The 72,089-nt window shown below is 37.0% G+C and overlaps 1 protein-coding gene across 1 annotated transcript; it reads right to left on the bottom strand.

Moving 5' to 3' along the window:
• Positions 1–16,640: 16,640 nt before the first annotated feature.
• On the bottom strand, positions 16,641–42,776 carry LOC145979609 (uncharacterized). The gene is made up of 6 exons (XM_083112574.1): positions 42,728–42,776; positions 41,702–41,868; positions 27,960–28,078; positions 23,720–23,871; positions 21,983–22,133; positions 16,641–17,082 (listed from the first exon to the last, which is right to left on the bottom strand). Exons 1-6 carry the CDS (start codon positions 42,774–42,776, stop codon positions 16,869–16,871), a joined length of 852 nt encoding a protein of 283 aa, XP_082968700.1. The 3' UTR covers positions 16,641–16,868.
• Between the last annotated feature and the right edge of the window lie 29,313 nt (positions 42,777–72,089).

The following is a 72,089-nucleotide window of genomic DNA, read 5'->3' as shown; positions in this document are numbered from 1 at the left end:
GAGCAGCGGTTACGACTGGAGTTCCTGAACGAACAATCAGGGCTATCATGAACGAAAGACAATCTCTTGAGATGTCAGAAGGCCCCTCGACATCATTCCACACTCCCGGAAAGAACGACAAAGACCAGCGACCAAATCGTCAGTGGACGCTTTCGATGAAAACGTTATCCGTAGGCGCATTTACGACTACGCTCTGCGTGAAAATGAAGTGCCGACATTGAAAATATTGCATGTTAAATTACAGGCGGACATACATTTTGCGGGAAGTCAAGAGAGTTTGCGACGTTTGCTGCGAAAGATGGGATTTAGGTGGAGGAAGAGGAGGCTGTCATTTTTGCTGCTTAATTCGATGCATATTGTTTTCTGTGTTAAAATTGCCATGCTTTGATGGGTGACTAAGTTCATAGCAGGTCCGGCGGAAGGGGAGGACATAGCAAAAGAAAAAGCCGCGCAGCTTATCGTCTAGTGGCAGTATATGTACTTGTTATTGTTTTGGAAGCCGGCATCGTTTGTAAATGTAGAACAAAGGCAACCGACTTTCGCCGATCACAGAGAGGAAATAATAATACTGCTTGAGGAGGAGTGTTGTGGTCCAATTGTCGCGGTTTAACACGTTGGCATGTTGTTATCTGCCGTTGCATTTCCGTACCAGTGTATACGGGTTTTGGGAGTGAACAGTTAGAACGCCACCAGTGCATTAATGCAATGAAAAATAATATTTTTTTTATTTTGTTTGAAATCACTCAAATAAGGAATCGTATGAAGAAGTCTTCTTTGCAGCATTTTTGGTAATTTTACGTATGTGTTAGTTCATATTTTGCGAATTTTTAGTCCATATGTATGTAGCTACATACAAAGCCACTTGTTAGTACATATTAATCCTAGTCCTGGTATAATGCATGACGTTTAAAACTCAACGTTAGATAGACCTGAATTCTCTAATTTCCTTGTTGTACGTAACAGCTGTGCATCGGCGCACTGCAGCGATTTTTCTATCTGCTCCATTAGCAACACTGCTTCTTTAGTTCTGTCGCGCATCGCACGGCAGAAATATCTGTGCTGGACTCTACCTTTTTTTCTCAGGTGCGAAATGTTACGTGTTCTCATTGTCTCTCAATAACTTAACTTCACGGACGAAAGGTTGGTTAAATAACTCACGTTTCATTTTGTTGTTGTTAGCAGTACCTAATACTATAAGTAGTTTTACCAAGTAATGTCCAATTCTTGCAGCAATATTTTATTGTGATTTCAAGAGGAAAAAGCCAGGAGAGAAACAAAGACAACACTAAACCTGACATAACTAATGTTATCCAAAATTCAAGTGTCGATATCTCAGGTTTCAAAATTCGAATCGCAAAATTTTTTTCACTATGATATTGTTCGGGAAAAGTGAACAAAAATTATTCGCTAGAAGTAGGCCGTTTTTCAATGATTTCAATAACTCACTCGATTTCAAACATTTCAGAAAATTATTCATGAAAGTAGACTGACGCAAGATAGCCTTTTCCCGTTCTCTCTGCCTTTTCCTATTTCTTGCTGCTGACAGTTTTTTCTTTGCTGTACTCATTTTCATTGGATGCGATAACGGAAAACCTGTTAAGACCGTACTCTTCCAATGCATGCGATTCACTCACTACCAGACCACAACTGAGTATCCGAAGGGAAGCAATACCACGAACTTTTTTATTTAAAAAAAATGTTTGTCTTGCCGCTTATTGTTGCGGATTATTAAAATGTTCAAAAATGTCCAGTAGCCCTTCCGAACAGCCGCCTGCACGTTCTGAAGCCGAAAAAGAAACACCGACAATTTAATTCGTAAAAATTAGAATGGATCTTATAAGGAATTTGACGTTAGAGGACAGGTTCCGCGCGATTGTTGACAGTTCATTGAAGCAGCAAACAAAATTAACGATGTTTTGGCATTTTTTTTCCTCCTTTTACATATCTCCAAAGTGTTTCAGTCGGATCTTCGCAACGTGGAAGTTGCATAGCAACAAATATGCGCAAGAACAAGAACAAGTTTACCCCAAAGGATGCATTCAGTAAATAAAATCCGGCTACGTTCTGCCTTCATGTCGCCCGGTGTTCGTGAAACAATAGGGTGTATATACGCACTTAGACGCCGGAACGGGTCAAGCTCTTAAGGTTATTGTAAACTGCACGACTTTATTGAACAGTTTGACACATGAAGGTTTTACTCTTGATGTCGCATTGGGCTATTACAGAAATAACTACCGGTAATAGTTCACAATAACTTCTAATACTTGTTCGTCGAGGTACAAAACTCTCAAAAATTGTATTTATCACAGAGAATGCAACCGAACTATATTCACTGCAGTGAAATGAAATTATAACTTTCCTCTTAAAAAAAATTAATACAAGTAGCTTTGAATATGGTTAATAATTTTAATATTATTATTATATTATATATATACATTAATTATATAATTATAACTATAATATTGTACAAAATACTTACCCTGAACATTTATCTAATAGTGGGCCCCTTGGATATCCAGTACATGTACTTTAAGATTTGTGCAGCATAGCCTATAGGGGAAGTGGGGGGGATTATGACCACCTTAAGACAAAATTTAAAATATTTTAGAGATGTATTGAAATACAGAAAAAATACATATTGCAAAATTTAGAACAATCTTTCCGCAATACATAGTAGTACACATGAGCGGAATTCTCTTCATGCAAATGAGAAACAATAAAAAAAAACTACTACAAAACCCATTTTACTCCGAACAGTGGGGGTAATATGAGCACACTGTTGGGGAATATGAGCATGATGAGTTTGAAAGTAAATATTACAGAATATACACTAAAGACAAGTCACGATATAACACTGAATGATTCTTCAATACGGTACATATCATAAAATTAACTTGCATGTCTCAAATAGCCCTTTACCCACGACAAGCAGGGCAGATAAAATGTACATCTTCCTCCTCTATGCCAACGCAATTATTATGATACCACACGGAACAGTGTTCACAACGTATCCACTCTTCTTCACCTTGATTGTCTTCATGATACCAACCCTTGCATATATTGTACTCGCTATCTTCGCCGCTAGATGCAACTGTAGATGGAATAGAACTCGAACTTTCCATGGATCATGCAGACACATGAGTGAGACGCTTCTTTTTTACTGCAGAAATAGTTTTTGATGAGGTAAGCTCCCTTGCTTCTCTTCGTTGTCTTCTCCTGGTCACAGGTAGCTTGTAAAGAACAGGAAATGGTGACAATGTGCGCACAAGTTTCCGAGGTGAATATCTTATGCGTGCATGCGTGTTTGCACAATTTGATCTTACTGCATGTGCAGATGTAGGAGAAGCAGCGTCATTGAGCGATCCAGGAACTGTAGATTCGCACCTCTGAGATCCTGAGCAGGATGGACTGTTGACAGACTGTTCCACGACCACTTGAGAGCTTCTGCTTGGAATTGGTTGGGCCGGTGTAGTTCTATCCTCTTGGTTGAACGAGGCTGTGTCGTCTTGCAATAAGGATATTTCATCATGTGTTCTCCATGTGCTATGCTTGCCAGGTTTGCCTGTACGTTCGTGGCATCTGGAATGCAAGAATGAAACAATTACTAACATACAAAACCAAGAGACACAATACGTGGATGTATGTAACACAACTCTTTGCAAGAGCAAGAAAATATCTATCCCAGGAGGTCACAAGGATGAAGAATCAGAAAAGAAGGACCACAATTATCTATGGCACGTAGGCTTGATGCGAACGTGCCCACCGCGAGCGAGATGGCATTTCGATATACTTCCGTTAGCAGTCCACAGTTTTTTAAAGTTTTCAATTCAAACGATTTACGCAGAATCTATACTATAAGCAGCAACATATCATAGGATGCAGTTTTCCTTTACAGCGTAATGAGATTTCTGAGGTTTGGAAATAGATTCCATGTCTCTGAATTATTTGTTTATGAAATACCCATTTCGCCCTTATCAGAATTCCTATGCCCATTTTAACCCAACTTGCTGTGCTCATATTTCCCCAACTTGCAACATTTTACGTAAGTTTGTACTACTGCGTGATGCCATTTGCATTGCATGCTCCTTTGTTGTAGTTTCGTTGTTGCTATGTCAGTTTCCCGTTATTTTACGTTATTTTCTGCTCAGATCTTAACTCCAACTACTCTAAAATAACATCACGTGCATTTTTTACTATAATTTAGAACAGCACTTACCTTTCATTTCAATGGGCACACAATCTTCCTTGTCTTCAGCTGCGACGTGCCAACCAACACAGACGACAGTTTGATGTCTGTCAACCTGTAGTAGCACCAATTTGAATTCGAAAAATTCGTATGCCATGATGATCTATGGGTTTTGTATAGTTTTGAACAACCTTTAAAAAGTTTTGAATCCGATTCAGTTTTTCGTAATAACGAATTCAAAAATTCTACTACAGGTTGACGCCTCAGTAGCACTTCCACCAAATTCAACGGAAACGATGCCATTTCGTAGTCTAGGTTATGTATCGTTTTGAACAACCTTCAGAAAGTTTTGAATCCGAAGGACAACTTCAAACATTCAAATTCAAAAATACTACTATAGCAGCACTTGTTTTGAATTCGAAAAATTCCTATGCCAGGATGATCCATGGGTTTTGTATAGTTTTGAACAACCTTTGAAAAGTTTTGAATCCGATTCAGTTTTTCGTAATAACGAATTCAAAAATGCTACTACAGGTTGACGCCTCAGTAGCACTTTCACCAAATTCAACGGAAACGATGCCATTTCGTATTGTAGGTTATGTATCGTTTTGAACAACCTTCATAAAGTTTTGAATCCGAAGGACAACTTCAAAAATTCAAATTCAAAAATGCTACTATAGCAGCACTTGTTTTGTATTCGAAAAATTCCTATGCCAGGATGATCTATGGGTTTTGTATAGTTTTGAAGAACCTTTAAAAAGTTTTGAATCCGATTCAGTTTTTCGTAATAACGAATTCAAAAATGCTACTACAGGTTGACGCCTCAGTACACTTTCACCAAATTCAACGGAAACGATGCCATTTCGTAGTCTAGGTTATGTATCGTTTTGAACAACCTTCAGAAAGTTATGAATCCGAAGGACAACTTCAAAATTCAAATTCAAAAATGCTACTATACCAGCACTTGTTTTGAATTCGAAAAATTCCTATGCCAGGATGATCTATGGGTTTTGTATAGTTTTGAACAACCTTTGAAAAGTTTTGAATCCGATTCAGTTTTTCGTAATAACGAATTCAAAAATGCTACTACAGGTTGACGCCTCAGTACACTTTCACCAAATTCAACGGAAACGATGCCATTTCGTAGTCTAGGTTATGTATCGTTTTGAACAACCTTCAGAAAGTTTTGAATCCGAAGGACAACTTCAAAAATTCAAATTCAAAAATGCTAAAATAGCAGCACTTGTTTTGAATTCGAAAAATTCCTATGCCAGGATGATCTATGTGTTTTGTATAGTTTTGAACAACCTTTAAAAGTTTTGAATCCGATTCAGTTTTTCGTAATAACGAATTCAAAAACGCTACTACAGGTTGACGCCTCAGTAGCACTTTCACCAAATTCAACGGAAACGATGCCATTTCGTAGTCTAGGTTATGTATCGTTTTGAACAACCTTCAGAAAGTTTTGAATCCGAAGGACAACTTCAAAAATTCAAATTCAAAAATGCTACTATAGCAGAACTTGTTTTGAATTCGAAAAGTTCCTATGCCAGGATGATCTATGGGTTTTGTATAGTTTTAAACAACCTTTAAAAAGTTTTGAATCCGATTCAGTTTTTCGTAATAACGAATTCAAAAATGCTACTACAGGTTGACGCCTCGGTAGCACTTTCACCAAATTCAACGGAAACGATGCCATTTCGTAGTCTAGGTTATGTATCGTTTTGAACAACCTTCATAAAGTTTTGAATCCGAAGGACAACTTCAAAAATTCAAATTCAAAAATGCTACTATAGCAGCACTTGTTTTGAATTCGAAAAATTCCTATGCCAGGATGATCTATGTGTTTTGTATAGTTTTGAACAACCTTTAAAAGTTTTCAATCCGATTCAGTTTTTCGTAATAACGAATTCAAAAATGCTACTACAGGTTGACGCCTCAGTAGCACTTTCACCAAATTCAACGGAAACGATGCCATTTCGTAGTCTAGGTTATGTATCGTTTTGAACAACCTTCAGAAAGTTTTGAATACGAAGGACAACTTCAAAAATTCAAATTCAAAAATGCTACTATAGCAGCACTTGTTTTGAATTCGAAAAATTCCTATGCCAGGATGATCTATGGGTTTTGTATAGTTTTGAACAACCTTTAAAAAGTTTTGAATCCGATTCAGTTTTTCGTAATAACGAATTCAAAAAAGCTACTACTGGTTGACGCCTCAGTAGCACTTTCACCAGATTCAACGGAAACGATGCCATTTCGTAGTCTAGGTTATGTATCGTTTTGAACAACCTTCAGAAAGTTTTGAATCCGAAGGACAACTTCAAAAATTCAAATTCAAAAATGCTACTATAGCAGCACTTGTTTTGAATTCGAAAAATTCCTATGCCAGGATGATCTTTGGGTTTTGTATAGTTTTGAACAACCTCATTTGGCAGTCTTACTTGAGTTAAATACAAAAGAGTAATGCTATTTGCGATGTTGTAAAAATTACATATTTACAGTACTTATTAGAATGAACACTCTTGAATTTCAGTCCTCATTTATTTGAAATCCTTTGCATTGGTAAGTTTGTAAGTACTGTAAATACTACTTACAACATCACAAATAACATTATTCTTTTGAATTTAACTCAGATAAAACCGCCAAGTGACACTAGTGGCAACCCTGCCGCGTTCCCCTGAAAGTTATGTCAGAACGGTTGTTTCCTGTGTTGGGTTGCATACATACAGAATAGATTTTAAGCGCTTGTAGCGCAGAAACTAAGCGCTTACGAGGAAAAGTATATTAGGAAAAGTTACTTGTTACCCAAGCGTTGTTGAAGTTGTTTTGCGACACCCTGTAAATTAAATATAAAATTGATTTAACTTCTGATTTTCCTGTGTTCTGTACTGTCCTTCACTTCCCAAAGTTCTCTCGATCCATCCAAATAGGAGTAGCTACGTCTGTCCATCTTGAAGTGCTTCCGAGTTCTAATTTGAAAAAATCCTGCTTTCAAGAAGAATTACAAAACAACCCTTTTTCTAGCTCCACCTTTTAGTCTACAAGGAACGGGCATGTTTCCATTTTCATACTGGTGCTAATGCAGGCCCAGACTGGCACACCGGGACACCCGCCAAAATCCTGGTAAGCCCTCTCAATGCCTTTCCGAAAACACATTTTTGTCCCCACGTTTTTGTCAACTCCTGGCAATCGGCGCCCTGTTGAGAAAAATTGCCACCGACCTCTTGGCAGCTCCAGTCCGGCGCAGTGCTAATGCACGTGTTTCTGGAGAACAATTAACAACACCTTGCAGTCACGGTAGCATGTAACACATTAAGAGAATAACGACTTACCTTCTTCCGTTTGGAAACTGTTTTTGGGGAAATGTTTACTGGAATGTTGTCGATTCTGTATGATTGTATTGTCTGTCTCAAAACTATAAGTAACTATCGATCTAACAATACATCGCTGTTAACAATTGGGTCGTAATTTGAGACGGAGTGGTGGACTATTGCGGTAGTGGTTTAGATTTGTCATCGTTGGATATACTATATGCGTCAATAAGTTGAATTGTTCTACAACTCACACCTAGTATCAAAAAATAAAAGAGAAGTTTAACGCGGCAGAGTTGAAACCTTTCAACGCCTTTACATAAATGGCAATCACACTGTATTTTTGTCTCCAGGTCTGAAACTTCTATTTTAGGGATTTCTTTGTATTGGTATGTGCGCCCGCTCGTGTTCGTATTTTACCGTATATCTTCCTGCACTCTATGGAAATACAAAAATATCGTTCTGTTAATATTTACTACAATTGGTCCACTATGCATGTCAAATGTACGCCTAAAAAGTATATCTGACTGTACTACAGGAACGTGGAAAAATTCTATAGGCTGAATTGAATTAAGTAAATGTATCGAACAGAATGCAGTGGTCATTATTCAGCTGATTAGAAAGTACTTTCGTTTCTTGTTTTTCAAATTGCCTCGATACACTTATCGCCTTTAAAGAATGGTATCGAAGGTGTCGTTATTGAGATTGAACCCAAGATAAATATGTTCTTAGTCTTAGGAATGTTAGGAATGTTTCTGTTAAGTTTTCTTTAAAACGTATTGTTGAATTCAAAGAACATCCTCTGTGGGATTTTAAAAACATTATTTTAGAAATTTCAGATTCTCGCCCGCAATAGCAGAATAAAAAGTTCGGTAGGGGAGACTGTTGTCCTATGGAACACATCTAATTTACATTTAAAGTGTATATTGTTTACAAACATTACCTTCTTCTTTAAAATAATTCAAACCACTGTGAACATATTCTACAATATTGTGGTAGTTAGTTCACTTTATCTGTGCTCTTGTAAACATTTTTTAAAGAGATGAAAATTGTTTAAAATGGGTGTGTAATGGTGTAATATGAAGAAGTGTAGTTACAGGATATTACGTCGATTCAGTGCCGGATCTACAAGCCGCAAAACCCCGCAGTGCAAAGGGGGGGGGGGAGACAAGCAAGCCTTTAGGGGGCCCTCAGCCATTGTCATAGTGGAGGGTTAATATATGCATAGGCTATGGAAAAAATACAAACTTAGTTATTCAGGGGTACAGAAACTAATACAATATATACAGGTAAAAGAAAAGTTATATTCCCTGTGCATATAGCACCGTGCTATGAAGGCACATTTAGGGAATGTGGCCTCACAGATTTTCGATGTCGGCCATCTTGGAGATGATGTGATCAGCACCACGCTGCGGTTGCCTTTACCCCCCGGCCAGATTCCATTTGGTTTGAGGTTGGGTGGGCCCTAGAGTCGCTTTATACGGGGACAAAGCCGGAAAAATTACGACCTTAGATCACCCACCCTGGGTCTCCCGCGTGGCAGTCAGACTAGAATCAAATCAGGCTAGAATTTTACGAGAAATGCAGAGGTGAAGGTTTCTTCAACCTATCTTTAATCAGGAAAAAAATATGACTGCATGATTGTAACAAATGCATCATTTTCTAGGTGTGAGAAAACAGTGTAGTATATATATATATCACATAACCCCCTTCCCATTTAAAAAAAATGAGTTGGGTGGGTGTGTGTAGGTGGGTGGAGGTAGGGGTGTAACCTTTGGTAATATTTTGCGGGAGGGGGGGCAAGACTTGTAGATACCGCACTGCGTCGATTGCTTGATAAGATGTAAATTTGTTTCAGAAGACTATGCTGCACGCCTTCTTTCCCTCAGATTTTTTAAAAAATAATTTTTCGAAAGTAAATACCGTACTTACACAATTCACACAAAAGATATTGTAGGAATTTTTACTACCTATGAAATTATATATATTGTAACTTTTTGTATTCCATCACTAAGAAGAATTGATATTTTCCTCATTGTATGCATATATAAATGAATTAAAAAGGTCACATACTTTTATCAGATAAATTATTTGCAGATAGGTATTTCTATTTCAATTTAATCGCCTGGTTCAGTCCCGATTAGATTGTTTTAACAAACTTCTGAGTATAGACTCAGACGAGAACAAACACAAACAAGGAGAAGGGCCTCACCATACACAAGACGAAACGAGATTGTAACAAGTCTCGACTCGTCTCATCTCGATAATATTTCTAATAGGTTGTGAGTTTACTATCTGAGTAAGCTTGTAGGTACCAGTAGTTTCCAAGACACACAGGTTTCTATTAATTGAAACCTCGCATGCACTATCTCTTTTATCTATAAATTTAGTGTGCTATTAATCCCATGTTAATTGCTTAAAATCTAGTTTTGTTATCACATGGAACACAAATTAACATAATTTAAAGTTAAAATCTAAAATCAAACTATAAACATTCAAAGTTAAATTCTAAAATCAAACTATAGGAAAAATCATATAAATCTGCTGATTAGACAAATGAATGGGACTGTTCCTGCAGGTCTGATGGTTAACCAGTTGCTCTGTGAAGGGCACTGAGATCCTTGGACTTGATAAAAAGAAACGGTTCTATTGATTTCTCTCATCTGATAAAGCTAGATTCATAGCATTGACCCCGATTTCACATTCAGCTGTAGATATTGATACAATTTCGATTGGATTCACAAAGTCTTTGAGTGTGTTGGCAGTGTGATTTAGATTTTCTTTGTAAATGCGATAATATATAACATGCTTTCGCTTACATTAAACTTCACATTTTCACATAAACGAGGTACTAACATGTCGCTATAAAACACACGTTGACGCTCATCTGAATGTTATGTATCTGCATTCAACACAAATATATCCAGAATATTATATATATATTTATTTTGTTCAGTGTCTTCAGGACATATATTACATAGTTTGTTACATATTTGCTGTTATTTATGTCACAAACCAACTTTTACTGTAGTCGGCCCCTTTGGGGGAGTAGTTAGCAAATTGCACTACGACGTCAGAGGTCCAGGGGTCCCGGGTTCGAATCCTGGACTGGGCATGGATGTTTATGAATGTCCATTCATCAATTTCATCATATCATCTTTCATCTTCGCAATTAGCCAAAACTGGCACAAAATGAAGTAAAATAAATCAAATAAAGAAATCAACTTTTACTCTAATTCCCAAATTAAAGTAAATAATTGGATCTTTCTAATTCAATTAAGATATAAGATAACTTTATCAAACAAAAACCATAAGTTATCAAATGGTCTGCTCTTTAATTTTGGTTATCTTCAGTTTTAGTGCACAATTCACCGTTTTCGAGATATTCTTTTTTTTTTAAATTTTCAACGTTAAATCTTGGCGCCCTTGTTCAAGATGTCGTCGAAGTTACAGATTAGAGAGTTGTAAACTCTTCAAAATCGGATTCGGCACATTTTTTTTTTACTATGGAGGCAGTTAGCTTCATTTCTGTTGCAATTAGTTGCCCAGACGACATTACTAGACTAAGTTCTAAGGTGTTTCACTCAATGTAGCATATACTACTGTCAGATTTGTTTTATGCCTGTTCTCAAATCAACCCCTAAATGAAACGTACACCAAACAGACATTACACTTAACTGCATAACATACTTTATTCCCACCAAAATTGAAGATCCGCTTTGCTAGGTATTCGAAGTCAAAGATCACATCATGTGAGCTTGTAAAGAAACTTAAATTTTTTTTATGTAAGACTATTTTTTACGAAACCTATGCTCCCTTAGTTCCAAAACAAGCCCAAGATGAAAGTTACACCATAATTAGAAGAAAAGTCATGATATCTTTTGTTGGCCTTGTAAGAATAAATTTGACATTTTTCTATGAAGTTGGCATCCCTGCTGCAGGAACACCGTGTATCATTGAGGGTTAAAATTTTACAGATGTAAGATATTTCATGTCCTCTACCATTCTACCAAATTTTATGAAAATCTTAGATGCTAGGGCTGGGAGTTGTGATGATTTGACACGCAAGAACCCTATTGTCAATATCTGTCTCTTTGTCATCATCCTTGAAAATATACGGCACCCACAACATTGTTTTGTATAGCAAGAAAAATACAAGGCATTTCCTTTTGAAAAGTGCGTTAGTAGTAGTAACTAAGGGTGCAACTGTAAACTTCGAATTTTGGCATAAGTTGCTTTCAGAATATAAAACGCTAAAATTACATTTCAAAATGTTTTGCTGCTCGTTTGCTTCCATCCATGAAGTGTGAAACCTTGCTCCTCTCCTACGGACGGCTATAGTATAACTTGGGTGTCACTTGCACTTGTAAAGAAAATTTTCCATATTTTTCATAATTGTCGCATGAATTAAACAATATACTCTAATCAGTTCCCTAAATGCTAACTTAGTACACCCTAGACTGCATTTTGCGGACTAACAAACCTTTGACATCTGGACTCAAAGCCAGTATAATAATCTAAATTATACAAATCATTCATATCAATTAATGTAATTTGCTTGGTTCACCTAATATACTAGTATAACTTAAAGAGAAAAGTCCACAGCGAGAAACTGAAATACATGGACAGAGATACAATGAAGGCTAGGAAACTTTCATTTGATTTATTTTATTTTGTTTCGGTTTTCTGCCACTTATGGCTAATCGCGAAGATGAAGATGAGTGATGCTAAGATGAAATTGATTGAAGGGACACCTATTCCCAGGACGGGATTCAAAACCAAGAACGCGCTATGCATTCCGCCACGGAGACCGGAGCAAGGGAAACTCAAGAGGGAGAGAAATAGGGAGATTATGTGAAGATTGAAACAGGAGAAATAGGAATGGTAGACAAGGTGCTTTACAACAGGTGACAACATCGAGTCCCTTCCCTACTTCTTTCTAGATTGGAATGGATAGAGATAATAAAACTGAGACAGTTAACAAGGACATTAGAAAAACGGTGAAAGCGGGCTGTAATACAATTGATTGATTGATTGATTTGCTTTATTTTGCTTCGCTATTTGTGCCACATTTGGCTAACTTGCTAAGATGGGGATGAGTGATGATGTGATGAAATTGATGAATGGACACTCCAAACATCCATGCCCAGGCCAGGATTCGAACCTGGGGCACCTGGCGTCTTAGCGCGATGTGGTTGGATTACAAGCAGAGGACAATGGCGGAAAAGGATAAATAAGAGAAAAGGCGAAAGAAAAACAAAAGAAATAGAAGAGAGAATGAGAGTAAGAGGGCCAGAGAATACGTGCTTGTAAAACTCATAAACATTATATCTGTCCACAATATTTAATCAGTATTTCGCTCCTGCAATCCGGACAAAATTATAAGGCGTGGCCCCTTTTCTAAGAAACTATCAACATCAATATTACGTGTTAAGATGAAACAATTTCTAGTGTAATGTGCATAGTCCTGAGTGTATTAAGAAATGGAAAATTCAACGGTAGAATTTGTTGAAACTTATCCTGAGTTGTAAATTTGAAGAAGCGTTTTTGAACTCGTCATTTTGAAACACCGATTAAAGGTTGTTCAAAACTATACAAAACCCATAGATCATCCTGGCATAGGAATTTTTCGAATTCAAAACAAGTGCTGATATAGTAGCATTTTTTAATTTCAATTTTTGAAGTTGTCCTTCGGATTCAAAACTTTCTGAAGGTTGTTCAAAACGATACATAACCTAGACTACGAAATGGCATCGTTTCCGTTGAATTTGGTGAAAGTGCTACTGAGGCGTCAACCTGTAGTAGCATTTCTGAATTCGTTATTACGAAAAACTGAATCGGATTCAAAACTTTTTAAAGGTTGTTCAAAACTATACAAAACCCATAGATCATCCTGGCATAGGAATTTTTCGAATTCAAAACAAGTGCTGCTATAGTAGCATTTTTGAATTTGAATTTTTGAAGTTGTCCTTCGGATTCAAAACTTTCTAAAGGTTGTTCAAAACGATACATAACCTAGACTACGAAATGGCATCGTTTCCGTTGAATTTGGTGAAAGTGCTACTGAGGCGTCAACCTGTAGTAGAATTTTTGAATTCGTTATTACGAAAAACTGAATCGGATTCAAAACTTTTTAAAGGTTGTTCAAAACTATACAAAACCCATAGATCATCCTGGCATAGGAATTTTTCGAATTCAAAATGGTGCTACTACAGGTTGACAGACATACGGACTTCTTCTTTATGTTTTGTTTAACCACTTCTGACCATGTACCATGTTCCATCTTCTCTTCTCTTTTCTGGTTTAACAGTTCTAATTTGTATGCTTCGAGAATTTTGATGATCTCATTTTTTGTTCATAGTTCACCTGCAAGTTTTTCTATTTCAGCTTCGCTTTCTTACAATTACAACAGCCTGGCATTTTTATGATTTTTCCTTAATTTATACCAAATTTTTACCTGTTTATCACTACACTATGTCCTGAGATACTTATGATGTTCGTGTCGTCTGTGTGGCAGGTTTTCACAAGTTTTTTCCTATTATCTACAAGTATTTTCTGACGAGCACAGCAGCATTTATAAATCTACTTGATACCATTTGTTACAATCTTTACACCCCTTGTTTAGAGTATATGTAGTGTATATCCTGAAAGTGTGTTGTAAATCACGAGTGGTAGAAGTAGCACAAAAAACTTAGAGTTTACTTAGTTTTCCTCCTTTCTTGGAATTTAGTCTGCACATAACATTCTTTGTTTTGCTCATATGGTTCTTCAATCACCTTCACAAGAATGTTCTTTCTCTGCTACAGCTAAACAGACAAACAATAGCACAAACACAGATATATAATTTATTCATGGCGGCTGACAAAGGGCTAGTGAGTGACTACAAGTTAAAAATAGCTTCTACTTTCATTAACAAAATATTATATTTCGAGTATGTGAGGTGACTGAAATATTCTAAGAGAAACACTGTTACATGTTACTTATTTTACACTCTAGAATTTACAGCATACTCTTGAAAGTTGTCTTAACAGGAGAAAGTAGTTATTAAAGCTGATTTTGACTCACTTGGGTTGGGTGAGCATTGGCAACAACCTTTGGCCCAACATAAGATCGACTTGAATTTGCCAACCAATGTAAACACAGCCTTTCCCATGTAAAAACTGCAGTTGGCCCAACGGTTCTGGTTACTTGGGTAGTGCCCACTTATAAAGTAAATTGTTTAGAAAATGTATTATACCTTTGTACAAGTTTTTTACACATAAAGAATAAATAGTCATTGTTCATTTTCCTAAAATATATACCTGCATGGTGTGCATTGTACATTTTTCTGAGAGCACACTTTTTTACCTGTACTGCAATAAGGACACCCTCCCCAAACAACAATCACACACCCATCATTCCGTTTTCCTATACCACAGTGAAGCTTTTATCCAAGCTCATATCATGTTTGGTTCATACAGAAATATTTGTAGGGGGTGATGATGAAGAATTCCCTCCTCCCCTTTCCTCCTCTAGTGACGAGCATCCCTTTCTTCTGGTTTGGCGGGGTTACAAAGAATTCTTTAGATATATATTTTTGGTATATCAAATTTATTCATTTTGTTAATCTTGTGAACCAGTTTTCTATCATAATATCATTTTCAAACTCCTGCTCCCTAAATGTACTTTATCCTGTAGCTATCTTTGTGAACATTAAATCCCAGATTGATCGAACAGAATAATTACAGAGCACATGGTGTTTGAAAATTTCTAGTTGGGTTGGCTTTCTAATATGTGATGCACTGTAGTAAGACATGTTAAGATCACTGAGGGACAAAAATAAGTCACAATAAAGGTCTGTCAAAAGTAGAAATATGGCTGCCACTGCATTTTTTTAAAAAATATTTATTATTCTCAAGATAAATACAATGTTCTAACAAATAGAAATCTTACAATAGCAAAATTGTACCGATAACTGATAACATATCTGCCTGTCCAATCAAATGCGTCAAACATTCTGAAAATAGTTATTGTCTAATATTGTCGAAAAAGTTTGTTTTCACTTACTGATTACTCACATATCTAAATTTTTATGTGTCAAAATGGAAATACATTTTTTAAAAAATATCATTTTAATAACAAGCTTTTATGTGTTAATTCATACCGTCGAAAATTATATTCTAATTTCAACCAATTAGTACCTATACATTAATTTGAACTTCTTCATCAATAATGTCTTAATTAACACTTTACAAAATACCACTTTATATTTTACAAAATACCACTTTAAATATTTTACAAAATACCACTTTAAATACTTTACAAAATACAACAACAATAATATCACTTATGGATTGTACTTTTTTATGAGATCATTGGTTTTTGTAATTTATCACATATTCTAGGAACATTGTATCATGTATTTCAGTACATGATGAAACACACATGTTAATTTTAAGAGGTGTAGTGTGTGATTATCATTCTTTCCATTCATACATCAGAGCCAGACCCAGATTTAGAAGAGAATGGTTGGAGACTGACCACAACTACTTGAAAGGAGAAATTGATTCGAAAATGGGAGCAAAGTGAAAAAATGACACATTGGAATGTGGCCTCTAGTCATAAATAGAGCATGATACGTTCTACAGGATATTTTTTTATTGAAAGTAAGCATGTACTTACCATTGATATATTTAATGCTAACAGACATTATATATCTAGAATTCAACAAGCTGTGCAAGGGATGAGAACTTCAGATATCTATTTTACAGAAATAGTATTACAGAAATTTTTAAGTATTGTGGTCTATCTAGTAGAAGCCAATTCAAACTGTGTTGTTACAGTAACAAGTGAGAAAGTAAAAGATATATTTATTAAAAGTTATAGACCAATTTTCTTTCAAAGGAATACACTTTTATATAGGTATAATTTACAGTTCTAGGACTCCAATTCTTTTTTTTCAAAGGTATAACATGTCAATAGTACAACTGACGCTTCCTCATTTCAATATTGAGTTCTTAGCACTGCAAATAACTGATGGATATGTATTCTCAAATGGGAGGAAATTTTCTTTCCCTAGTTGGTTGCCCCAGGTTTTCAGACATTTAAATCTGCCCCTGGTATGAAGGAACAAATTTGATGATATCCTCCTCTCTTTCTCCAAACATTCTTTCCATAAAGCATAAATTTGTACTTAAAACTGTTAATCTTATCATAACTATCACAGTACAAAGATACCTGTACATATGCCTTGCACATAATGTTTCAGTTATCACAGGATACGAGGTACAATATAAATATAAGATTCACAACTCAAACAATGCAGTTTATAATTTTGAACATATGTTTGCATTATTGTGTTGTGAGTAAGCTTATTTTTAGAAGTGCATTTAAAGTAGGTATATATCCCTGATTATATGATTGATAATAATAGCAAGGAGCATAAGGAACAGAATAAAGGGTAATACTGAGTGGCAAGAACCCGATGAACAAGGACTAGCTTCATATGATCGCTGTGCAATTTCCTTAACAAAAGTGTAGATCATGGGCAGATCACACTTTTTCAATTCTGCTGTAACACAGCTTACTCTCTTCACCGCATCCCTAAAAATAAACATTTATGTGAACTGTAGGAAAATAATTTACAGCAATGGTAATAATGCATGTTATATTTTGAAGTAGGGTTGGACCATCAAAATGGAGGAGGGTTAAACCAGTCATTTAAATCTCTGTAAATTGATATCATTGATTTCTTGAGAAAAAAGGATGATTATCTTGCCAATCAAAAACACAAATAAATTTAATTTAAACACCATTCCAGCAGAATAATCAAAAGACAAGAAAGCACTAAATATTGTATGTAAAATCCAGAAATCGAGTCAGAAGTTGGTTTTTATTATATATATTCTAACATTTAATTAAAGCAACAATTCGTTCCCCGAGTTTTTTAAGTGAGCAGTCATGCAACATACACTTCACGATAAAAATTTTGCCTTACCTTTTACCTTTCAAAAGCTTCGCTTACAATGGTGCATAAGGGTTATTATAATTTTTGCACATTAATTTAAGTACAGGGTCTCTTGATATTTTCCTTATATCACTAATGCATGGTTTTCAGGATGCAATAAAAGACACTGTTGTTTTCCAGCAAGATGGTGCACCAGTCCATTTTGCCAGAATCATTTACCTCGCTGACACCTTCTCTGAAAGGTGGATCGGCCATGACTCACCAAGACTTTGGGCACCTCGCTCTCAGACCAGACTCCCCTAGACTTTTTTGCCTGGGCTTTCATTAAGCCCTGATGGTGCAGTGGTAGCGTCTTTGCCTTGTAATCAAGGGGTCCTGGGTTCGATACCCTGTGGAGGCTCATAGAGGTTCGGATCACACTTTAAACTGTTGGTCCAGTCCCGATTAGCCTTACTGTGCATAAAGTGAATTTAAAACACCAACTCAATCAAACTTTCATTAAGTCTAGGGTGTGCCAAGTAAAGATCAACACCATAGAACAACTGACACAGCAAATATCTGTAGCAACAGGGGAGTTCATGCCAGCTATGTTGGAGCATATGTTCTGGTCTACACAAGAGAGGAGGGTGTTATGCCTAAACTTACAGGGCACCACATTGAAATGTACTGAGTTTGTCTTCTGTTCTAGAGTAGTTTTCAGCAGTACTGTCAATTTTGTCATTAAAATGCTTTTTGATCAAAACGACAAGAGACTTTTGAATCACCCTATATAATAATGGTGTGAAAAAATTGTAATCAATAGGTCCCAGGCTAGATACACAATGGAGGCACATAGAGATTTGGATCCAACTTTAAACTGTGAGTCCAATCCCAATTAGTCTTTGCAGGCATAAAGCAGACTTATAAACGAACTCAAACAAACAATATGATATGGAAATGTGAAAGTAATAAAGGATAACATTGTCATTAATTATAATCATGATAATCATTCTTTGATGTGGGCCTCCCCGATGGCGCAGTGGTAGTGTCGTCGCCTTGTAATCAAGGGGTCCCGGGTTCGATACCCGGTGGAGGCACAAGTGGTTCGGATCCCACTTTAAACTGTAGGTCCAGTCCCGATTAGCCTTACTGTGCATAAAGTGGACTTAAAACAACAAATCAATCCAAATCATTCTTTGATGTTGATCCATATTTTCCACATCATTTCCTAAAAGAAAAATATCCCATTTGTCATTGGTATATCCTGTAGACTTTGTTACTTAGTGGCATACTTTATTTTTTATCCACAACTAATGTCTGATTCTCATAATTCTTGAGTTTTCATAAGACAAGATAACTTTGTTTTATTTCTTAAATTCCTCATGCACTGCAAATGTAGAACTAGCACAACAGAAAAGTCAGTGTTCGCTTATGAAGCAAAAGTAAATTCATCATTGAATCTTTGTCTAGTTGGTGTACAAAATCCAGACAGTCAATGCAAATTTGAAGAACAAACAAATCAAGAAAAGCACAATTTTGTGTGTCATGGCACACAAATTTGGGATGGCAAAGTTGTTCTATCTGAATGCCATCCAGGTATTTTCATTCACATATCTTATTTTTATTTCAAGCTATCTTCCTGAATATCATTGAAATAATGGTGTGTTATGCTTTTCCATATGGTTAAGGTCAATAATATCAGTGAATGTGGCTCCCAAGACTTCAATGCCAAATATGTGTACCATTGTTGTTGTTGATTTTGTTTAGTTTACTTCACTTTTCTGCCATTTTTGTTTATCATAACGAGGAGAATGAGTGATGATATGGTGAAATTGATGAAGGAATACTCACAAATTACACACTGCTCAGGATGAAAACCATTCCACTACAGATGTCGGCAACTATGTATATCAAAATTTGGTTTTTCAAAAAGTGGCACTTCATAGAACCCAATTTCTATTAATCATTATTGATTTTAACATACAGATCCTGCCTATTATTACAATTAGAATTAGAACCACAACCATATATTATCTTCCCCTTATTTGTATTTTCGGAGATTAAAAATGTGTTCCAGAAAAGATTTTGTAAGTGAATAAAAATGCCGTTGTGTGATTCAAAACATGTGAAAATTCAGGGTTGCATAAACTTATGTCCAAGTGTGACTTTTCATACTAATCTATCCGTCTGTAGCTTCCTTCAGTTTCTCCAAGTAATTACTACCAGGAGACCATTATTGATTTCATTAGACTTTTTGTCCCTTATAACCACTCCGAATCACCATGGTGAAGTAGCTTTCACAGTGTACTATAATGCTAGTGATCCCGTAATCAAACCCCAGCCTGGCCATGGGTGTTCTTTGTGAGTATATCTTCATCAATTTCATCATATCATCGCTTATCCTCATCACCGCAATTCGCCAAATAACAAAAATTAAATCTAAATCAAATACATAACTACATAAATAATTAGTAGGTCTTTCTGTGCATAGAGTGTATTTAAAACAAACTTTCTGATAGAAAATAATGGGAAGGGGCAGTGTCACTTCAAATATAGCCTTGTTTGTGAGGAGATCCCATACAATCAGCGATGATACTAGATGTGAGGCTGGCCTTTACATAAAGTAAATATGAATTCCATTACCTCATCAGAGGTATGACATGTATATAATTACAACTAAAATTACACTAAATGTATGCAGGGATGGGATTTTTGGGTGGTCTGAGCCCATCCTGTTTGTACACATCAATACAGAGTTTGTAAAATCAGTGAGATGGAATGTAGTTTTACTTTCCCCAACTGAACTCTTATCAAGGTTTTGCTACCTTAATCAGGTTGATTCAAATGCAATATTAACTTTGCACATTAAAATATTATCTCTGTGCCATTCTAATCACAATAATAATCTGAGGTGATTTTTTTTTTTTAAATTCTCCAAATTGTTCATTACAGTTTCTGAATCACATTAATCTACTTTAAATCCTAAGGCATACATACAAAGATAAGAAGAAGAAGAAGAAAGCTAATATTCATTTACAATGAAAACTCCTTTTAAATTTGTGTTCAGTCATAGGAGATGTGTCCAGTGGTCACAATTTAAAGTTCCCCTTCTCAGACCCCTCTGGAGTCTGTTTCAAGCAACGGATTGCAGTGAAACTTGCTACAGAGGCCATGGAGACCTTGAGGAAGTGAATATTAATTTAAAAAAAAAAAAAAAATCAAATTTTCACCACAGGTGAAAGTGTGCCATGGAATTAACAACTACCATAAATCCCCAACAGTGGCATGGTGTGACTTTTTCAAAGGTGTTACGGGCCATCAGACGTTATCATCTCCACCCTACCATCCCCCCCAAAAAAATCATGCCTTTGATCTGGATTTTTTTTTTTTTTTTTTTTTTTTTTTTTTTTTTTTTTTTTTTTTTTTGCAATCCGCTCAATGATTTATTTAGCCACAATCACTCCTAGAAAGAACTACCACTCATGAGAGAGTTACCGTCAGTAAATAGTATCGAGCCTTGTGAACCATATCCGTTTCTTTGCAAAGAGGTGGAAAGGGGAAGAAGAACCACACATTTGGGTCAGTTTGACATTTCTGCATTGAGCAGACGACAGAATTCCCCTCCTCCAGTGGTGGGAGGAAGTCCAGATGTACGTACTACTGTTGCCAACTTAGTTTTTTGGAGCAAGGTTTGTCCAAATCACGAATCGCATCAAGTACTTATCTTTTTGTCTATTACTAAACGGTCTCAGTTGTAGTTAAAGTCAGCTTTGGCTTTTCAGTCTAGCTCTTGTTGTTTCAGAGAAATAGTATCCCCATTTTAGGTGGGATTTAGCTCTTTTCTGGAAATCCAATGTGATAACACTTGCTGATCCGGTATGCCGCAGCGGCAACAGGGCCCCTAAACAGGCATATGAATAACCCCCTAGCACACATGCCTCCAAGACTTTCCCTGCTGTTCCCTTGCATTGGTGGGTGCCCTTTCCTCTTGTTGCCTCTTGAGGGTAGTGGAACGGCCTGTCTCTTCGCTTTTGTCGGCTGCAGAAAAAATGTACACTCAACTGCAACACTGTCGGTTACCTTATTTAACAATGTTGTTATTTTATTGAGAAAAAAAAAACTTTTTAATTTCTTTACATTTTGCTGTTACCTGCGGTAACACCGGTTACATGCATGCCACGCCTCTGGTCCACATGCAAAACTTAATTTTTGGTTTATGTCAGTTCAGTAGTGTTCAATGTCCATGCAGTCTGTGTGAATGATCCTTTGGAAGTATAATAAAGTTTGATCCCGTGAAGCTTTTCCTGGAATGTTGTTCACTGTGCACCAAATTTCAGAACATTTCCACCTGGTGGAAAAAAATTGTACTATTGTTGTTTTTTTTTATCAGCATTTGCTTCCTCATAGCCTCTATACCAAGCACTCTAGATGGCTTTGAGTACGGGAACTTTAATACCTGGTAATGCTACTGCATTTTTCACTTATTTTTCTATGGAAAACTACTTTTGTATCTCATAAGAAATAAAATTATAATATTTAACACAGTTGAATACTAACCAGCATGCTTCTGCATCATTCAAAGCGAAGAATCTGTATTTCCCAGATTCAATGTCTAATATATCATAACAAAGGTGCATGGCATCCTGGAGTCTTAACTGGAGGCAGTATATATTTATTGGAGACTCCATAAGCTCTTCAATAGCATCATCTGAAATGGTAACAAGGATCATAAAATTGAAATAGTACAACAATTTTATTATGTAATTTCAAAAGGGCAGTGGGGTGTATTTTTAAGATTGATTGATACAGTCCTTAGGACAATATTTTAAACACAATGGAAACAGGGCTCGAAATGGACTAGAATGGCATTTCGGCTTGTGAAAATCTGGAACCTTGCCATTCCATCTCATATGGACCATTATGGTTCATTTAATTTTTTAGATACTTCACTATATTTTCTTCTTCAGTGTGAACAAAATTATCAATACTCTTTAATAGTACATATTATAGCCTTCATATAAGCTTACACTTTATGTGGAGATGTGTTGTGCCCCGAGGGAGCTTAGCAGTGTATGATGGCATCTATATTGCCATCATCTTTTTTGTGGCTTGTTGTTTTCGTTTTCATTTTTTATTTGTTAATTATTATTACCTATTGTCTTGTGGATTCAAGTGTCCTGAGAGATTAACCCAACAGTCAAATTTCAAGTCAGTCAAACAATAAATAAAATTCCTGATCATACACACAATAACAATGTGGAAATATATTCAACTTGAACTTTCACGAATACTGAGGACATGTATACTTAATTCAAAATGCTTTCCCAATTAGGCGAGCTGACTACCCCTTAACTGATTGAATGATCGCCCACCTTTGCTGGGGAATGTGAGAGTGAACTAACAGGAGGTAGGTAGGTCCTGACCCTCGAGGTCTGTTGTGTTATAGGTCATTGTTATAACAATGAAAAAGCTGAAAGTTTCTACAGTTTAGTGATATATATATAGTACTGAAATGTCCCACTCCCCCACCAGAAATTAAGTCACAATTTGAAGTAATTGTGTATCAAAATGCTTCAATGGTATAGTTATTGCCAGAAATGTGGTTCATTTATCTTAATGGGAAAAGAACACAATTTAATACAAGTCTACATACCATTTTGTGATTACATATGAAGTTAAATCAGAAACAATATTAATTTGATACAGCATAATAATAATAATAAATCAAATAATAAATAGCTATGATCATAGCTTTCCTATTTATCTGTGTGACATGGATTACTATTGATATATACAATGCACATTACCAATTTTGAAATTTAACATAAATTAAACATTTGTGTTATTTTTTCATTATATTCTACAAGTTTTAATAAATAATTGTAAAATTAAGATGTTATAAATGCACGCTTATTTTTTAATATTCTCAATCCCTCTCAAGTCTCAAGAATGCTGTAAATTGAGGGTATATATTTGGAAAAGTTCTGGAGAACTCCTACAAACGTATAGCATTTCAAGATTATCTCAGGCTAAATTCAATGGTAAAGCATATCAAATATCCACCACCAAACATAAGATACCTTACAACTTCTCCTCACAGTTAGTGCCCATAAGTAAGAATATTTCTAGTATTGTGTGCTTTTTATAATATATTGTCTTTCTTCTCTCAGGGTTAACACAAAGACTTGATTCGAAATAAATTATGACAAATTCACACATAGCTACTCAGCATGACAGTGTTTAAAAAAGAGTGTTAATTAAAAAAAAAAGTAAAGAAATGTTTGTCATCCTTACTCAGACGGATCTTTCCTTTCCAGGAACACACATATTTCACAGTCATCTCCATTGATTTGTCTGCTGTTTCCTTGGTTGCATCATCAAATGTCATGCAGTCTCTCAGCACTTTTGTAGCTCCTTTCATGCACTTTAGAAATTCTGGAGACAAACTAAAAAGAACAGAGAAATATATTTAAGTGTGCGTGGGTGTGTAAAGGTATTTTCTACTGTTACGGCAGCTGCTCCTAATGCTGGCAAGGGAAGTGGGAAGCAAGCAAGCGACCAATCCAGCACGATAAGAAATGCAGCAGCTAGTAGAATGAAGTTCACGTAGTACTTGTTCCGTCCACGTCGTAACTCTCAGCGCCACAGTTGTTGTTTGGTTGGTCTGCGGCGTAATCCCCACTTCCCCCTTCCCTTGCCAGAACTAGGACCAGCTGTCGTAAGAGTAGAAAATACCTATAACAATGAAGACAGGGTACAGCCAATTGCAGAATATATATATATATATATTATATATATTTTCTCTGGAAAAAAAAGCAATCACTGTCACTGCAACACAATGCTAAAGTGATGACAATTGACCAATGCATTTCCATTTCTATCCATGGATGTTGGAGTAAAAATCCTGTGAAAGTAATCTAATGTATAGTAATCCTTAGCATTGATAGATGCTTGATTTATATCATTCAAAATTTATTTAGTAAGGTAAAGGTAAAGATCCCCATGCACATAGGCATATTTATGGCATGTGAGGGTAGAGCCACACACATTCTCGATATTGGCCATTTTGGAGGTGATGTGATAAACAAAATGCTCCAGCCACCTTCACCCCCCCCCCCCTCCCCCTCACCACCACCACCCAGGAACCCAATGATTTGAGTCTGGGTGAGCCCGGGAGCCACTTTTATGTGGAGACAAGGCCGCAAAAATTCCAAACTTAGATCACCCACTCTGGAAATCGAACCCGGCTTTCCCTCATGGCAGTCAGATACCTTATCGACTAGACCTCCATGGCTCCTACTGGTTTAATCAGTACTAGACTATCAATAGATACAAGGTAGATGTTCCTTACCCCACAAATTTAACAATTTCTTCACAGTTGGGATATAGATAAACAATATTGAATATTGGAGATAGGTGAGTGGAGAAGGTTACATAATGTAAAACTACATAATATGTACTCATGTCCAGATATTATTAGAACATTTTAATCAAGAGGACTTAGGTGAGCAGGCCATGTGAAACAAATGAGAGAGGAAAGAAGAGTGTACAGGATTCTTGTTTGGAAACCTGATGGTAAGAGATCTATAGGAAGACCAAGACAAAGATGGAGGGATAATGTTGAAATGGACCTAAAAGAAATCAGTAAGGATGGAAAAGATTGGATTGATCTTGCCCTGGATAGGGACAGGTGGAAGGCTTGTGTTGCTGCAGCCTTAAACGTTCAGGATTAAGAATACTACGGAATAAGAAAGTAATATTAAATTTTGTCTCCACACAGTTTGTTTCTGCCATATTTGGTAAAAGGATGACTGTAAATTCTCAAGCATTAGGTTCTAACAGTTAAAATAGACAAATTCTTCACCATCTCAGATGCATGTAAACAGTTTCCCTTTTGCCTTGGCAGAACTAAAAGTTCATTGCCTAATATTTTACTTGTTCCCCTAACAAAATAGAAAAATGGAATTTCTGAATTGTATAGACAAATGGAGTGAGTGTTCAGTTCATCACAGCTGTGTATTGTATTCTACAGTTTCAGGTTCCTCTATTCTTTGCCAATCTAGTAGACTATGAATCTGTTTCATATGATATTTATTTACGCTATCCATATCACTGGAGAATTCTATCAGAGAGAAAGCTGCTGTGAGTTTAAGGCCAAAATGAGTTTCAAAACTTGAAGCACACAAATCAAGTGGCATCCTACTTCTCTTCATGAAATATACTAAGTGTATTTAAGCAAAAACATTACCAACAATCACAGAAAAGAAAAATGCAAGATTTTGTATCGTTTAAATTAAACAGTGCTAAAACAAATTTGATGTTTCCTCTCCATGCATTTCTTTTTATATTTTATGGATCTGCAGAGAAAATCAGATAACTTAAAATTTAGAATTACTCTATTTTTTTAGTGCTTTCACTTGTTGCAAGTATTAGTGAAAAAAACAGCCACCATGTACTTCCACAGACTATGTATTCGAGAATTAAACATACATTTTGTCAGTGGCTTTACAATACCCCTCCCCCATCTTTGAACATAATTTTTATTGAGAAAATAAGTCATTATAATTATTTTGCTCCATTTTCCTAATCATGATGGCATCCAAAATGCATTTTCAGTAGACTTTCCCCTTCCACTTATAAAAATGTCATTGCACCCATTTAACCACAGCCTCACAAAAGTTACTTTTTCAAAGTAACTAGGTTACACTTACAGTTATTTTCCTCAAAAAGTAACTCAGTTATAGTTATTGTTGCTTTAAAAAAAGCAACTGAAATTTATTTTTTACATTGATTTCATGGACGTCTAGAGGATTTTTTCCAGGGAGAGGAAAGCAAGGTATTTTTTACAGGGGGGGGGCAAAGGAGGCATAGTTTCCCCCTTATTGTGATGCCCCATCAAATAACACTATTTCTTCAGTATGAAATTATAATGTTTCTTCAATGCATTTATAATAATTAACATAAAATACTGTGACTGAAATTAAATTATGTGTGAAATATATAATTTTTAATTGGACATTCATTTTCAAGGGTGAGGCTGTGTCCATTCCCTTTGCCCCCCCCCCCCCCTACTTTCCAGACGTCTATGATTACTTTATTCTAGATTTTCCATAACTCGAATGTGTTGCATGTATGAACTTCAAGTGGGCTATTCTTTCTTTCCTGATCTATAAATTAACATGAATTTTCATTGCATTACAATAAACCTCACTGTTTGAATATGATAATGCAAAGAAAATTGAAAATGAACCTTCACTGCTGGAAATTTCACTGATACCACTGCGATATTTAAAAGAAAAAAAGTGAAAACAAAACTGCAGGGGTATGGATTTTAACCAGCGATATATTATTCCTTGGAAAAAAGAAACTAACACATTAGCACTTTACCAACCGCTCTATAACATCATCTGAAGCAAGTTTCTTGAAATGTATAGTTGATTGTGCAGGCTACCACTTTCTAACATTTTTGTTGCACCTTCTGAGAAATATTATTTCTTGCATATTGCACAGTTGTTTGCAAAACATTGTTCAATATATTTTGCCTAAATTATTCATAGTAATGCCTCTCTGTGTTCATATCTGACAACGATTTCCTACCGAGCGCAGTTTCCAAACTCATAAAAGTTTCCCTGTTTCCAATTTCAATAAGGAGAATCAGATATCTTCTCTACCATTATTCCCCATACTTAAGTTTCCAGTTTTGTTCTCTATTAAAATGGTCTAATGTAGTTTCTGACCATTTTATAAGCATGACTGTAAATCTTTTGCTACTAGTAAAGGGACCTGTAGTCCAGTTGGCTACTCTCTGCTTGTGCTCAACACCTTTGTTGCCACGTTCACAACTTCTGGGCTTTGTGAAATATTTCAGAGCAGCAGGTAACCCTTGGAGAAATGTACATTATGTAAAGATCTTTCATTTTCTTACACTGTATACTATAGTTTATATTTAGGTTTTCATGTATCTGATGATATCCACACCCATGAAATAATAGGTCAATGGATAAATAAAGATTATTATGACTTCAGCTGGTTAAATTTGAATTTGTCATGCATCGCCATGACTATGAGCTCACTCAACCACCTTATACCTTTTTTGTCTGGAGGTTTATCAAATCTAAAGTGTACGAGGTGAAGATCCACAACATCTCACATATAGCTGCAGTTGCTAGGATTATATCGAGAGGGCGTTTTTGGACCATGATGGACTGCTGGTGGCTGTGCCTAAACCTGCAGGGTGATCACATTCAGTTATATTCATTATGTGTCCTATTGTGATTGGACGATTTCAGTACATATTTATATTGTGTAATAACTCATGCTTATGAGGAAATGTATAGTGACTTTATAATCATCCTGTATTAGGAGTGAGCTCATGAAGAACATGTGCAATATACATCTAAGATCTAATCACCACACCATAAGAAGTAAAATTATTTGAGTATGCACAAAGCTCAAATATATCAACTGGCACACTACTGATGTAAGAATCACGTAATTGTTTACATAAATATACTACATTTAAATTAATACTAACCCACAAACTGTCCTATGAATGTCATCAAAAGTAGCATCTAGACCTAACACTGAAGACAATTCTTCCTGGTGAGATGTGATTAAGTGTAGAAAGCACTCTCCAGTGCCGTTTATGGCTTTCTGGAATTATAGAGAAAACTCATTACTTGTGGCCATAAATATAGCTCAGAAAGATGTTGTTTAACAATAGTTTGTATTTCAACGATTAAAGGCATAAATAGAAAAGATTTTACTCTCTACTGCAATAAATGTTTCCACCTTATCCCCACATAAAGCTGCTCTGGGGCTCAACCAACCTCAGCTAAAATGGGTATCTGGGGGTAAAGGTGGCTGGAGAGTGGTGCTGATCACATCAGCTCCATGGCACAGATTGATATGTGTGGAATTTTACCCCAACATCCCTACATATGCCTCATGCCATGCGAACATAGCCTTACCTCGGTGGAGGCACATAGTGGTTTGGATTCCACTCTAAACTGTAGGCTCAGTCCCGATTAGCCTTACCTTACCTACCTCCATAAAACTTTTTATTTATTTCATACTAACTTTCACATTTCAGGAAACACAGCACCTAGAAAGAATAAAAATAAAATAAAACTGGTGTTTTATTCAATATTCTCTGAGGTAACCTTCCTGTCCTTTAGGAAAACTAACAAGAGAGTCCACCAGAGACTAGAAAAATTAGCTTATTTGAATATAATCCATGTACCAGCAGTGCAGAAGAGGCCATTTTAAAACTATCATAACTCTGAACATGTGATGCAATAATTCTTCAAGATTTCTCAGATATGAAGACATTTTCTTGAGATAGCAGCAAAGTTAGTTCTGGATATGTTTCTGAGCTTCAATTCCTGAAGATGAGAGGACAGTAGCTCTCAAAAGACAAGAACCATATCCAGAACTGAGCTTGCTGATATTCATGAATTTCTTGAAATGTAATGTATAAGAAAGTTGAATATACTAAATTTTAGCTTGCATTTTTGCAAGGTATCTGAACACGCTGCTTAGAGACAAGTGTCATTCCTAATCAAATATCATAAACCAAATTCAATAATTAGGGATGTAAAATGAATTTGTGAAAATGGTACTGTCCTATGTTTTCACAAAAAAACCTTTACAGTAGTAACATCAATGGTCTCATTGATGGTGTAGTGGTAATACTGTTTCCTTGTGATTAAGGCAGGGGGCCCAGGTTCAATTCCTACTGAAGGCATACTGACAGTGGTTCATTCAGATCCTATTTTATAACTCTACAATTCAATAACTCTAGATTCAATTCTGATTAGCCTATCTGAGTATAAGATGAACTTAAAACAAAGTTTGTCATCACTTTTGTCACAGAACTGGTGACACAGATATGGTTGCCAGATGTATCAACCGTAGAACGCTTGAAGTAAACACTTTCATCACCATAAATCAACTAGCACAATACATAACTTCACATGGATTAATAATAAACCACAATAAAACAAAATTTATGGTTTTTAGTACAATCTGAAACATGAATTTTGAGTCACAAACACTATGCATATTATCCATACCAGCTAACTGTAGACCAGATGAACAGGAACAAGTCTCTGTGCAAGTAGTGATGCGAGATGGCCCCACCAATGAACAGTGAGAGAAACAGGATTGTGTAATGGGCGACGGGAGTTTTCCCGAATTCCTCCCCATTTCCTTCAGCGTTGCAAACTTTTGAAAAGGAAAATACCGAACGCATATGGCAAATGGACCGTATTTTTGTCTCCAGGTCTGTACGATTGGTTTAAGATTTTTTTAGGGAAATATTAGGGATAAAACTGCAAGAGCAAATTTTCACAAGCTGTGCATTTAGGGTACGGACTAAGGTCTGGACCGTACATCTGTACATGTATGGTCAGGACCATATGGTTGGCAACGCTGCACTTTCACCACTCGATTTTCCTCTTCCTCCTCTGCCGATATTAGCGGCCATGTTCTACAGTTAGCTGTGACAGGGTATAGACAATACGTACATTGAAACTTCTTCAGTGAAGTTTTTGTGCATAACACTAGATCAAAAATTAACATGGGAAGAACAAATAAATAACATTTGCAGTAAACTATCATCTAACTTATACCTGCTAAAACAAGTGGCAGAAATTAACAAATGCATATATTATGGGCTAATTTATCCATGTATTGAATATAGCATAATAACATTTTGTGGAGCATCTCATAATAATACTGTCAGAATACTGAGACTTCAAAAGAGAGCACTTAGAATTATGTACAAACTAAACTACAAGGCATCTTGCAAAGATTTTTTCAGGGAGAAACAAATAATGACAATATACTCCCTATACACCTATAAGACATTAGGAAACACAAGGAAACAGTATTACCACTACACCATCAATGAGACCATTGATGTTATACTGTAAAGTTTTTTTGTGAAAACAAAGGACAGTACCATTTTGACAAATTCATTTTACTTCTCTAATTCTTGAATATGGTTTATGATATATGCAATAGAATGTAGAAATATTAATGAAGAACATATCAGATATCTATCTTATCTTCTAAAAAAAGAAGAATGGACAGAAGTGTACCAATCAGATACTACAAAAAAAATTGGGAAAATTTAATAAACATACTTGTATATTACCTACATGTTGCATGTCCTATTAAAAACAAATATATATATTTAAATTAAATAAACAAAGTTTGTGTCTCAAACAAAATTCTGCATCAAATTTTGAACTAAAAAGCATCCATGACAAATTCATAGCTACCAAAGAAAAAATGTATAATGACCTGTATAATAGTAAGAAAAAAGAATATGGAAAATTAGTTAAATCTGAGAAAGCTCACCATTTATCGCAAAAAAATAAAAAGTAATAGCAATACATCTAAAATCATAAGACTGTATCTGAAACTCTGAGTAAATAAATAAATAAATAAATATATGGGATATACTAAACAAAGAGGGAAAATAAAAATAAAGATAAAGAAAATATCTCACTAGCCATAAACGGAACTGAGGTAAGAGACCCAGAAACCATTGCAACAATATTCAATAACACTCTTGTGAATGATAACCCAAACACTAGATTGCAAACAAAACACAGTGAAAAACAAAAGAACAATTAGAAAGCCAAACTTACATCTCAATTAATCAAATAACCCAGTACTTAAACACTAATTTACACTTACATTTAGTAAACCATCAAAAAACAAATTTCATGATTTTTAAACCTGGCAACAAGAAGAACTTTGGTAACTTGATGGTTTACTTAGATGAAAATGAACTAGACTATGCTAACCATGTAAAATTTCTAGGATTGATCATCGATGATAAATTAAATTGGGCATGTCATACTGACTACATTTCTCATAAACTCACCAAAAATCTTTATCTATTGAAAATCCTTTCACAATATAATATCAAGGAAATTAATCTATATACCCCCGCCGCAAAATGACTTCAGACCTCATATCAAAAGCACAAAAAAATACAAAAATTTCATGTAAAAAGCTATTATTAAGCTATTAGATACAGGAAAAATGCATACATTAGTACGGAGTCATGTTGCCTTTACTTTTGAGAACTATTTGGATGCGCTTGGGCATGGAATCACTAAGACTTTGGAAGTAATTAAAGTCCGTGTCAATGCACCACTTTCCTTCAGTTCTGTTTAGAGGGTCTGTAGGTTCTGAATCTCACGATGCCAACAATTTTCAATTGGGTTGAGATCGAGGCTATCGAGGCCACTCTAACATCTTTATCTGTTGTTCCTCAGGCCATTTCCTTACCTTCTTAGCCGTGTGACAAGGAGATTTATCATGCATGAAAAGATCACACTCGTGGATCTGAAGCATATCCACTAAATGGTCTTTAAGAACGATGATATATCGGTCTGCGTTCATCGTCACATTTTGCAGTAGGAAATATAAACCTGCCCTACCCTTTTCACCTGAAAAACACCCCCACACCATTATAGACTGGGAGTGCCTAACAGTCGGAACCATATACTTTGGGTCGTATCGATCTGAAGATGATGGACGTCGAACCTTAGCAGCTCCCATTCGGAACAGTTGGAATGAGCTTTCATCGGAAAACATGACTTTCCTCCACTGTGCTGGTGTCTAGTGTGCATATTTCTTTGCAAAAGCAAGACGGTCTTCTTCATGCGGGCAGTGAGTAGTGGCCTCTTAGCAGCAGTATGACACGGCAAATCCAAGTCTTTCTGTAAACGGTGCTGGATTGTGCAAACACTAACGTTTTCCAGCAGACTCGGGTGCATTTCTTTAAGTTCTGACCCTGTCAGTCAAGGGTTTTTCTTTATTTCTCCCATTAGGAGAGCGTCTGTAGATTTGGTTGTTTCTCTTTGATTTCCACCACCGAATTTGTGCTTTGAAATGACAGTCAGAGGCAGTCCTCTGGCAGCTGCCAGTACCTTCATTATGGTTGATTTTGCATGACCTATTTGTTTACATATCGTCTTTATCGGGACGTTTTCACTTTGCCATTCACACACTACTACAGTACTTTCCCTGTACAGTAGTCAAATATCCAACACAAATACAGTAGGAAAATATCCAACACAAAGTGCACCACACGAAAACACAGCAATTTATCACACACACTACAGCAGAAAGTCAACCTTCCTGTGTCAACTAACAATACGAAATGAAATGAACTCGCTTATCAGCATTAATACACTGTTCCCAGATACGTTCATGCAGAAACAATTCCGTGTTCGAAAGAAAACAACACTATATACAAGGCTACAAAGTGATAGACTGCTTACTACAGCAGATTTCACATGAGGTCTGAAGTCATTTTGCGGCGGGTGTATATAAAAATGGATGTATGTATGTACGTTTGTTCCGGCATAACTCTCGAAAGCCTGGAGCATTTTCAACCAAACTTGGTACACATATGACTTACAATCTGGAAAGAAATACTATGGTGGTAAGACACCCCTGGCACCCCTAGGGGTGGGGGTGGGAATGGGGTGACATGTAAAAATAATCGAAAATGGCCAATATTATTGTGGAATCCATAGTTTTCGGGGTCACTAACAAGAATAGTGACACTCCCAATACCATTCAATTCCAAGTTCTCCACCTATCGGCATGGGGGTGAGAGGGAGTGAAAAGTAAAATGTCAAAAATGACCAAGCTCTCGAACGCCTGGAGTAATTTCAACCAGACTTAGTACACATATGACTTACAATTGAAAAGAAATACTGTGGGGGTAAGACACCCCTGACACCCCTAGGGGTGGGGGTGGGAAGGGGGTGACATGTAAATGATATCGAAAACGACCGATATTAGTGTGGAATCTATAGCTTTCAGGATTGCTAACATGAATAGTGACACTCACAATGCCATTCAATTTATTTATTCTTCCTCCAGGAGGTGAAACTTAAAATGTTGTTTATAATCAAGTTTTGAGTTAAATTAATGTTTTAGTGAATTTGTAAAAGATTTTACTTTATAATTTGTATACTGTACTAATACTTTTCAATACCAGTAAATAAAATTAGTTACATTTTACATTATAGTTACAATTCATTATTTTCCTGTCTAGTAGAAGATTGGGAGAAATAAATACCTGGGCAATGCCGGATAATCAGCTAGTATGATATATATTATGGTCTTATTTATCCTCACTTAGAATACTGTATTACAGCTTGGGGAGGAGCAGCTCACGTACATACAAAAAGAGTGTTTACACTACAGAAAAAGGCTGTTAGATTTATATGTAAAATACCATCCATATCCACATTCAGAACTGCCTTTTGCAAAAACAAAATTATGACTTTATACTCGCTGTATGCTTATAAATCTATAATCTATGTACTTAATGACAAAACACAAGTTAGAAACAAAGAAATTCATGGACATAATACAAGACAAAGACAAAACTTCCATATCCAGACTAAAAGATTAACTCTGACAGACAGATAACCACATTCTTCAGTTTTAAAGTTCCACATATTTTTTATCCCTCTTGGATAAAAAATATCACTCCTTAAAGAAAAAAATGCAGCTAATCAAAATATGCCTCACAGACAGAGCTCTGTATGACATTTTTGAACTATAAATTAGAATGGGTACAAGTATCAAGTATACAATGAAATTCAATAATGTCATAGATGGAATAATGTATCTCTAATTTAAAAAAATCATGCATGTACTATATATACATATATATTACAAGTATATATGAAATGGGTCAATGGATGAATAAAGATTATTGTCATTATTATTATTATTATTATTATTATAACGTTTATTATAAATACTACAAGTATGACTAAAAATACCTCAAAACAATCACCAATGAACGCAGGGAAAATATCCTACAACCAGCTACCTCATGAGATATAACAGGCAACTCCCAAAAATAAACAAATACAAACAATAAAAAACTATTTGACAAGGACAGAGCTCTCTACAGTCTTGCAGAATTCATAAAACAAGACAATATAACTTAGAAACATGCTCAATCATTATACATTTCACAAGTAAATCTCATGATAGTGTAGCTAGACAGCCTCCCTGCTTGAAATTCCAGGATTCCAATAAGCATTTTTTTTCCTTTTTTAATTATACTCTTATTTTAATGATGCAATGTCGATGTACTGGAATATTATGTTTCCTATTTTTATTCTTTTTTTTAATGGTGCAATGCCAATGTGTTCTTATTTTTATTGTAATATAGTGGAATGATGTATTTTTCTGTTTTTACTTTGGTGTAATGATGTAATACCAATGTACTACACAATGCTTTTTCTTTTTGTTTGTTACAATGATGTAATAACTAAACACCATTTTGAATCTTGACGTTTTCCATGCCCTGTTAGTCAAAGGGTCTACGGAAGAAAATAAAAATTCAAATTCAAATACAGTATTACAAATATTTTCTTCCATTTTAATATCATGATAATAGAAGCAGAATTTATATGAATGTTAATAAGAATGAGATATCAATAGAAATGCATTGTTTTCCTTAGGGCTGAGGTGATAGAGATGCCGATGTATCGGTATTGGCTGATACGAGTGGCACCAGTATCAGAAAGAATAGGTTGGAATTTATTTGCCAATACTTTTCCGGAATTTTGGTTGTTCACGGAGTCCACAAAAATGCCGTGCAACACTTCGTGGAGTGTAATTATCCTGTAAATTATGCAAATTCAAGTTTCTTTTATTAATTTTGAACCGGTTTTGTGTCAAAAACTGAATTTTGAGATAACATAACATGTAATTTAATATTTTGATGTAATTCTCAAATATGTTTAAGCAAAAATCTTGGTAAATTGATGCATATAATGATATTAGAGTGGAATACTTGTACACTAATATTAAAATATATTTTTAACAACATAATTACTACAGTTTTAAAGCATCAGTATGAGCATCGGTGGGAATCGGTAAGAGTGATATCGGCTCAGCCCAAAGACGTATTAAGGGGGGTCAAAAGGGTCGACTCTCCACCCCCTTCGCCCGAAAGATTTATCAAGTACAAAATTTAAATATAATGAAAATATACTCGTTTAACATTTGTTGTATAATTTCCTCTGAACTTATTGGACAAGCAGGGACGTAGCTAGATTGATCAGTTTTGGGGGCCCAAACGTATATTTTTTTCTATCAAACTATTATAAATTAACGAACTATTTATACACCATATATGCCTATGGTGTATACATACATATATATTTATATGTATACAGGGTGACTGGTAATTAGATGTATTCCCTGAAAGGGATTAAAGTAGAGACAATTTGCAATAAATTTGACCATATGATACCCCATCCGAAAATTAGTAGTTTTCGAGATAATCGCATTTCAATTGTTTTTTAAAAAATGACAATTTTCCACATAAAAACATGAATTGAGAAAAAAAACTGCTCATTGTATGGAACTTATTTCAGGGTTTTCTGATAGCTAACAAATAAGTGGTTCGTTGAAAAAAAAAGTTTTTGCCAAATAACAATCACATGTAAGTAACGGGTGGGTCTAAACTTACAAGTGATGATAAAAAATGCACTCTTAGTTTACTTGTCAACGTATTAATAACAAAAATGGTATGACACGAAGCGTACAAATTACTTAAATTACTTCCTTGTGTCATCTGCTATCCAACAAGGTACAAATGTTGCTAACATTCACATTTGTGTACAAGAAATAATACTTCATTCATCTTCATGTGAATGGAATCAATGAACAATGCAATTAAAGAACATCACACGTCTTGATCAAAGTGGGCACCTCCGTTACGAATGCAGGCACGCAAGTTTTTACGGATATTTGGTCTCGTAACTCGTGATGTGATGGTGTCCTTGATGTGTTGACCAGCTGTTGAGATACTCTCCCTGAGCTCTTCTTGCGAGTTTACCGGTGTCTTGTCATGTGGCTTCAAATGTAAACGTTGCAAGGCGTCAAATCGATCGGTGGATCGAGCTGGGCAGTCATCATGCTGATAAATCATGTCACGTATTGTAGCTAGAGGCACATCCTCCAACAACATTGCCATCCCGTTCCTCAAAAAATGTTCATAAGTGATGACATTTAAGATTTGGGGCAGGAAAAATGGCTCGATCAAATGATTGTTGATTACGCCCATCCATACTTCTGCCTGGGCGTGCAACTGTGGCTGGATGAAAATTACCCAAAGAAATGGATTGGCCGAGGCGGCTCAATTCCCTGGCCGGCTCGATCCCCCGATTTGAAGCCTTGCGACTTTTACATTTGGAGCCACATGACAAAACACCGGTAAACTCGCAAGAAGAGCTCAGGGAGAGGATCTTAACAGCTCGTCAACATATCAAGGACACAATCACATCACGAGTTAAGAGACCAAATGTTCGTAAAAACCTGCGTGCCTGCATTCGTAACGGAGGTGCCCACTTTGATCAAGACGTGTGATGTTCTTTAATTGCATTGTTCATTGATTCCATTCACATGAAGATGAATGAAGTATTATTTCTTGTACACAAATGTGAATGTTAGCAACATTTGTACCTTGTTGGATAGCAGATGACCCAAGGAAGTAATTTAAGTAATTTGTACGCTTCGTGTCATACCATTTTTGTTATTAATACGTTGCCAAGTAAACTAAGAGTGCATTTTTTTATCATCACTTGTAAGTTTAGACCCACCCGTTACTTACATGTGATTGTTATTTGGGAAAAACTCTTTTTTTCAACGAACCACTTATTTGTTAGCTATCATAAAACGCTAAAATAAGTTCCATACAATGAGCAGTTTTTTTCTCAATTCATCTTTTTATGTGGAAAATTGTAATTTTTAAAAAAACAACAATTGAAATTCGATTATCTCGAAAACTACTAATTTTCGGACGGGGTATCATATGGTCAAATTTATTGCAAATTGTCTCTACTTTAACCCCTTTCAGGGAATACATCTAATTACATCTAATATATATAGTCTTGGAAAGAAAAGGATCGAGGGCCTCTTCGGTGGCGCATGGTAACATCGTCGCCTTGTAATCAAGGAGTTCCGGGTTCGATACCCGGTGGATGCTCATAATGGTTCGGATCCCACTTTACACTGTAGAACCAGTTCCGATTAGCCTTACTCTGCATAAAGTGGAATTAAAACACCAACTCAATCAATCAATAAATTGGAAAGGAACATCATTTTCTTCTGTAGCCCCCAACAGTCTACGGATATACTCTCGCAAAATACCCAGCCATTATTCTGGAAACTAAATGCAGAAGAACTCACTAGCTTAATGTCTTATAGACCAAGAACAATGTTATTAGTCTTTAGATTTGTAAATTTGCTGGAAAACATTGAGAAGTAGATAAAACCCTTTTCCGTGGTTTTAGATATAAAGTGCTGGAACCAGGTTTACAAGTATTGGCAACAGTGCAAATATGAAATGTGTGCGTAATGAGTTCAAGCTAGGCATCTCATGTATATAGTTCATACCGGAATCGAATCCGGTATATCTTAGTTCAAAGGCGGGCCCGAGTCTTCTATGGCATCTGATTGTTCACTTGGGAAATGGTGACGATAAGAAATTATATGCACACGTCTAATTTCTTAAGATTAATCTTATTTGTGTGTGGAAAACTGAATATACATGATGGCACTGGATAAAATAAAGTTCCCACACGCTCAAATAATTACGCTCTCGTCTTTGGTTCGGCAGGTTCAACAACCTGCCCGGGTTCGATTCCCGATGGAGGCACATAGTTGTTCGGATCTCACTTTAAACTGTAGGTCCAGTCCCGATTAGCCTTACTGTGCATAAAGTGGACTTAAAACACCAGTTCAATTAATCAACCAATCGAAAGGTTCAAGGTTCGATCCCTGGTGGTCAGGCAGGTAGCCAGAATTTGATTTCGGAAGGGGGCTTATCCCTTATCGGCAGCCACCATCTAAAGACGAAAAGGTTAGGGGAGTAGTAAATGCGCTCAAGATGAATTTCTTGGTATATTGCAACTTATCATATACAAGATGTTTAATCCTGTTAATGAAGTAAATGTAATTACTACTACACATTATTAAAATCAGATATTTGTAGGATTTCGGGAAAGGACTGCAGCCCCCGAGCCCCTTCCCTGGGTATGTGCCTGCTTGTATTAGTTCCAAAATTTCTGTGCTGTTCCAACATCGTGAGAACAATTTGGGAAGTACTTGAAAGCGATATGGAAGCAAATTCTGCTCTCGAAACTATGGGACTCGATGTGATGACCACGCGCAACCGAATGAAAGAACTCTTCGCAGGCCTTGTCCCTCAATATTAATTTTACTGACTAATTGTAAGTTTTTGTCGACCTCCTCGATGGCGTAGTGGTAGCGTCGCTGCCTTGCAATCAAGGGGTCCCGAGTTCGATACCTGGTGGAGGCACATAGTGGTTTGGATCCCCGATTAGCCTTACTGTGCATACAGTGGACTTAAAAGACGAACTCGATAATAGGAAGGTTTTGGAAGAACTAAACATGGCGTTTTATGCATCGTACAACTTTGCTTCTTTTCACCATACTTTTACAGTTTTTCTTTCTAAGAATTCCACTGAGTGTAACACGCTACGAAACCAGAGGTCCAAGGTTCGGACATTGGACAGGTATGGTTGTATCATGTCTGTCCCATCGCCATTCCTTCGGCTCATCACTCATCCTCATCGTCGCATTTAACCCAAGAGGTAGAAAAGCGGCGAAATATAGAAATATATAAATGATTGATTTGGTTTATTTTACTTCGATTTTCTGACACTTTTTGGCTAATCGTGAAGATGAAGATAACAATGAGTGATGTGAAATTGATGAGAGGACCATCATAAAGAACACACACGCGCAGTCCGGGATTCGATCCCAGGACACCTGGCATCGTAGTGCACCTTGTTAACCACTGTATAACAAATAGAAACAGAAAATGCTTGATAAGTTATTTGCTTCTCCATAACTCATGATCATATTTTAAGTATTATTCGCTGTTTGACTAGGATTTAATTATATTTCTATGTGTAGCCAGCCTTGCCACCTAAGCACATCTTCCGCATTTGCAGGTAGAGGCTAAATGAAGAAAAATTACAGAAAGCCAGAAATATATATACAAATTTTGTAACATAATAATTATAGAGCATGCAGAGGGCTGTAAAAACAATTGCTACATACCTAGTTTCCTTCCTTAATTGAAACGTGGTTTATTCTTCATTATACATGAGATCAACAACCCTGGGAGTCGAACCCAGGATATTGTGTGGTAGTTAGAATCTCTTTTAGAATGCCAATATGTTGGATATTTGGTTGATCAGTCGATCCTGATCCATTGTTTCCAGAGGAAGACAATCTGGCAGCTTCTCATTCGACATTTTACTCGCGATGTAGGAAAACGAGATCACAAATACTTCGCGATGATATCTTCTCGAGTTTATAGAAATTTACCACCGCTCGGACAACAAATCCTACTTCAAACTCTCTGACAGATATCAACTGTCCACCAAATCAACAGATGAACCGACCGCTTCGACGTTTCTCCGAATTTTCAGAAAGTGGCCTTTCTCTCCTTGCAGGGCAGGTCATTTGCAGGAGGGTTGAGCGCATGTGAGAAGAACCGCTATGTCATTCATTCCCCCGCCGAAAAAGGGACAAGCAATAGAATTCTGTTCTTGGAATTTGAAACGCATGGGGATATATTTTCTGAACCATAAAATAATTAGCGCAGAAAGTTCTAGCCACCCGTAGCTAAATCTTCCTGTTTGTGTCGTCCTTTCGCCGCACGTGGAGCCAGTGCAGGGCCAGATGAAGATTAAGTGCGGCTTTTGGGGGAATCCTGGATCTGGTGTGCAGCAGGGAGGAAAAGTGCATTTTCAACAGGTCTCAGACTTCCCTGACTGGGGCGGACAACAAAACCATTAACTTGCATCCCCTCTCAACACATCTGTTCGTGTTCAAGAAGCAAGAAATAGGGAAATAAGAAAGAAATGCCTTTCTTTGGTTCGTGCTGCTGAAAATTGAAGAAGTGTTTCAAACTGCAAGCAAAATTTACTGAAGAATTATTTTGCAATATTTGTCATCCAAGTAAAATTTCCAGCAAATACAGAACAGTTTCCCGGGGCCACGTAGACATTTGCCGGGGCCAGTGCCCCTGCGTGCCCCCCTCTAACGACGTCCCTGTGGACAAGGATTGGGATCATACGGCTTTGAAGGACAGGAAGGACGTATTTAAGGGGGTCCAGAGGTGTGGACCCCTCCCCCCCAAAAGACTTAGGAGGTACTAAAATTAAGTAATGAAAAATATTAGCATTTGTAGCATAATCGATGGTTATTAATTTCCTTTAAACTTCTTAGAAAGCAAGGATTATATTGGGATCATAGGGCTTTAAATGACATTAAAAAGAAGATTTATGTACACTACTACTCACGTGCGCCCGGAAGGGGGGCAAGGGGTGGCCATGCCCCCCTCCCTGAAAAATGAAAGTAAACCAAAAGTTATATATTTCACACATATAATTTCATTTCATCCACAATAATATGTGTTAATTAATGCACAAACATGATAAATTTAAATTTAAGCAATGTTTTTTGAGGGAACAGCACTATTATTGGGGAAATTGTGGCTTGTTTGCCTTGCTGGAAAGAAAATGCCTTCCTTGCCCCTCCCTGGAAAAAAACCTGCAGACGTCCATGCTACTACTCAATATGCATAAAATATTAATCAGAAACTTACTTTTCTCCAACTTAAAGTAACATCATTTTTGTTATTCGATAAATATTCAATTATTCATCTATTTGACATTAATTTCATTGCTAGGGCACTTGATTTTATGTAAAATATTCCGATCTTAATTACAGGTAAGCTACATAATGAATATGCTCTTATACAGTCTTCTTACTTATTTGTGTAATAATAATATATTATTAATTTATGTATTGTATTTAGTATTAATTTTATTTAATGTAATTATTTTAATTTTGAACATTATTACTATTTAATGTTATTAAAAGGTGCATGGTACAATGTTGGTGATATTTGAACAGTAAAACATGAATGCTTCTGCATGGTTGATCTCTCAATAATTTCACTAATTCATCATTCATCCTTAACTTCAACGTCATATAATTAGCCTAAGAAAAAGGTGGTCCTCTTGTGTTAGAGTGGATTTTACTAAGAACCTTTTCACTTCTTAACCCTGTACCCTCCCCTGAAATTAAAGTTTTGCATTATCGAAACTGCAGTTGTGAAAATAATGTTATTAAATTTACTTTCACAGCCCAGAAAGTCTGAAAACTTACCTGCACAAGATATGCTCCTTCCTTCTTCAGAGATCCATCACACTCTGCCTCTAGCATCTTGATGACACCTGCATGTTGATCTTTCAGCCCGAAGAATCCAATGTCTGGCATAAATGGAAGGTACCCGTTTCCGGTCCCCAACTGTGCGTTGGATGCCGTGAGCAGACCTGTTCATGAGATGAAATAAATATTCAAATATCAATTTACAGACAAGTTTTTTTCCAATGAAATTGGTCCATAATATGCTACTAAAATACAGTAAATTATTGAATTGTATTGTAAGGTATTTGTGTTCTGTTGACTACATTTTGATGATATTGTTACTTACAGTGCTCAAAGCAGGGTGACATGTAAAGAATCTATCCCTAGCTTAGAATTTACACAAGTATCAGTCATCTGCTCCATTGTCACCTTGTTGAACCATTTAAGTGTCTCTTCGATGGTGAAGTGGTAGTATTGTCAACTTTTAATCAACAGTGTTTGGGAACTTACTTTTTAAAAGTAACATTACAGTTACATGGTATTTGAAAAGTAACAGTAAGTTACTTTTACAATTATTTTCTGCTGGTAATTTGCTATCGCAAACAAATTACATGCAATAAATTATCATTAATTGTAATAAAATAATATGAAGGCTTACATGTGTTTTATTCATATTTCTGGTGCATAATGTAAGACTTCAAATTTTTATATTATTACAACAAATAAGTAATCAAACAAGGAGTCAGCTTGGCTTCAAGGGTTTCAATTAAATAAACTGTTCACATACCAGTCAAGGTACTTGGCATCTGGTGGCATCAACTCCACTTGCACCTGTTCCTGCCCGACCCTGTGGCCGAGTGGTTAGCACATCGCGCTGCGACGCCAAGGGTCCCAGGTTCGAATCCCGGTCAGGCTTGGTTGTTTGTGAATGTCCATTCATCAATTTCATCATTTCATCACTCATCCCCATCTTCGCAAATTAGCCAAGAGGCACAAAACGCGAAGTAAAATAAACTAACTCAATCAATCAATCAATCAATGCACCTGTTTCTTTCTCTGCCATTCCTAGCTCAAAAAGATCCACTCCCCTCATGGCTGTATTTAGAGACGGGGGTTTAGGGTTCAACCCCCCCCCCCGAAACTTCTGGCATGTTGGATTAATGGAAGTTCAAAAACCAAAATTTGTTACACATTTTCAAAAATGTATTCACAGTTTCACAAAAATACAACAGAGAGACAATCCTGGAATGATCGCGCTAGAATTTTCAAACATTTTGAATTCTGAAATTTGAGTGAAACTGATTTAATTCTCAGAATCGCAACCCACCCGTGATCCCTTCATTTTCACTTCTGCTGTCCTCTTTCCAGTGCTGTTCCTGGATCAGACTGAAAATTCCCTTGTGGTTGTCCCAAAATTCCCGTTCCAACTTTTAAATTTCCCCTTTATAAGAGTTCAAACGTAGGATATCCAGCTTCGTAGCGTGTTGCATTCACTATAGTGGTTGTATATAATGCTGTTTGGTAAGCATAGGAACAATATAAGCTTCGGAAAGTGGGATCGAACTGGTCCATAGAAACCCCCTCCCCCCCGAATTGACATCGTTTATTGCAAGTTACAAAATAGCAAAAGGTTTGTTAGTTTTATTGTTAATAACGGAAATAAAGTCCAGTTAGTTAGTATTCCAACAGAATAACCAAAGAAAAATGGCGTTAGATCAAAAAATTGAGGTTACAATACAGGCACCAGGTTATGTTTTACCATTTAATCCAAAGAATAACTGGTTCCACACTTTTTGAAATTCCAAAAATTAAGTTTTATGTGAATGGTCAAACAACATAAACTTTATGACTAAAATTTCTCGCTTTCTTTTAAAACTTTTTCTTGAGGTACCTAAAATTTAATAACAAAATATAATAGCTGTGCATTTCAGTACACACTGCATGAAACGTAAAAAGAGAAAAAGAAAAAATAGTTGTGCTGCATATTCACACTTCTGATGGATAGAGTAGAAAGTCTCCTCATGGATATAACGACAGCAATAATAACAATAATAATAATAATAATAATAACAACAACAATAATAATACATTTAAAATTAATTAATTAGTTTATGATTTTTGAAAATATATTATTATTATTATATTAATAATTATTATTGTTATTATTTCAATTATTCAAATTTCTTGCAACATCCATGGGAACCATTATGAGTGAAGCTGCCTCCCCCCCGAAATGTTTTTCTGCCTACGGCCATGCCGACAATGACTTCCGACCACTACATTTCAAAAGAATGCAGAATTCCCCACACATACTGAAGTCTTTGTGCACAATGAAGCATTGCAATAAAATGCAAATCTTCCATATTTAGCATGCAAAAAAAGCCTAAAATAGCTAGTTGCCTTAGGGAAGTCACAAAAATTGTTTCACCTTTGCATCCAGTGAAGATATATAAACATAGTTGCCAAATTTACCTCTTCCACATGGGCGAGTGCTCCCTCTAGTTGCTGCTAAGTTATGCCTGTAACTGCATTACAAGTAACTAGTTACGTTCAAACACAGGTAATCAAGGAGTCTTAAGTTCACCACATAGTGAACCCAAAAGAAACTTAGCCAAAAAAAAACCTATTTATTTATTTACTTACGTACTTAAACATTTCAGATGCAGTACTGAAATAACATTTTATACTGAAACTGAGCAACAGGAACCAGGTCATTAAAAAACAAGCACTCATTTGGATTTGATGAAATACCAGATTTTCTGATTAAAGGTTGCTACAAACAGCTTTGTAAACCTCTCCTACAAATCATAAATCATTCCTTTGAAACAGGTATCTTTCCTGACAGACCAAAAATAGCAATTGTAAAACCAATATACTAGAAAAATGATCCAAAAGATGTAGCCAATTATAGACCTATATCACAACTTCCTGTTTTCTCAAAAATTTTTGAACGTGTAATGTTAATGAAAGTTGAAAAATTCTGTGAAAAGTATTCAGTACTAAGCAAGACACAACATGGTTTCACAAAGCAAAAAAAGCACAAATTCAGCTCTGATTGATCTCATTGAACAAGTGGGTGAATCACTTGATAACTGCAAACACACACTTGGGATATTCTGTGACCTGACAAAAGCCTTTGACTCAATCAATTACGAAATACTCCTAAACAAACTGGAAAATTACGGCATACGAGGACTAGCACATAAATGGTTTAGATCATATCTTCATGAAAGAAAACAATTTGTAGAAATATGTTACTTAAATGGAATGGAAATACAATATATAATCAATCTCCAGTTCAAAAAATAAATTGTGGAGTTCCCCAAGGCAGTATATTTGGACCTTTTCTATTCCTGCTCTGTGTAAACGAAATGCCAAAACTTTTGGATGAGGCACAGGCTATACTGTATGCAGATGGCACAAACATTATATTAACAGATCCCTGTGAGCATGCCTTAAAACATAAAGTAAACGACACATTGCTAAAGCTTGATAACTGGTTTCAAGGAAATAATTCAATTCTAAACACAAGCAAAACAAATTACATAAATTTTACAGCCTCTCAAACAAAAAAAAAACACTTAAATATTAATGTTAAGTCCCAAAATACAGACTTAATGCATGTAAAAGAAACTAAATTTTTGGGTAGCTATTGTTTTAGGTGAACACGAAATTCTCAAACCACATCGACATGCTCCAACAAAAATTAAGTAAAGTCTGTTTGCACTTCATGTAATTTATTTATTTATTTATTTATTACTAAACACAACAGGCGAATGCCCAATTACAGTATTCTACATTTCTTGCTTTGAGTTTGTAAATTTACAGTTTGGTAGAAATATTATTGTGCAGAAATGTAAATAAACATAAAACATGTCAACGCTAAATTATATGTGTATACAACAGTTAACAAACCGAGTTATAATAATACATGTTAATTGAAGAGAGTGGAATGAAATATCTAACTATTATCTACAAAAATAGCCTACATGAATACAAGATTTTAATTGTTAAGTACAATGCACAACGTATTTATCTTTACACTCAGTATTTCAGATCTTTACCACCATGTACAATATATATATATAAGATATATAAGATACTGATATAAATTACATAAAATATGGAAATAAAATAAACACAGTATAAATCAAGGATAGAAGTTATTTACATTAAAGAAATATATTAATTATGTGTGTAATAAATGACCTGTAAATAATTGACACACTAGAAAGTACGTACATATATGTAATTGAGTATAAACTACGAAAGAAATATATATTTACAAATATTGCGTTTATGTTTACATTGTTGACATTTATTCTTCCATTCCTTGAATAACTTTTTTGAATGTCCCAATAGGCATGTGCAATATGTAATGGTAAACATTATCAGCTTTTGGTCTGTCAGAAGTCTCTATGTAGCAAACTTTGAATCATTAATATGGTATGGAATCATGAGCTGGGGAAACAAGGCACATAGCTCTGTACTGTTTAAATTACAAAAAAGAGCACTTCAAATTGTGACAGGGGTCAATGGGAAATATTCGTGCATAAATCTCTTCCATAACTTCTGTTTGCTAACATTACCCTGTTTGTATATCTATGAATGTCTGGTATACATCAAACAAAATATTAGTACTTTTGAAACCAATGAAGATATCCATAGCCTGAACATGAGAAATAAAGATAAAATTCGAATGAAGGACCTAAAAACTCAGCAGTTGACCTGTATAACAAGTTGCCCAGAGAGTTAAGACGCGAACCAAAAGTGGAAAAGTTTAAAAATAAAATGAAAACCATGCTAATTAAACATTCATTTTACAGCATGCAAGAATATACAGAGGCAACACTCATCTTTTGAATGCATACAGACATATCTATTGGACAGTGTGTGAAGGACTTAAGGTCTTGTGTATGTGTAATCAAAATAAATGTTAGAAGGTATGGTTAGTTACCATACATGCAGAGTTTGCTGTTGCACATCAAACTGAAATTGTCAAGTATAATATATTTATATGCAAGGGTTATGATACACCAATATATATGTGTGTATCTTCTTCTCTTCTTCTTCTTCTTCTCCCTTATGCCCACTTAGGCGTCGGGTCCTTTCAGCCACTTCTTGAAAGAAGTTCTATCCTGTGCCAGTCTTTTCACTTCGTCCGGTGTCTTCCCTCTCTTCTGTGCCAGTCCATAAATGTACTGGTTCCAGTTCAACCTGGGTCGTCCCCTTCCTCTCTTTCCTTCTGGTCGGGCCTCAAATATTTGTTTCGGTTTACCCTCTTCCTCCATCCTAATAAGATGTCTCAGCCAGCCTAATTCCCGCTTCTCGATGATTTCAATCAGTGGTTCCTGATTCAGGCATTCTCTTCTTATTGTTGTGTTTCGTATCATATCTCTCCTTGTCTTTCCTACAGTTTTTCTTAAGAATTTCATTTCAGTAGCAGTAAGTCTGCTCTCCAATTTAGTTTGCATTATCCAGCTTTCTGATCTATATAATAGCGTGGGGAGATAGACTGTTTCGTATATTTTCATTTTTGTTTCTTTACTAATCTCCTTTTTACCTATAATGGTGTTACTAATATTATAGTACAGATTATTTGCTTTCTGAATTCTGTGATTAATTTCAGAGTCCATTTTCCCGTCTGCAGTTAGTATGGTTCCTAAATATTCAAACTGTTCTACTTGTTCTAAGGTCTTATTATTCCAATGAATGTGCAGTGTGTATCTTATGATAAAATTACCAAATTATATTATCATGTATGTATTTCTATTTGACATGTCCTATACTACAGATGTACATACTTGTACAAAATTGTAGTCCTTGGATGGAAATAAATCATATCATATCATAACCAGGGACGTCGGAACCGGGGAGGCGACTTGCCCCCACCCCACTCATCATCAAGGGGGCAAGATAGTTTTTTTGCCCCCCCCCCCCCCCCCGCCGCGTGCTAAAAATGAGACACTGTTTTTCCAACTAACGTTTCGTTTTGAGAAAATGTAAAAATATTTTTACACATGTTAAATGACCGCGGACTCAAGTTTTAGCTACTACCAGCAAGAAGTATGTGACAGAAAAATCTACTTCCAGATAAGAATCACAGCCACGTCTCCACAAATCAAGCATGAGGTGGAATTATTCCACTAGGAATTCGCAGCTTTGGTTTCCAATTTTCCATTGTATCTACCAGGTTTTGTATGTACAGGTGCGGTTGGTGTGAAACAATAAACCCAGCGTACCCCGATGGGAAGGGGGGAGGGGGGGAGACAGAGAACAGCTTAATTTTAAATCTATTCTTTTCCATCTACATCTAATTGCATGGATGCAAGGACTCCGATGAGGACTTAGTTTCAGACCTCAGAGAGAGGTAACACTATTGATTCTTATTATTTGAATGATTATTCTTATTTATTTTTAGGTTGGGAGTAGTAATTGTTTATTTTAGGTGGCAAGATCAAGATATGATCGATATTTTAGACCTCTCGGGGGTGGAGGGGGACGATCTCCCCTGACGCCTCCAGTCTTGTAAAGTTCAGACTGATTTCATTCAAATGCAATACCAGGTACCTAGCTGCTGTGATAATTACAGATCAAAATATCTAATTTTAAAGCTGTTGGCTTGGTGTGGCGACTTGACCCATATTTGATACCTCAGCCATCTCTAATCATGCACTACATTTGAAAGTTTTCGTTGGAACATTTTAGCCTAGCAAATGTTCTAAAAATACTGAGAGTTTCACTTTTTAATATCAATATCTGAATAGCAGATTTGCAAATATCAGTAAATGGAGAAACAATCGTTGGTTTTCTTGCGCCATTTCCCACCATTCCAGAAGCAGAAATGTTTCATATGTTAAAATTTTAAAAATATATCGCCTACAAAATAAAATATACCATATTGCCTCAATCTCATCGACTGCCTTTGTGATTAGCCAAGAATGGCAGAAAAGTGAAGTAAAATAAACTGAATCTATTATTTCTTTCTAACTCTTTCATTCATGTAATTCAACGACGCACGCTTTTAGAAGCGATATTGGGTGGGGCCACGCAGAGGGTGTGCGTGGCGATCAACCAATGGCAGGAGTGCAACGTTGTACAGTTAGGAGACTGCGGCGCGGAAGTTAAAAGCAGTGTTCTGTATTTTTCTTGCGCGCAAGAAGTTTTCGTAAAACTCGCCACTTTAAGGTTCATCATTGCATGGGACACGATACTATGAACCTGACTGTCCAAGTCCCATGCATTTCCGTCGCCTACAGCCGGAGATATCGTTCATTGAAGAAACAAGGGAAATATCACCTTTCATTTCCTTCCGCCTGTTTTTTTTTTCGTTGCCACCGTGTTGACGCAGCTGAGTTGTTGTGTCTAGGGAAAACTGTGGGTGTTAAATTCGTCTCGATATAAACAATGACCCTTCATTGTTCTGGGCGTTCTCGAACATTGGAAGCCTGGGTCACTTTGAGTTCAGCGTTTTCGTAGCAAGGCCGGTGTAAAATTATTCGATCATCGTTCACTCGTGCGCCACAAAGAACACTTTGTAAAAAGATTAAATACAGCCCTTTCGTGCGATAGTGTGTGTTCCGTGTGTTCTTTTTATTTTAAATAATGTCACTCTCAAAACCTAGCACCAGTAGTACAGGCACCAAGGTTGCAAAATCTAATCATTAACCTCCAGGAGAGTGATTCGGAAATGAGTGAAATCAGTGACACGGAAACACATGGGCGTCCGGGAGGGGGGCAAGGGGGGCGTGCCCCCCCTGGAAAATGAAAGCCAACCAAAAAATATATATTTTTCACATATAATTTCATTACAGCCACAATAATATGTGGTAATTATTGCATGAATATGATATTCAAATTTAATTAATGTTTTTGAGGGAACAACACTATTATGGAGAAAAATGTGCCTTGTTTGCCCCCCCCGGAAAAAAAACACCTTCCTTGTCCCTCCCTGGAAAAAATCCTACGGACGTCCATGCGGAGACCGAGGAAGACGACAAGAGCGGTGATGAATAAATAAATATCTTCAAGCTTCTTTCAGGTATGGGTTTCTGGTACAGGCTACAGTGATATGATATTATAATCCTGTGTAGAAATATTCACTATATTATTTCACTGTACTCATATATACTGTGCATGCATTATCAAAAATAATGGACACATCGCGAATTTTCTGTCTTTCCCTTGCGCTAGAAGTTAGTTTGGCAACAGCGCAGTAGCACTGGCTGGGTATTGGCCGAACTCATGTTCCTTCTAAAAGCGTGCGCCGTATAGTATGCGACGTTTTTGCTAAAATTATTCTACGATTTATAAAATTATGAAATGGTAAATGAGAACACGGGCAACATTCTTTGCAACACATCGATCAGAAAGTTTCAGAAACATGGATTTTCTCAATATGTTTGCACGTGCACTTCATACACTTTTAAAGTAGCGCGTTTTCAGTTATGTCAGTAATCATTAAAAAAAAGGAATGCCTCAATACCATCATGCCTAACTGCATACGAAGACAGAGTAGTACCAGGCAGGGATGGAAATTTGCTGTAATTATCGTATCGTAAGACGTATTTCAGTTTTCTTGTATTAAGAACCGTTTAATTGAATTATAAGTAATAAAATAATCCGTAATAGAGGCCTCTAGGCCTCCTCTTATCTGTTATGGTCCACTGTGGATATTCATATATTCAATAACTACATTATGTATACGTATGGGGAAGATATTGTAAAATCTGGTTGACGGATTTGAAAACCTGCCCCCCCCCCCACTCCAAACTAAGTTCCCACGTCCCTGATCATAACAACAATAAAACATGATAATACAAGATGGCATTGAAAAAATTAAGCTACTTGTACATTCTGAACGATTGTCAGAAACTGCATGCTGACAAGAACATATCAATATTTGCAGGCAGGTTATTATACAGGATGTCCCAGTTAAACGTAGCCTGGCTCCGATCAACAGTTACATGCGAAGGATCATGAAAAAAAAATGAAATGTGGGTACTGATAACTTTGAGTACCTACCGGGCTACTTTTAACTCTGACGCCCATTATAAGTGGAGAAGCTTATAGAAAAGAAACCGCTTTGGAAGGGAGAGCCTTGAAGTGCGGCTGCGAAAGAGCTTTACATTGCGGGTTGGCCGATTGCGTACTCGTAGATGAAATTGATTGATTATGAATTCGGTTTTAATTTTGCCATTCATGATTTTATGCAAAAAATTCATGTCTGCTAGTTCGCGACGAGTGTGTGGTGACTGGATATTCAAAATAGACCTAATATCTGTTATATGGAGGTGTCCGAGAGAAGGTATTCTATGAGGGCTCGGAAGTTGAAGACCTATAAATTGCAAAAAAAAGAGACCTATAAAAAGACCTAAAAATGTAAAAAAATGACCTAAAAACGGAGAAAAGGACGTATAAATGTGATCCAAATTAATTAATAACTTCAATTTTAATTACACATTTAATGAATATGCGAGGCACCTCCTTATCTAACTTGAGATCTTTGCAGGCGCGTGCTGTCTGTGCATTCACAATGGACAAATGAGCGAGCTATTTGTAAATAAACACACCCTTTTAGAAGATAATGCGTCAAGTCACCATTGGTACGTGAAACGACAGACCATTCCAAATCTTCAATGACGTAAGCTCTTCCTGTGTATTCATTTGTGTCTAAGTATTTGGAATGACAACCGATTGTGTTCGTAGCAGTCTTGTCGCTTCTATTGTCTCAAATGAAGGAGTCACCTAACGATTCAACAGGATGTCCAGCTCCAGTAACCTCGCAAATAGGAATGAAATTTGCAAGAAAAATTCGTCACATTTAATGTAAAATAATCACTACCCTCGCGCTATGGCCTCTCTCTATCACTTTTTGATGAGCGTTGTCCTCAGTGACGGCGATCAGGGGGGGCATGGGGCAGTTGTCCCCCTCATTTTGCCACATGTGCCCCACACTATGCTAAACCTTATCTACCAAAGGAAAGTAAACTGTCATTGCCCCACACTCAAATTTTGGCACCTTTCCCCCTCAGTTTTGGAACCCAATCCCCGCCAATGACTGTCCTTCTTCCCAATGTAACTGCAATCATCGTTTTGGCATTTTGTGGACTTAAAACAAAACTCAAATTCAACTTTATGCACAGGTAGGCTACTCGGGACTGGACCTACAGTTTAAAGTGGGATCCGAAACACTATGTGCCTCCACAGAGTATCGAACCCGGAACCCCTTGATTACAAGGTAACGACCTTACCACTACACCATCGGGTAGGCCCTAGTCATCCGTTTTGATGGAAAAATTAATCATCCTAAAAATGATCCACCTATAACAGATAAAACCAACAGACCTAATGCATTTCACTATCTTTGTTTTCCCTCTAATGTTGATACCTCCCACTCACACTCACTTTGTGTTCTCCTCTCTCTCTTTGTCTCTGAAACTACCGTTTCTGTTTTGTGAGTGTTTTCTTTCTCCCCAATTTCCCTCCAATTTCCTCCATATATTTTTTCTCTAGCCTGTGATCTTCAAATGACACTTTCTCTTACAAGGAGATAATCTTACAAAAACGTATTCGTTTCTTGTGTTGTTTTACGTTTAGGGGACTAAAAATAACTACCTGCTTCTTGCTCCCAGTTACTGCAAACACGCTTTTTATATACATATGCGCATTCATCTTTTGCGTTGCTCTTGAAACTGTGACAAGGAAATGAACGGTTTTACTTTTTTGTATTATATTATTCTGAATACGCCAACCTTGATAATAATTATTTCACAAGTTCTTCTTCGCTTTAAAAATTAATGTTTCTTAACGCCATCGATTTCGTGAATTTTCGTTATCGTAATAAGCGACTCGCTAACTTTTGTTTCGGTGTGTACAACAGCCATGGACGTCCGCAGGATTTTTTCTAGGGGGAAGGGGGGAAAACAAGGCACATTTTCCTTCATAATAGTATTACCATCTTAAAAAAAACCATTGCTTCAATTTGAAGTTTTGATGTTCCTGCAGCGCCATTGCAAAAATTAACACATATTACTGCAACTGAAATGAAATTATATGTGTGAAATATGTACTTTTAGGTTTACTAATTTTCCATGGGGCCGCCCCTCCTTGCTCCCCCCTTATGGATGTCTATGAAAACAGCAGATGTTCAATGTGCGGTGGATCCGACTTGTGCAGCACACCAAGAAGTAACACTGTTGCCACCAAGAGGTAACACTGCTGTTCGGTGTTATTTATTTCTTTTTTTCCAAAAAGCAGAGTTATTTTTCCAAAATTCGCGTCTTTATTTTGGCACATTTTTCTGCGAAAAGTATCTAATACTTTCATCGTTCCCATAAACTAACATTTTATCGTGTATGTCATATGGTCTACGCCAGTTCCCGGTCGTTTCATACGTCGGAAATGATTTTTGGGGAGGTTATTTTTCCATTACTCCTCGCGCAACAAATGCCGAAGTTACGGTGATTACGGCTCCGGTGGGACGGTATGTGCGCACTCGATCACCGCCAAAACCGAGGCACTTTGCTCGGTGATGCAAAAAGTTCCGATAAAACCTGATGAAACGTGAAAAATCTGTATTTACACTTGGCTTCATGTATTTGTCGAAATTATTCCATTTATAAAACGTACCATACTTTTCTTGAAGGGATAAAACATTGGATAAGATGTGCATTATACACACGTAAACATGATAAATTTTACTTTTTAGGCCTAAAATACAAGAAATGTTAAATTTACACTGTATTTTCCGTCTTTTAAGTACGAAATGTGTTGAAATTCGCGTTATTTCTCGATCAAGTATGCATGAAAATATGCATATCATTTCACATACATCAGCCCATGTCTGCAAGAATTAACATCCTTCGGTAACACCCTGTTTTCGAGAAATCAAGGTCCCAATCAATACATTTTTATTGAGCCTTGTTCGTTTCAACAATATGTTTGGAATAGTCTTTCTCTCACACACGGATTTTCAAATCACCTTCTCCAGTCCCTAATCTCCTTACCCCATCACTCTCTTTCTTTCTTTGTTTGCATTTACCTATCGTTCTCTCATTGTATCTCCCTGTCTCCACGCACGTAACTTTTCCCCACTTTATTTGTCACACTTTGTCCCCATCTTCGCGCTCACTCTCTCTAGTATTACTATACTTGTTATCTCCACAATCCTACTCCAGTTCTCCATATTGGCAATCTTACCTTTCCATTTCCCTCCACTCTCTCTCTCTCTCTCTCTCTCTCTCTCTCTCTCTCTCTCTCTCTCTCTCTCTCTCTCTTTCTCTCTCTCTCTCTCTCTCTCAGAGGTCATCGGGAGATGCGGCGATGACCAAGAAAAATACAAATACAGTCGAAACCTTTTATAGCGACATCGTTTGTAACGACTTATTGGATATAACGGTGAAATCTAACGGTCCCATCTAAATCCTATATAAACACAGTATTTAAAAAATCTGTTAGTACGACATATCGCATAAAACAACGTATTTTTATCACATTTTCGGAGAAAGGTATCAGCTATAACGTCCAATATTGATTTTTTACGTTTTGGGGGATTGCCGACAACAATGTAATGCTTATTTTCAAACTCTTGTTTTCAATAGATTGTAGATTTCAAATCAGTATGTCTGTTAAATAGTCAAGGCAAGCATCGCTGTCAAGATGTCGCCAAAGAAAAGGAAAGTGTTTAATATTGAAGAAAAGTCACATATAATATGGTGATTAGAAAATAGGATAACAAACGTCAGCATCGCAAAGAAATTGGGTGTACCACACTCAACGATTTCTACAATTTGGAAGGACAGAGAGAAAATACAGTCTCTTTTCGAACAAAATTCTCTAAAAATCAAGGGGACAAGATCATCTGGGCACAAAGACATTGAAGAAGCTTTACTTAGATGGTTTAAGCAGCAAAGAGCAAGTAATGTGCCGATCAATGGACCTATTCTTCAAGTGAAAGCCAATGAATATGCGCGTCGATTGGGCAATCCAAACTTCAATTGTTCTTTCTCTTGGATACAACGTTTCTGAGCTCGCCATGATATTGTCGCCGGGAAAATTTGTGGCGAAGCTGCCGGTGTACCTGATGGCATAACAGACGAGTGGCTATCTAAGAAGTGGCCTGCTTTGTGTGAAGGTTACAACCCAGATGATATATTCAATGGAGATGAAATTGGCAGTGGCGATGCTACATAAAGGGCAACTAGGGCACTGCCCCACAACAATTTTAACATAAAAAGTTCATCTGAAGAGACGATCGGTATATACGCGTAAATATTTTTTTGGTTTTTTCCCTCAACCCCTACGTTGCTGCAACCAGACTTACAGGGTATGCACCCTGTGCGAGGTTAATATATTTCTCCGTCCTGTTGGAGAGACTCCAATCTCGGCTCTGCCCCGGAGACGTGACGTCACTGACTGATCCAAACATTTACAGCATAGGCAAGGGACGGTCCCCTCACAATGGAAAAGCGAAAAAATTCGTAGCCGTCTCTGGGCAGGGAACGAGGTGCCCTGCCCATTCATGTTTGCCTCTTTCACCGTTCAGTGTTTCCAACGCTTGGCAGGCAGTTCATTCGTTCTTCCAGCCTGCAGCAATAAGATAGAAAAAAATCCCTCGAATGCTTTTCTTCGCGCTTGTTCCGGCGACCTGAAAAGTTGACAACACTTTTTATTGCACAAACTAGTCCCTAGTATTTTTAAAAAGATCCTCCTTTCTTCCCATTGTAATACGGATTTGGATTTGAGTTAGTGTGTGAGTTTGCGTTGCGTTCCGTCTGTGCGTATTGGTCGCTTATGAAATAATTCGTTTTTCGCGATTTTATAGTTACTGTACGTGTTTATTTATTTGTGTAATTGTGTGTGTGTTCCAGCAACTTGACATGCAGAATATCTTCGTAAGTATAAACGAACTTTTTAGGGGTACATGGCCAATGTAAAGTGTTGTAACTGAACTTAACGCTGCATCATCTTCCTAGTTAGTCATTGATATTAGTGGATACTTGGTGAATATGACATTGAATCATGTAGAAACTTTAATATCTACGCCTTTCAATTCATTGACAATGGAAGAGAAACTGCAGTGTAACATTTTTCTAATCATTCCAGTATCTACCCAAAGTTTAGTTACTGCAAGCGTATAGGGTTCCGACGTCAGTATTCGAGTTTTTTTTATTCATGTAATTTGTTCCATATGTTGCTGATTTTTCGTATTCCTACGTAGTGAGTATTTAATGCTCTTTGGAGAGAATGTTAATTTTATTCCAAATTGTTCGAACAATTTACTTACTCCATATCAAGGAACTCCCCTCAAAAACCTTAAAGAGGAATATAGAGGTAAACTGCCCCCCCCCTCCCCACCCAAAAGAAAAATGTGCCCTGCCTGACTGAAAAGGCACGCGCCGCCCCTGGAAATTGGCTTGTTTTACAATATGACCCCAGATAAAACACTCAAATTTAAAGGTGAACAGTGTTCGTGTGGGAAAATGTCTAAGACAAGAATCACAGTTATGGTTGCTGCAAATATGACAGGATCATGTAAAGAAAAACTCTTGGTGATTGGCAAATCGAGAAAACCAATGTTTTAAAAACATTCACTCCTACCTGTAGTTTATGAAAACAATGCAAAGTCTTGGATGACATCGGAAATTTTTCAAAAGTAGTTTAGTGGACTCTCAGCTGAAATCAAAGAAACGAAAAATTCTACTCCTATGATAACTGCCCTGCTCATCCAGTAGTCGACAATCTGCAGTGCATAAAGCTTGTGTTTTTACCTCCAAACGTCACTTTAGTTTTACAACCTATGGACCAGGGAGTTATAAAATCTCTTAAATTGCAGTATAGGAAACTTCAAGTGATGAACATGTTACAGAGAATCGAAGAAGGTAAAGAAACAGTTTTCAACGTTCTGGATGCAATTTTAATGATATCGGAAGCGTGGAAAAATGTCACTCAAAGGATTATTGCCAATTGTTTTAAACATGCAGGTTTCAGAAATCTTTCTTCACGATTCCACGGTGAGGGCGACACGTTTTCAACAACTGATGGTGTTGATGTTGAAGATGAGGAGGATGACATTCCTCTGGTGCGATTAGTGTAAGAACTTGGTCCATCTTTTCCAACTTGTGAAGTAGAGGACTTTACCGAGGTAGACAACAACCTATCCGTTTGCACCTCAGCGAGTGAAGAAGAAATTGTAGCTGACATCCAAAGCCAACACATGATTGACGAAAATAAAAACGAACAAGAAGAACAGTTTGTTGTGCCATCACTTAGCAAAGCTCTCAGTGCAGTGACAACTTTACAAAAAAATATTATTTTCAAAGAAGAGTTTAATACAAATGACAATATCGAGTTGTTGAAACGAATTCATCGTCAAATGCAAAATGCGTACGGACATCTTAAGTGCAAAAAGGAAACAAAGATAACTGATTACATAAAGTAGAACAGTATACTGTATGTGTTACAGTATTGGATTTTAAAGTGAAAGCAACTGGTTAAAAAAATAAACAACACTGTCTTAGCTGTTATTGTAGAAAACCAGAAAATTAAATTCCGATAATGTGTATTTTTTTCTAAAGTACAGAAGTGGAATAATAGTGTATTCGTTATTGATGTTTTGTGGTTATCTAATGTGTGTTGGATTTTTCTAATGTGTATGGTACAGTACATCACATTTGTACAACATTGTAAAAAGAGAAACATGATCAAGTGTAGACCTTCGTAATTTACAATATTGCATTTATTGTAGGAGAGTACATACAGTAATTTATGTATAGATTACTGTACTGTATTTTCATTTTTGTACTGTAATAATTTTTTGTAATACAGTAACTGGAACGAGGATGTTTCATTCATGACTATTATAGCACATACAGCAAGTTTAAAACATAAAACTTACGGATTTGAAATGTTAGGGGAAAAAACGGTTTGTGGGACTTTCGGCTATAACGACCGTAAATTGACGGTCCCTTCGGAGTCGTTATAACTGGTTTCGACTGTATATTATTTTTTAAATTTATTGGGGAAGGACAAAAAAAAAGGGAGTCAGAATATTCCAAAATTTGTGCGAAATTAGTCAAATGGCAGCATAAAACGGCTAGAAATACGCAAGGGATTCGCAAAGTTTAGCGCATCGAAATGAGAGCCCAAGCCCGCTACGGTTCCTCTTGAGAGAATTGCTGTTACCCGCGGACAAGGCGAAATCCGATGCGCTGAGACTATTATCCGTACAAGCTAACTGTACACCAGGCGAACGAGAACAAGTCTTTGCGCAAGTAGTGACGCGAGACGGTTCCACCAATGAACAGTGAGAGAAACGAGTTGTGTAATAGGCGACGGGAGTTTTCCCTATTTCCTCCTTCGCTATGCAGCGTTACGAACAAAAATTATGTAATTTTTGCTGTTGATTTATTGTGAGATGGATGAATTGGTTGTGTAATACATTTAAATAATATATGCTGTATATAATATTTATTAAAGAAACTTTGAATACGTACACAATTTAGTGTCCACGTCACTCCACGTTGACGTTGGTTGATGTATGTGAAACATATATCGTGTGCATGAAAGTTATGTTAATGTAAAAAAGAATTATATTTGGAATACATTTATGAAGCATTTTCTGTCTATCAAAAAAATAGTTTATGTGCTTGTTTTACGTTATTAACGTGAAATTGAACGTGTTAAAAATAATTCAAATAGTTTGTTCGAACACAAATGCTTTAGCACAAACTTCTACCCCTATTTTGCGTAATTTACGAGGATAATACGTCTTTGATACTACCACTACTACTAATAATAATAATAATGTTGGTCCTGGGTTCGAACCCCGGCTTGGACATGGATGTTTGCGAGTATCCATTCATCATTTTCATCATGCCATCACTCATCCCCATCTTCACAAATTAGCCAAAAGTGGCACAAGAAGCGAAATAAAATAAAGCAAATCAATAATAATAATAATAATAATGTTGTATTTGTAAGATTGTTGTTATTTTTATTAAGATTATTATTATTATTATTATTACGTTTATCCTGGCACTTGCCCCGCCGCAGTCAAAAATTCGTGGTTGCGCCTCTGCGCCTGAACGAAGATACAGAAGGCTTTCTGTCATGGAACTGGTCGTTTTTCATCGTTGCCGAACTTCCTCTATTTTAACTTCAAAATTTAACAAAATTCAAATCATATTTGGAAATAAACATTTTTCCTGAAAATCTGCTTCCTGGTTTGGAAATAAAGTTTAATCCAAATGTTTTTGATTCTTAGAAATGAACTGATAGTGTTTTATAGAACTGCACTAGGGTAAATCGCCATGTAAATTGGTAGCATTTATGATAAGCGAAAATTAAACAACGCTTTTAAAGAAAGTTTTCCGTTTAGCTAAATTATTTTGCCTACTATACCAGCTAAAACACCACCAGTTGAAAGTTTCTCTGCTCTCAAGAGAATTCATACTTTTAAAGATCAACTGATACGGATGTGTGGTGTGGCCGTATTATCCACTGAGAAATACCTCTCTTGGAGTAATAAAAGGAAATAAAGAAATGTACGAGTTGTAGATTTCACAAATTCGCCACTAAAGCAGGAAGGCTAAAGTTTCTGTTCAAGTAAGATTTTAACTTAATTAGGCCTATTTTACTTCGTAATTCATTCACGTCAAGTTGTTATATTTAATTTCACAAGGAATGCAAATTAATAAGATTTCATAATTCTCATTGTATGGGAGAGCTTATTATATTTTATTATTCCCTTGTCGTTTAAATGTCTATTGTATTGCAGTGAGCTTTTAAATTTGAAAGAACAATGACCTTGCCGTTTCCCGCAGAATTATTGCAAACCCACCCCTCACCCTCTTCTTCCCGGTTAAAATATCGATCCGAACATTCGGCAAATCTTGCGATGACTACGTAAAAATGTCACGCCTCGCCTCTGCTCTCTTTCTCTTTAGCTCTTTCTGACATCCTCACAATGTGTATTGAATATGCAAGTTATTATCTCTCTCTCTCTCTCTCTCTCTCTCTCTCTCTCTCTCTCCTCTCTGCACGTTTCTCATGTTCCCTCTCTGCATCATTCCCTCAACATGTCTGCATTCGTCTTTACATGTGTCACATTTCTTCATTGTCCTTGTCACTTTCTCTCCATTTCCACTATCTCTCTGTGTGTTTTCCACCTCCGTACACAGTTGTCCAGATCTGCAATCTGCCTTCTACAGCTTTTAAGCTTCATCTCTTCCGTTATCCTCCTCTCGTCCTTCCCTCCACTCATTCTCACAATGCATCTCTCTCCGTCTCGGCATATGCCATTATTTCTCTCTCTTTCCTCTCCGAATGTCTCCCTCCGTATCTGAATGTGTCATTCCTTGTCTCTCTTTCGTCTTCTCTCTCTATTTACGTCTCAAAATGTATTTACATCAGTCTCTGCATCTGCCAGATTGCTCGTTTTGTCACTCCCTCTTCCCCTCTCTCTCTCTCTCTCTCTAATCCTTTCAATGTGGCTATCTCCGTTTCTACACAAGTCATTTTCTGTCTCTCTCTGCCTGTCATTCTCTCAGTGCGTCTCTCTCTGGTTCTGCTTGCCATTCTTTTGTCTCTCTCTGCTCCCATACGTTAAGGTGCACCTTAATTATTTATATCTCTTACCAACCCGGTAAGAATGCAATATCTCAGGGTTGTTGGTAGAGGATGGATTAAATGCGATATGTTCATTCAATCAATCCTCTTTAAGGACATTAACACAATCCTGCTCAATCCGAAAATATAACGGTATTACCACATGTTTCTTGAAACAAAGTGGTCTGTAATAGTTCACTTCAGAGCAATTGCTTCACGTGTTGCACTTTATCATTGTATAGTTCTATAGTACTTATTCACCAATATGGAATTTGGAACACACTGTCACTGGAACTCCGGAACTCTGGACGCTGGAACTTGGGATGTTCTGGAACCGTCCCCCCTCAATGTTTTCGTGTACACATATTCTTGTGCAGCAACGGGTTCAGGTGGTGTCAGCTTCAGAGTCTTTGCTTCGATTTCAGCTTAAGCTTATAGGAAATTCATGTTATATTGAAAGGATGAAATTTCTTAACCCCTGATATTTTCTTGGCGTCGGAAATTCCTTTAATTGTCCACCAGCAGAGTCATAATATGTTCGAAAATTCCTAATTTACTCACAACTATCAGTGCCGAGTTCCCTTGGGGCAACGACTTGAAGGTTTTCGCCACTGTCCTTAGGTCTCTACCTAGTTAACTTACCTCAGTCCAACTAAATCGAGTTGTCATCATTTTTTGTTCACATCCTTTCTCTTCCTTCTGCACTTACGTTATCGCCCTTATCTGGTTATATTTTTGTAATTCTTCAGCATCTTTCTATTTAAAAATTATTTTCTATTTGTTTTATCCCTATTACAACTTATAGACATGTTGCTTCATGGTGCTGCCATATATCTTCAACCATTTATATTAGCTTGTAAAATCTCTCTTCCTCTGTCATTCTCCCATTGTCTCTTTCTCTGCATGTCATTCTTTGCTTCCCTCCCCCTCTCAATCTCTCACTCCGTCTCGCATATGTGATTCCTATTTTCTTTCTCTTTCTCTCTCGCTCACTCTCACTGGCACTTCAGTTTTTAACAAGAAATCACTAATGAGCCTGTAAGGAACAACCTGTCCGAAAATCATCAGTCATCTTCTAACCCATGTAGTAGCTTAAATTTTGCAGGTTATCGAAGCCCTGGAGCCTGGACCTCCGGTCAGAATGACCTTTTGTTGGGTTCTGTGCTGAGTGTCTACATTCATCAAGACTTTAAACATCAGGTACATGATTTGGTTTTAGTTCTTGACACGAACTTTATCTGTCTTAGTTTCGAATAAATTTTTAAAGGACGTACAGTACTTGGTACTATGAGACTGGTGAAAATAATTAGTGTGATGACAGTCCAATACTTGTTAAATATATGCACTTATCTAAAAAATCCGAAGTATAACAGCCTCCTCTTCCACACTTCACCGACAAAAGGTATGGACACCGGACGTCTATTCTGGCAACAGGCTTATGTCGAAGAATCTATGAGCACCGACGATGCAACAAGGAAGATCACCAGTCCACAAGTAATCCGCGTTATCACCACTCCAGAAAACAAGTAAAACTACCTTTTATCTCAAAGGTTAAAGGTGATTCTCGGTATACAAAATGTGGATTCCACAAGAAAAAAATCCGCCGTCGCTTAAAATCCGTGGATAAACAATGATCACTCTGATTAAAATATAATCTACGACAATGTTATTTGCAGCCAGTCTGTACTTACCAATAGTCACACATAAGAAGAAAAGCGCAGTGAACTTCATTGTCGCTTGGTTTCTTTCTAGACGCACTGTTGCCACACCACTACGCACATCACAACAACCAGCCACCTACTGACTGAGACTGACCGACCCGCTGGCTGCGGAAATATATAAGCATGGAGAAGACTACCTTTCAGCACAAAGCTGCACCCGAGTCGTCATTAATGAGCAAGTCTACATGTCTGGATAACTTACATTCGTTTCGCTTATCTTGTTTTTCTCGTTTTGTATATTTTAAGTATTTCATTTCTACCTTTGTTGTATAATCGTGACGATTAATAACGATATAATGAAATCTATTACAAATACAAGACTGGTTCATAACTTAACTCTAGCTCACCTATGCCGTACAAGAAACTTACATCGGGAAGGAGGCTAATAAGTCCATTCATTTTGTAACTAAAATTTCAAGAAACCATTTTATTTTTGAATCACTGTTTCCTTTGTTGTTTACATACAGGGGCGCCGACTTGTCAAAATTATTGGGGGGGCTCTGATCACTGAAATAAATTAATGAACGACTCCCTCCCTCCCTTTTTTAAGTTTTGGCCTCAGTGTTCGGAATCTCGTAAAAGCCCATGAATTCTTCAAAAACATTAAAATTTTCATTTACAGTTCGAATGCAAAATGTCAATTGTTCAAGGATGGATATGTCACAAGTTTCGTCAACCATAATAGCAAAATATTCACGACTTTTAATATCTGCTACCACGGAGCGCAAAACAGATCTCCCTAATATATCAATGATCTCGTTCTGAATGTCATGTGAGAGCCATTCGTAGCCCGAACGAACCCATCCACTCTCCTAGTTCATGCACAACTTATTTTGAAACTCTATTTAGTAAAAATGTTAACAGTACTCATAATTATATACTTAGTATATAGTAATAAGTCATGTGTTTTGCTGTCTCTGGTCATAGCCCCCCCACCCAAAGTTGATGGTTTAGCGGTCTCAGTTCCCCAAAGTTGATGGTCTAAAACATTTCAAATGTGTATTTAAAGGTAAGTTCATGTGGCACAATTCAGAGTAAACCATACAAGAGAAGCAAAATTATTTAGGGGGCTTTCCCCCACATCGATAACATTGGGGGGGCTCGAGCCCCCCAAGCCCCATGGAGTCGGCGCCTATGTTTACATATGTGCAGTAATGCAATAATTACAAAAATCAACACCATTATTTAAAAAAAAAAAAAGAGAGCCGGGTGTCATGTTGAAACACAAATCCCAAAGGGGGGTGATAGGCCTACCGCGTTCATTTTATCTCCTAAGGAAGTTGACTTTGTTTTACGAACAAAAGTTTGGGAACACGCTAGGAAGCAATGCAATTTGTTGTCGATTTATTATAAAAATGTTCAGTTGAAAAGTCGAAAAAACAAGACGTGGTGGGCTTGGTAGGCTTCCCATTTGGATAATTTGTTTAGTATCTCTTTGCGATAACTCCGCCATATAGGCCACAACACGAACATTATTAATAAAGTAACTTTCCGGTACGTCAGCATTGTGGCTATTTGTTCTCGTTCACAAGTTTGATTTCCGCATTTACTGTACCCAACGGAACATTTATGATAAAGCATGTAGTGATTCAGTTCACGAAAGACGTCTACAGTCCTTCATCGAGGATATTTAGTAGGAAAATATGCAGTCTAGAACTGGATAATTTATCATGAGAGATGCAATTTGTATAATGTTCAGGGGTTTATCCAGAATTTTAAGCAGGAGAAGGGATATAAGTACTTTTTAGCAGGGTTGAAAAGTCAGTTTAATACCTTACTTCTGCCAAATTATTCGGAAGTTATTAGCTTTGTTTCAACCTGGACGCCTTACAACCAGACCCGCTCTCCCATTGCTTTTTGATAGAATAATAGCCTACTTCTAATAATGGAAGGTAAATGCAAGCTGAGAATTATAATTTGGTCTTTTCTGCACCTGAGTTTGAGGATCTTTATTTTTGGATTTTATTTGTAACAATATTTTAAGGTAAATACTAATGCGAGGAATTAAAAAAAACGTATGGCTAATTTCGGCACTGCCTTCCTATCATATTCTGTAATAGTTACATTTGTTGTAAGAACATACTTAATACATTAATTAACTTTATATAAATATTACATTATCCGTTGATTTTCCTAATTAAATGTCAAACCATATCCAACAGACACATAAAATGTGTTTATTAATAATATCCTAATAATAATAGCAGTGTGCAATTAGAAAGTAAGACTTGTGAAGGAACATAAATATGGCGTAGTGGTGGCGCCGTTGCTTGTAATAAAGGGGTCCCTGGTTCGATACCCGGTGGAGGCACATGGCAGAGTGGTTCGGATCCCATTTTAAACTGTAGGTCCAGTCCTTATTAGCCTTTCTGTGCATAAAGTGAACTTTAAGTCCACCAATTTAATCAAGCAACACAAATATGAAATATTATATCTACGTCACAAACATCCATACCCAAGCCGGGATTCGAACCTGGGACCCCTGGCGTCGTTGTGCGATGTGCTAACCACTCTGCCACGAAGGCCGCTTATTAAATATAGTATGTGAAAAGAGTTTTTCTGCATGTTTGAGTTGAGCCAAATAAATTTCATAATGTGTCTATTCTCCCAGCACGTATTCAAATATGTACTAATACAGGGCTCTCTCTGTCTCTCTCCCTCTCTCTCTCTCTCTCTCTCTCTCTCTCTCTCTCTATCTCTATCTCTATCTCTCTCTTTCTCTCTCTTCCTCCCTCTCAATCTCCTCCCTGTTCTCTTTGAGAGAGAGAGGGAGGGAGGGAGAGATAGAGAAAGAGAGAAAGAGAGAGAGAGAGAGAGAGCAAAAGGCCTACCTATCGACTACCAGCCCCACTTCCACCTGCCGAGGCGGGAGATAATCGAACCTGTTACTAGGTGACGTGTGGTCAGCACGACGAACCCCCAGTCATTTTTGTGTTTCCATGACCGGATCACGCTACTCATTCGTAGCTCCCCAATTTCCTCACAATGGTGGGTGGCCATTAGTCCCATACACAGTCCGAAACCTCAGAAGGAAAGTCGTTACGCTTCACCCACGAGACTCGAACCTGAGCGTTCGTAGCTGGAGCCAAAGCATGACGTCTTACGAACGGCCACGGTGTGGGACTAAATACGTACTTAAGTATTAAAAGCAAGAGCACCTTCTGCGCATTGCAACATGCCATGAATGAATATAGAGATTATGATTCACAATCTCGGCCATTTATGAAGGTGGTTTTATCATTCACGTTCCGGTCCCCTCCTTTACCCCAAAATGCTATCTTTTTAGACCCGTGGTGAACCTCAAAGCAGTTTTCGTGCGAAGACCTTGCTGATAAAATGCCACTGGAGACCAACCACCCCGGGAACAGAAACCGCGCCTCCAGCGTGACAGTCAGACTGGACCAACGAGGCTTTTTAAAGCACATAAAATAAATTAAAGCCAGCAAAATAGTATTATATTTGTACCATATTTTTATAAAATATTATATTGATAATAAAAAATCAAAAAAAAATCCTCGCTTTGATAAGTGTGCGTTACAATGAATAGCTTCTTTAGGCATTATATACATGACAGCTGTTCTCATTGATTTACGAGAAGGTTGAAAGGATGTGCAAGAGGAAAACGTCTTTCTTGTAAGTCGTACATTACATTTTCAGCACTATTTCTCAACAAACACACATAAAATAAAGTAACACACTGCAAGTGTTAATTAGTGTTGGCTACCCACGAGATGTTCAAAGTATTGTTTTCGCGGGCGATGTTTTAACTACAAAGCTAAAAAGATCTTATCTTGCTCTCAATATTCAATAAAGCAACAATTAGAAACTGAGCTACGATTGTGTAATGTTTTTTTAAAGTTGCACACGTGGTGATGCGGAAGGCGAGTGTGGAAGTAAGTCCGAAGTTTGGAGGAATAAATTGAAACAATCCTGCTGCGGAAGTGGCGGATTTCAGGGAGGGTACCCCACCGATCCTAGATGATCTGGGAATTAATTCTGCAATGGTAGGGGCATATCTACCTACCAATTAATTTGTAAATTCTCTCTTCTTGGCCTTCCTTGCACTAGTATATGGCGGTTCTGTGTTTGATTATTTGGTCTTCATTTGTGATGATGTTATTTTTGTTACATATGTTGTGTATGTTAGGTAGTCTTCTCAGATTGGTCCGTCGAAAGAAACTATCGCGTTGTAGATTATGAATGTGTATGGGTTTGTAAGGGACATAGGGAGTCTGAATGTGTTCGAACCTATTGCTACCAATATATTTATTACAGGCTCATCTTTTGAAGTTACATAATCCATGTCATCGTTGCATTTCTCGTAATTTCACACCTAGATATTTAGCTTCCTTTACTCTTCTAAGATTTTTGGTGGCAATCGTCAATTTCACCGTATCACACAAGTCCTCGAAAGAGTTTATCGCAGTGGCGGCCGGCGGCAAGTATGCTGGGTAGTGCCAACGTGATCAAGAAATCGAAAAAACAACTCCGCAATGCCCCCGCCCCCTCCTTGAGGTTGCCCCACTGGCCAAGATGTTTATCCTTGTTTGGTAACGTGGAAAACAGTGTGTGTTTAAGTAATAACACACTAATACGATTCATCTTCACTCACTAACCTATCTTTATGCACTACAGGACACTTCACTAAAACACAATTACAAGAGGAAGGGATAACAAATCTTCTCACCTTCTCCTCCCCCATGCACACGTATTCAAACTGGATATTGTAAATATTCTAGACTTTTGATGTAAAAAGAAATTGTCGAAACCAAAGGAAATTCGCATCACCATAGGATTTTTTACTTTTATATTTTTAAATAGACTGGATGGCCCTCTAGGCGCATCTATCTATTATCAAAATGTTCATTTAACTTTGGAAAAATACTAGGTTCTTTTCTCCAAAAGTTGGCAGAAAAGTAGATAGTACCTTTTTCACGAATTACTTCCCCAACGGGTCTTACAAATCCGTCGTATTTAGCCACTTATCTCTGAAGATGGCAACTGTGTCAACACTGAGAAAGTTCCCTCGCTGTGCCAAGCGAATACGGACACGGCTGGTGTCTTATGGGCTAACCCCATTGGCTAACACCACCCCCTGCCACCTTCTTCCCGGCTCATGTTGGAAATGTTACTCGCTGAGACTTCTCCAACCCTCTGCACGTGTTTCAACTTGGTTAGGCCAGCTCTTGGGTGGCGCGGACCGCTACCTCGCCGAGGGTACGAAACAGCTGGCGATGCAGTGAGGAGGTTGGGGGGGGGGGGTTCATATCTAGTCTGTGGTTGGGGCGGTCGTCACGTCAGCTTGACCGATTGCAAGATTCGAATCTCCTTGTCTGTAAACTATCAATGTATTAACAATACTTGGGCTAGGTATGCATTTCTTCTGAGGGTAGTGCCATGGCACGCGGCTCTCCCCCTTGAGCCGCCGCTGGTTTATCGTATAACTGGACTTCCTTTCCAACTCTGTTCTTGAATTAACAATTATTACGTGATCTTCAAAGTCTATTGTGCTTTTGATCTCCGAAATATTTTCTAATTTTTTCATAGATGGCTCCAAGTTTAGATTTCACAATTCGGGGTCTAGAGTGGATCATTGCGTTGTTGATTTTGAGGTAGTGAAGTTAGACATCTGATGTGCTTTCCATCTTATATGATTTGGGGACAATCTATGTCTCTCATTGTCCTGAAAAGATGAGGCCAACTAACGTCGGTACAGGTAGATGTCAGTTTGAAGCCTCACAACGCCGTCAACGTCTCTACCATCTGTGAGGACCTCTTCTTTTTTCAGTTGGAAGAGGGACGCACGACCATTTGTACCTTACAGCCTTGCGCCGGAGAACCAGCTGCAATCGACTTGATATATCGCTTGCAAAATACACTCGATATAAATGTCGATTGCATCTGTGTATAACCAGATCTCGCTTTCATGTCCACAGTGATCTCTTATAATACACCATTCTTCCTTTTGAATGTGCAAATACTCAAAGGTAATGAAAATTGCATAAAGCACTTGAAATACCAATCACTCATCCTAAGCTACAAGCTTAAGGAATTACTTCGCAGACCCAAAAGGAAGAACAAATAGTGGTCTAACATTACATACCTACTATTTGAATACTGGCTATGAAGACTTACTTCATTACATACCTACATTTCCTGAAGTGACATGGAATAATCTCAGAGATTGCTGTCATTACTGTAATTGTACCGTAACAAGCCCTAAGATTGTATGTTTATTTTATTAAGTCTCTCTGAACGCTTCACGTTTACCAGGGCATTCACTTGTTTTTCTCTTTAGAATGACACGGTACTTTGGCAAACTGGTCAAGTTTACCCCAGCATAACAACAGTGTATGCTGAGCAAATGTGGGATCTTCCCGACCCAGCAATATTCCAGAGCTGTCAAACTCGCACAGCTCGGAAAACGTCGTGTACTATCACACCATAGTATAGGGCCACCAACGCAGAGGCAGGCCCATTGTCCTAGGTGGAACTTCCACGACGTCTCCTACCAAACGGTAGGGTGAAACCTTATCGGGAGAGATCCTACAGATTTTCTTGCCATCCGAATAACAAGAATCCATGAGATAACATGTGAAGTACTTTTAATTATTTTTTTTTAAAAAAAAGCCCCCTCCGCCTTGGTCAGGAACTATAGTGTGTTTAATATGGAATCAAGGGATAATCGTGTTACAGCAAGAATCCAAGTAATTTCAGGAAAATCCTGTGTGTTATATTTTGTTAGCACATAATATAACACACAGGATATAACTAGTAGATAAAATAGCAGATAAAGAGAATAACTAGCATTCATTCTGCAATCTAATCTATCAAGCTGTATACACCAGCCGTGATGGGATTCTATGAATTCACTAGGTGCCATCTAACTGAAATCTGATTGGCAGGCTTTGGCACTCTAAGACCTGTTGGCCACAAGGTTTATTTATTTTACAAACACCTTTGAACATATATAGCATTAATATGGGTCCCTGGTTCGAATGCCGGCCTGGGAATGGGTGTTCTTTGTGACTGTCCCGTCATCTTCATCTTCGCGAGTGGCCAAAAATAGCAGAAAAGCGAAGTAAAATAAGCCAAATCAAAAAACACCCCGGTTCGGTGACCGAGTGTGTTAAGTGGCCGACTTTCAATCTTGCCACAGGAGTTCCCGGGTTCTAATCTCGATCTGGGTGTTGGTGTCCTTGTAAGTGTCCTTTAATTTAATCACATCATCACTAAATTCGCATCGCCGCTATTAGCCAGAAATTACAGAAAAGCGACTGAAAATAATAAAATTCAAAAACTTACGTACTATCCTGCAGCTGCCAGCATCTCTCCACTTTTTGAATGGATAACCGGTATTAAAGAACTTTACCTTAAGTAAAAGTTCAATAGAATTCTTATACGTGTTGGACCTTGTGTGTAGTTTCATAACTACTGTAACGAGCTTCAACAATGAACTATAATCGTTGCATGTTAAACATTGTTGTCCTGTTTTGTGTAAGGTCACATTCATTTACAAACTAATGCAAGATAATAAGTTTCGAACCTAAAGAAAGTAAATATTGAAACTGAACGTCAAGTTAGTAAATCTCTGGACTTTGCCAATTTTACCTTTTTTTTTAATATAGCCATTTTGACATCGTTGCTCTTTGCTGTATCAGTTCATTTTAAATTTCAGAACGTGGACAATTTATTATTGTGAATCTCATTTATGACGTCTGAAATGTTCTTGTGCTAATTGGTCATATTTCGAAAGACATTTCACCAAATACGTGAAATTTTTCTGTTGTTTCTGCTGTGTATAATGTCAAAAAGTGTGTATAAGAAGTCAAAAATTGTGTTTATGCTTATTAACCTTTGTAAGAGAACGTTTCATTGCTGTTGTTTGGCTTCTTGAATATTCTAAAATCAGACGGCTACCACCCGGTTTATTAAAAATACTAAATAGTTGACATATTCATTCAAATTGTAACGTCTCACTAGAAAAATTATAACCGGTTAAATACATAATGTTGTAATTTTACCTCCCACAAAATATAGTCCTTTACATCTATTTTTCTTACCTTTATTTATTACATTTTTAAAAGAAAATAAGCCCATGGGACGCGAGCCCCCTTCGCCCACCCTATGTTACGCCTCTGTTGTTATGATAATTCCTCCCATTGTCATGGTCAATTGAGGGTCAGATATGAGGAGTAAAAAGAATAAAGAAAGAAATGAAAATGTATTCTCTGGAGTGGTCTCAAGTCTGATTCCCTTTTAATGTCCCTTGTAGACTTGTTCTGATCCAAATTTAAACTGTAGGTCCAGTTGCCAATTAGCCTATCATGAACATACAGTGGACTTCTCGAGTCTGTTAAACGTGGTAATAAAAATACAGAACGAATGAGTCTTGAATATTATTTGGCATAATAGTACATCCAAAAACATGGCAGTTGGAAGGGGCGATCCCCCCTTTCGCCCTCACCGTAGATCCGCGCTTGTGCTGCGGCAACTTGTTTTTTGAGAATCGATGATCACTTTATTCAAGGCGATTATCTTCTATTGCACGTTGCCAGTGGCAGCGATTAGGGAGGCGTGGGGGGGGGGTAGCTGTTGCCATATGTAACAGTAAACTGTTCTTGCCCCGCCCCCACCTTCAGTTTTGACAACTAGACTACCAGTTTTGGAACCCAATCAATATGTCTACGAAGATAGATACCGAATCTAAATTCCAGATTCTCTTCTTTAACCATTTTAATTTTATCATATCTAAGAAAAAAACAAATATAAAATTCCTTCACCCTTTGAAAACCGTTTAAGTAATCTCCTCGTTGATCACAAGCATAGTGGTTGAGTGGAAGAAAAGGCTTTTTGCGGCCTTAACTCCACCATTTAAAACAAGACGTTAATAAATAAATAAATTATACACAAATTCACCTTTTTAATGTAGACAATCAGATTTTCGTAGAGGGCATGGATTTATGTAACAATTCTTCCCCTTTCATATTCCAACTTGGAGGTAACGTCCACACACTCTTCAAATATAAGTAACACGGCCTTGTTATTGGATAATTTTAATACAAAAAGTCTCATAATAATTTGCCAAAAAGATTCATAATAATTTTGTAACAAAATGGATTAATTATAAAGATTGATGTAGGGAATGCTTTTATGCTTGGAGATAAGAATACCGCAATATTCAACAATAATTAGGCATTGTTGTGAAACTACTGCTGTAGCTGTGGAACTACAAAAATAATCATTTTTTTTATGTGATGTACATGATATGGCAAGATAAGTATTAGGCTTAAAGTATTGATGATATTACCGTAATACTTTAATGATTGCTTGATAAAGCAATATGCATGTTAAGCTGTCATGAGCATATTATAAATATTGTACACTTTCATGACCTGCATGTGTTCATGTTGTTGGGCTTTTATCATATGAAGGCCCAGGGGGAAAAACGATGAATGTCGATTTTTCGCCCATTTTGAGATCGCAGCGCCTTCTGATAGCTCAGAAGCTGTATATACGAATGTGAACGGCCTTGGTTGGGAAAACGGTGAGAAGTGCCTGAAAAACGCATTCAAACATACGTGGCAAGGGGGAAAAACGATGGAAGTCCGAGCGTCGGGGGAAGAACGATGAGTGGTGTTTTCTGTTAAATAATGTGTGCCTCACTGAAACGGGCTAGCGCTACGGGAAGGTTATTCCAGTCGTTCGTTGCGCGTGTGTTGAATCGTGCAGTGTTGTGATCAGTTCTATTGTGTACTATTTGTGGCGAACATGATTGTTTGCTTAATATTTGTTGAGGTATTAAGATTTTTAAATGTTTGTTATTTCAAATTATATGCAAAATGTCACAGACAACTTTAATTATATTGGTACAGTTGATGTTGGAACTTCTATATATGTTTAGAAATACGTCATAATCGGTTCGCATTGACGTCACGTTCACATCTCAACAGAGGAAGTGACTCGTACGTACAAGGCGCAAAAAGCTGTGGTTGAAGCTGGCATCAATGACTCTGAAATATCAAAAAGAGAAACAGAACTAAGACTGGAAGCAGAACACTAACTTCATTTACTGA

The sequence above is a fragment of the Lepisma saccharinum genome, chromosome 26 (assembly GCF_977018435.1).
Source record: "Lepisma saccharinum chromosome 26, izLepSacc3.1, whole genome shotgun sequence".
Lineage (NCBI taxonomy): Eukaryota > Metazoa > Arthropoda > Insecta > Zygentoma > Lepismatidae > Lepisma > Lepisma saccharinum.
The sequence above is the reverse complement of the archived record's forward strand: the minus strand, read 5'-3'. Positions and strand labels throughout refer to the sequence as shown.

Bases quoted from the DNA above. Each gene is read 5' to 3' on its own strand.
- LOC145979609 (XM_083112574.1), bottom strand. From the start codon at position 42,776: ATGAGGGGAGTGGATCTTTTTGAGCTAGGAATGGCAGAGAAAGAAACA. The intron at 23,872-27,959 runs GTTAGTATTAAT...TGTTCTTTTTAG, and splicing joins ATTCATAGGACAGTTTGTGG to TTTGTCTCCAGAATTTCTAA. The intron at 17,083-21,982 runs GTTAGTATTCAA...GTTTATTTTTAG, and splicing joins AATGATGCAGAAGCATGCTG to GGATGCGGTGAAGAGAGTAA.